This window comes from Oncorhynchus clarkii, chromosome 14, assembly GCF_045791955.1.
Source record: "Oncorhynchus clarkii lewisi isolate Uvic-CL-2024 chromosome 14, UVic_Ocla_1.0, whole genome shotgun sequence".
In the NCBI taxonomy this organism is placed as follows: Eukaryota; Metazoa; Chordata; class Actinopteri; order Salmoniformes; family Salmonidae; genus Oncorhynchus; species Oncorhynchus clarkii.
Window position 1 is genome coordinate 6,052,408 of NC_092160.1, and position 60,948 is coordinate 6,113,355.

Sequence of the window (60,948 nt, forward strand, 5' to 3'; positions counted from 1 at the left end):
TTGGTAGCCACCAGATGTAGCGTTTGGCAGAGGGAGAGACGCTGTTATTAAATACAGCTGCGCCCTCACTACGAACACTACCCCCTTTCTAATCAATGCAGCACTGCCAGTAAACCTGCACATTGCTCTCTCTCTCTCTCTCTCTCTCTCTCTCTCTCTCTCTCTCTTTCCCCCTTTCAACCATTTTTCTTTCCTTATTTTTTTTGGAAGGTTCTGAGATGACTGGATAGAAGTTTGTTCTCTTCCTTTCTTCACTCCTACCTCCAGCCAAGTGTTTTTTTTGGATGATGTTTGTTATATGCATCTAAGTACTGTCACTTTGTCAGTCAGGCGACCTTGGATCCTGGCTGATACCTATTATGAAATGGTGTTAAGCAAGAAGAGGTATCTTGTTGTCAACATTACTTTATCAAATGTGAGGAGGGAATGGACATGATTCAAATAAGGGAAAGTTAATCTCACTCTCTCTCTCCCTTTCTCCCTTCTGTGTCTTTCAAGCGCTATATATACACAAGTATGTGGACACCCCTTCAAATTAGTGGATTCGGTTATTTCAGCCACACCCCTTGCTGACAGGTGTATAAAATTGAGCTCACAGCCATATAATCTCCATAGACAAACACTGACAGTAGAATGGCCTTACTAAAGAGCTCAGTGACTTTCAACATCATAGGATGTCACCTTTCCAACAAGTCAGTTTGTCAAATTTCTGCCTGCTAGAGCTGCCTCGGTCAACTGTAAGTGCTGTTATTGTGAAGTGGAAACGTCTAGGAGCAACAACGGCTCAGCCGTGAAGTGGTAGGCCAAATAAGCTCACAGAACGGGACCGCCGAGTGCTGAAGCGCGTAGCGGGTAAAAACGGTCTGTCCTAAGTTGTAGCACTCACTACCAAGTTCCAAACTGCCTCTGGACGCAACGTCAGCACAAGAACTGTTCGTCAAGAGCTTCATGAAATGGGTTTCCGTGGCCGAGCAGCCGTACACAAGCCTAGGCTACAGGTTAATTACCTGTAGAAAGCAAGAGCGGTAGCCGGGACTTGAGTGGCTTAAATCTAGGAATGTGATGTAAATGTAATTCCGTTAAACAGACGTCCATTTAGAAGGGTAACCTGAATGAACAAGCTCAGTCCCTCAGTGTGTTTCATACAATCACAGCAAGTGGGAACGCTCCCCCAGGTCTCCAGGCTCGTTCTGTGTCTACTACTCAGGAACTATGTGTAGGGGTGTAGAAGCAGCATAAAGCACTCTATATCACACACTATATGCACACACACCTAAATAAAATATTCAATTTCCAGTTTTACCACAATTAGTTCTTCTATAAAACTTTGATGGCCTAACCAATGAACATAGCGGAAATGGAAGCTGAGTTCGCACTGCAGTTCTCCATGACCAACCATTTAATCGCTCCATAACACGTGTGTGTGTGTGTGTGTGTGTGTGTGTGTGTGTGTGTGCGTGTGTGCGTGCGTGCGTGCGTGCGTGCGTGCAGGATAGGGTTGGAACGGAGAGGTGGTGAATTCAAGCTGGTTAAGACCTACTGTCAGGTTTGCCGCTGTATTTGGAATACACACTGCTTTCCATTTCTGGTTTCGCATCCATCCTCCATGAATGGGTCTCTTTCAGCTCCCTGCTCCCACTGACCCCCTGCTTAAGCAATGCTCTCCCCCAGATTGACCCAAACAAAATGCCCCACCACCACTGGCTTTCAGACTCACATCCAGGTGGTATGTTGGAACCCACCCCCTTTAGGTCCCGCACCACAATGTTTCATCCCAACCCCACAACCCCCCCTAAACCCCACCCTCCACGCCGCTCCACCCATGGCCCACACCTTATCCAAACACACCTGCTCCAATCAGATCTGACCACATTGGCACATTTTGAAGAAGTTGTTTTTATTTGTGTATTTGATTTGTCTCAGGATGGTTGGTGGAGCATCTGATCTAGCCCTACCCGGTGGCCTGGCTGGCCCAGGGATGTTCTTCCTGTTGTGACGCTTGGACCTGCTGACTCATAGCTTCTCAGGCCACAGGAGAAACATGACTGAAGCACATGAAGTCTTTCCTTCCTCTTTTCTTAGTGGAGATAAAGTTTGTCTCGCAGCGATTTACACATACTCTCTCACACACACACACACTCCTCATCTCTCTCACACACACAAATTTGCTAAGTGTGTGAAACAGCTTACATGTCCTCTTGGGCCACCATGAAGAACCAGGAGAAACCACAACACTAATATTCTAACTCTTAAAATATAAAGAACCCATGACATCCAAGTCCACTACAACCTTACCATTTCAGGTCTCCAAGCTATCAGAGAATTATCGAGTCCTTCTCAACCTCTACCGCTAAAACGCTGCACAGGTGAGATCAGTCCAAATCCCATGGTTCTGAGGGGAGTGGAGTGCTCTAAAGTCAGCCAGTCTTCAGATGTGTGTTTTGATTTTCAAGACAAGATGTCTGATTGGGCAAAAAAAATAATTGAAATCATGGGAAATTATGACGGGAAAGGAAGAAACAGGAAGAGAAGGAAAGAGAGAGGGGCCTTTGTACGGGTGGGCCTGGGTAACCTTGAGGCTCTCACACTAGTTCATTCAGGATCATAATGACCAGGCAATTATGTGACAGCTGGCTGTGCTCAGCCCCAGGTCATAATATCTTACAGATGGTTGAAGGAAGCCAAAGTTTTACATCTAAAAATCTAATAATATTGAACTTAAGATTTCTAAATTCTAACAGTCAAGAGTAGGCTAACGGTATGCCAAAGTTATGTGAAAGGTTTAAAATTAATTAATTGTGCAACATTGCAATATTTTTCAATCCCTTTGGCAAATGTTTCAGATGTAAGTAGTACATTTTCAAAACTCTAAGTACAAAACTCTGAACTGATAGCACTTGTAATGTCCCCTCTCATACGTTCAGAACCTTTGATTGTTCCTTTGATTCATTGGGGGTTCAGACATCTTTCACCCCTGAGTCATTCATGCTAAATCTAAGTTTTATATGATGTACCATGAGCACATTTTATTTAGTCACCAATGCATCAGATAATGAATGATAGGCTCAGCATTTAGTCATTTTAACTACCATTTAATCCAACAGCAAAAATACAAGATACACATTTCAAAACTGTTATTTTTGTAGTGCTGACTAGAAAGAACAGTAGATGGTAATTATCACTTTCTATATAGTATTTGACTATAACTTGACATGCAGTTTTTAAAATAATTTGTATCCAATGGCAGGTTGTGAGCATGTTGAGAAATATGTCAGTCTTACAGTTTCATTATCCTTATAAGTACATACATAGGACAAATCATCAGAAATAGAGGTATTATAAAGCAGTTGGCTCCTGCAAAAACATAGCACAGCGTTGTATGCCATCTCTACACCATGCAACTTTGTATGAGATCACCTTTTCTACCTGACTTGTCAACTGACACAGCATCGCCTGTCTCTCTGTTTTGAATTCAGCAGCTTACAGCTTATCAAAGTCCAGTAATTCAGAAAATGAGTGGAATATATTGTTATATACAACCCAGGTGTTTCAGCAGTGTGTTGTACACGACACAATAATTCCAAATGGTAGCATGTACAGTGACTCTTTCCACGTTGTCCTATTGCAGCACACAGGCTGATAGGAAATGATAACGTATTTACAGCCACATCCATTAATGATTTGGTTTTATGTTCCAAACTAAATTGATGTCAAATTGATACATTTTTTAGGTAAAAAAATGTAATAAAATACAGTGTTTAGCAGTTATCAAACTATATATGTTAACTAGGCACTACATCATTTTGGTTCAGTAGTTATTCGTTTTGAGCAGTTTGATTAAGTGATAGTTAATTGTATTGTTACCAAATGACAAATCATATCAAAAGTTAAGTGAATAATGCATTTTGAAAAGCAGATATTTGTATCCAAATTGAAAGAGTGATTTGGTGCAGTGAACAATGTTTGGATTTGTTTGTTGTACTCAGTCAATTGAAAATGTGCTTCGAGTTTTGAAACACAAGCCATTTTGATCATCTGTTAAGATTTGTGTGCTTAAAATGTACCACATACTTGTGAAAAATGCACCAAAGTGATTAAAAAAAAAAACACTAACAGTAGAGGGATCATTTTTATTGTAAAAGATCAGCCTTATCATACGTAGGCCGCTAGGTGGACTCGTCTAGGAATATAGTGAGTAGAGTAGTTGACACCGCACTACAATTCCCATTATGCACAACGACTTCGCCGGAAATACAGGCATGGGTCAAAGTTAAAACGCTTACCATGCACGATGTGAAGAACCAAAGCGTGCAAACTGATGTGGCCAAGTATATTCAATTCGTTATACTTTCTGTTATTTTAGTTGTTGTGTTTGTGTTAACGTCGGAATATGTCTCCAAAGAAGAAGCATGGGTCAAGTGATCAATTGACCCATTTGATCTATCGACATTTGAAGGAAAACGGCTTCCAGAAAGCTGCAGAAGAACTCAGAAAGCATGTGAAGGTCGCTACATCTATCTGTTTCAGACGTCATACATTGTAACATGTAACGTTATCACTCCATTAAGGGAAACTTCGCGACATTTTGTTGCAGATTTGTACTTCCATAACGGTGTCGTTGTTACAATTAAATAACATAGTTGTAACAGTGTAGGTATCGAACAGCCAGAGCGCGCTTGAACAAGAGTCTACCTATGGGCCCTGCACTACTGTGCCAGTGCCATGGAGGCCCAGACCTCTTGGTTGAGACTGTAGACTATACTTGGGGACTACACTAATAAATTGAACTTTGCTGTGTAGAATGTCTTGTGTTTGATATGTAGCTAGCTAGATTTCCCTTTGTCTGATTTTGTTTCTCTTAATATTTTGTCTAGGGCGGAGAACCAGAAGCCTTGTCAACTTCACTACTGGACATCTACAATAAATGGTTTGGAGAGTGAGTAGCTAGCCTATAGGTTTTCTCAAAATGCAGGTCATTATTTTTGTCTGATTAACTGACCTCATTGCTTTGGGTTGATTTTGACATTCAACTGTGTTCTTCAGTGCTTCCAGGAGTACAAAGACTGGAACAGAACCGGATTCTTCTGAGTTAAAAAATAACCGTCAAGCAGACCCTGAAAGCAGCACAGAGAGCTCGAGTTCAGCAGAGGAAGAAACAACACCTGTTAAAGGTACAGGCTTTTTTCAGTAAAAGTGTAGGAGACCAATGTAAACAACAACCAAGAAATTAGTTGTTTGGTTGTGGTTTAAATCTGAATATCATGCATGTCTTGTTCCTTGCTCTTGTTTTTCCAGCCTCCCAGACCCCAAAGCCTCAGACCTCAGCTAAGGCCAGCCCAACTAAGGCCAAGACTGCAGTGCAGACGACTCTTGGAGGGAAGTGGACAGTAGTGGAGGAGATCTCTGGCACTGACAGCTCAGAGGACTCTGAGAGTGAGGAGACAACGCCACAAGTAAGCAAGCACAGATGGAAACATACTGGTGAACACCAATAGAGAGACATGATTACAAATCCAATATAAACTCTTCTTCTCCCTGTTGTTACTGATGGATTCTTCTCTTCCTCTCCTCTGCTGTTTACAGAACAGCCCTGCTACGCCCAAAGCCAATCATGTTCCAGCTGCAAAGATCAAGGCCGTGTCAGAGGTCACACCATCGACCCCAACCAAGGCCAAGTTAACAACCACTTCCACGCCTAAATCTGGGGCCTCCAGCAATACCACTGATACGTCATCAGACAGGAAAAAGGCAACAACAGTGGTGAGTTAATCTATTCCTTTGTAGAATATTCTAAACCTTTCTTTACATTCACAGATAAAACCCTTTGTGCAAAGATTGTGTCACATCTCTAATTGTCTCAACATTGATTCAGAAAACACCCTTGACGCCAGCACCAGTGACGCCAACCAGTAAAGCAACATCAACAGCCAAGACGAAAGCTACTCCAACTAAAGCAGTGGTTGTTGCTACTCCAAGCAAGGCCAAGGCAACAACAACTGCCACACCTACATCTACAGCATCCGACTCATCCAGTTGCAGCAGTGAATCGTCAGATAGCGATGAGGAGAGTCCCGCGGTGGTGAGTTTACCTCTGGAGTGTGGATACATGATATATTACATTCAGAAATGAAACCCTGAATTACATTTTATATTTGCCTCTTTTTTTACACCAATTTAGAAAACACCCACAACACCAAAAGCAACACCTGCAAAACCGGTAACACCAATTAGTAAAATAACATCAACGGCCAAGCCAACAACCAAGTTGAAGACTACAGCGCCAGAGGCTTCCAGTGACAGCTGTGATTCATCATCAGAAATTGAAGAGGAAGGTCCAACAGTGGTGAGTTTTTTTTATTTTATTTTAAAGACTTGAAATAACCCAAATCTTTTATGTATACGTGTCGGTTCATATTCTCGCATGCTAAACACCGGTTTGAACATTTTCTTTATATTACACAATTTAGAAAACACAGACAGCGCCAGTGAAGACACAGACAGCAACACCAACAGCCAAGATGAAAGCCACCCCAGTTAAACCAGTGGTTGCTGCAACCCCAAATAAGACCTCGGCTAGTAAGGAGTCCAGTGATAGCATTGATTCGTCATCAGGCAGCAACGGGGAGAGTCCAGCAACAGTGAGTTGTATTAGTCTTTTTCTGTAGAGTATGGAATAATCTGTATGTTCTCTTCAGATATTTCATCATAAATATCTGTCTTAACACTGATTCAGACAACAGCTGCCACTCCGAAAGCTACACCAGTGGTGCAACAGAAAGCAACATCAACAGCCAAGACGAAAGCTACTCCAACTAAAGCAGTGGTTGTTGCTACTCCAAGCAAGGCCAAGGCAACAACAACTGCCACACCTACATCTACAGCATCCGACTCCTCCAGTTGCAGCAGTGAATCGTCAGATAGCGATGAGGAAGGTCCAACAGTGGTGAGGTTTTTTTTTAAGACTTGAAATAACCCAAATCATTTCTGTATACGTGTCGGTTCATATTCTCGCATGATAAACACCGGTTTGAACATTTTCTTTATATTACACAATTTAGAAAACACAGACAGCAACATCAACAGCCAAGATGAAAGCCCCTCCGGGTACCCCAGTTAAACCAGTGGTCGCTGCCACTCCAAGCAAGACCCCAGCTAGTAAGGAGTCCAGTGACAGCATTGCTTTGTCATCAGACAGCGAAGAAGACAGTCCAGCAGCGGTGAGTTTTTTTCTTTCTTTACTAAAACATTTATTTTAGTCCTGTAGAATGATCTTATATTTTCTTACCCTCCCAAATGAAACAACGGGTTGAATATTCTCTTCATATCAAACGGATTCAGGAAGCAGCCACAACACCGGCGAAACCCGCTAAAAACGCTACCCCGGCTAGAGCAGCGACTGTTGCCCCGCCATGCAAGGCCACGGCAACAGCCAAGACTATAACAGCAGAGTCATCTAGTGACAGCGGTGATTCGTCAGACAGTGAAGAGCAGGTTCCATCGGTGGTAAGGTTTGAAGAGTTCATATATCCCTGGGTCGTGTGAAATAATCTTTATCGTTGGTTTTCTTTACACATTTCTTCACCGTTGTATCTGTCTTCACAATGATTCAGACAACAGCTGCAACACCGACAGCTACAACGGGGAAGCAAACAAAACCAACATCAACAGCCAGGAGGAAAGCCCCTCCGGCTACCCCACTTAAACCAGTGGTTGCTGCCACTCTAAGCAAAACCCCAGCCAGTAAGGAGTCCAGTGACAGCATTGATTCGTCATCAGACAGCGAAGAAGAGAGTCCGGCACCGGTGCGTTTTAAAGAGTTAATCAGATTCTGGCTGTATAATAATCTATCCTTTATATATTTATGAATGATATCTTTTTCATCATCGTCACACTGTTGTGGACCACAATGTCAACACCAAAAGCCATACCAGTGATTCCAGCAATGGGAGGACTCTGTTGAAATGAAACACTGGGTTAAATATTTTTCTTTATATTCCATTGATTCAGAAAACAGCCGTGACAACAGCCCCTCCTGCTAACCCAGCTAAAGCAGCGACCGTTGCCACTCCCAGCAAGCCTAAGGCAACAGCCACTGTCACCGCCAAGACTACAAAACCAGGGTCATCTAGTGACAGCAGTGTTTCAGCAACAGTGAGTTGGTCTATTAGTCTATTCCTGTAGAGTATGGAATAATCTGTAGGTTTTCTTCAGATATTTCATCATAAATATCTGTCTTAACACTGATTCAGACAACGGCTGCAACACCGAAAGATACACCAGTGAAGCAATCAAAACCAACATCAACAGCAAGGACGAAAGCTCCTCCGAGTACTCCAGTTAAACCAATGGTCGCTGCCACTCCAAGCAAGACCCCAGCTAGTAAGGAGTCCAGTGACAGCATTGATTCGTCATCAGACAGCGAAGAGGACAGTCCAACAACAGTGAGTTTTAAAAGTGAATATGTTGCTGGTATACATAATAGTTTGTCCCTACTGTACTGTCTATGAACGTTAGGGTCTCATTTTATTCATCTTCACACTGCTGTAGACAACAACCTCAAAACTACAAACTACACCAGTGACGCCAGCGAAACAAGCAAAACTGAAAGCAACATCAAAAGCCAAGACGAAAGCCACTCCTGCTACTCCAGCTAAGCCCGTGGTTGCTGCTACCCCAAGCAAGGCCCAGGCAACACCCACTGTCACACCTACAAGTACAGCACCAGAGTCGTCCAATGACAGCACTGACTCACCATCAGACATCCCAGATGAAGCCCCAGCAAAGCATGCTGAGGTTCAACTTAAGACCCCTGCTTCAGCTAAGAAGGCCCAGAGTGGGGGAAAGGGAAATAAATCTGCTTCTAAGGACCTGCTCCTACTGCTGAACAGTCTTACTGTAAGATCAATATACAGCTTTCTGTTCAAACCAGGAGCTATGCTATGAGATGTACGTGATGATTAACCTCATTCTAACCTTTTGATATTCCTTCACCAGTCACCCACAGCGAGTGTCCATAGTGGAGACTCCTCCGTTGAGGAAACTCCAGCTGTTACAGCAACACCTGCTGGTATGTACTGGTGTCATGGTGCAGGATGTGTGTACTGCATTGATGGTCTTCATTACTGTATGTTTTATGTCTCTTTTTTTATTGTATGTAGTTGCTCCAGCCACAAATAAAGGAAAGAAGGTGGCTGCAAAAGACAAGAAAGCAACCTCATCGAAGAAAGCACAAGTACAGATACTAACTCTCTGTGTATTAAATTGCACTGACTTATTTTCTCATCCTTATATGGTCATTGGGAACCATATTCTCTAAGTGCTTGTTAGCAAGATCATTCTGCATAACGGAATTCTTCTTACCAACCCTTGTTTCAGGCCTCGGCTCCATCAGCCAAGAGGAAAAGAGGTGAAGACAAACCAGGGGACACACCCGTTAAAGGCAAAAAGAAGAAGCCCTCCCCTGAGACTGTCATGGCTGCCCTGCCTCTGACCGTTCTTGGTCCTTCTCCTACAGGGGGAGACGACTCTGGCTCGGACTCTGACTCCGATCTAGACGTGGAGAAGTGGAAGAGACTGGCACTGGAACTATCAGGCAAGAGAGGGAAAAACTGGGAAAGGAGGAGGGCGAGTGAGGGTCAGGTGAAAGGGGGAAGGGAGACCGAGGAAGAGAGCAGGAGGAAGATGAGTGGACAGAGAGGTGTTATGAGTCAGAGAGCGGGGGAGGATTCAAAAGCATCATAACAGCCAGAAGACACACAGCATCACCCTTTAATAACTTAATTATGGAGTAACTTTGTGAGTCAATATAAACAGAACTGTATGACATCTTTTATATAAAGTACAGGTGTTGACAGTTGATAGTTCAGAGTAGGTCTCCAAGCTAGCCATGTTGTTTATTTACTGTCTACCCACCTCTGTCCACAGACACAAACATCGCCAAAATGGATGCCATCACTGCGCTGAACGCTCCACCTGCTCCTGCCTCAGCAGCGAAGAAAACAAGAGCGCCGACAAAGCCCAGGGCTAAAGCTGCATCGAAGACACCTAAACCCAAGGCTGGCGCTGCAGTGGAAAGGTCTAGTGCTGCTGAAAAAGTCAAGACTACAGCTGAAAAGGAAGATGGGAATGGGAAGACCAAGACATCTGCTAAAGCCAAGTCCAGTCAGGCTAAGAAGGAAGCACATCCCACCCCATCAGTCAAAGACAAACAGCCACCCACCATGCCTGCTACCCCAACACCTAATGAAAAACCGTCAGCCAGGAAGAGGAAGAGGAAAAATAGGAACAATGAGACTAAAGCAGATGACAATTCACCACAACCTCAAAAGAAGAAAAGGGAAACCGGCGAAGAGAAGACGGATGAAAATAAAAATGAGACTGTAGAAGAGAAGGAACCAGGGAAGGAAAAGAAGAGGACGACTAAGGAGAATGGTGCAAAAAAGAAGGGAACGAAGAAGAAACAGGAGGAGATAAGAAAGGAGAATGAGACTAAGATGGAACTGGAAAAGGATAAGAAGAAGAAAACGAATGAGAACTGTGTTGACACGGAACCACCACCTCCATCCACCACAGTAACACCTGATTCTCCAACAGAGAAGAAAAGTGAGTGACTCTTCCTCTAAAAACCTTGTTTCAGAAAAGGAAAAAATATATATATTGTATATTAGTCTATACTGAAAATGATTGTGTAATAATGTTTATATAAATAAAAACTCTACAGAGATTAAAAAGCTGAAACTCTCAAAGACTGCAGTGTCTGAGATGCCAGCCACACCTGCCCAAGACTCCATCCCTGTACAGCACCCTCCAGCACCCACAGAGACCCCCCCTAAAAAGGTAAGGAAGTTTACCTGATCTTCATCATCAAGGCGCATCATCAAGGCGCAGAAGTTATAGCTAGACATTGACACACGTGTTTTTTCTTGACCTTGCATTGCAGCGTGCTTATACTACTCACTGCATGCCTCAGCTCTCATACCTATACCTGGCCAAAAAATAACAGCGCTGTAAATGTTTTGGGTTTTATTCTCTCCTCAGAAAAATAAATCATCTAAGAGTAAGTAAGGCCTTTAGAGATGAAGACCATCTAAAAGGGGCCTCTCAAGTGTGGACCTGGACCCATTCTACCTAAATGGCAGTGCAGCAACAACGGGTAAAGACTGTCTGTCCACCGAATGGTCTCCCTGGACCAGATCAACTGGGGATTAGTTCTATTTTTTATTACATTGTATACTGTAACAAATTAACTCTTTTCCCATTTTGCTAAAGTTGAAAGTGTTTTTTTTAGCCTATGTGTTTATCTATTTTTTAAAACTGTAACTGCATGTCCTGTACAGGTTCTAACTGTTTTCCTATTTGAAGATGGCATACTATGTGATGTGCCGCAGCTGTTTTTATGTTACTGTACATTTTAATTATGGTGTTTTCTTGCATGTCCTTGTGACAGCGGAAAAAAACAATGATTTACGGAAATGTTTACGTTTACGACAGCTTCTGCTGCTTTGCCTCACATAGTGGATAAGGCCGATCCTAAGTGGAGGGAATGATCAGAGGAACCTCACTACAGTAATGAAGCCCAGAGCCATTGTTTAACCCTTACACCCTAGTAATGAATGCATAATATGGAAATGAGAGATACTACTAGGAAAATTGATTTTCATGGTCAGATGTGTTTACTGTAACTTTTTCACAAAATTAAAAGTAATTTTTCCAGTTTGTGTTTGTGTCCATTTTGTTAGTGGGTTTGAGGTGCCAAAAACTTGTCTTCAAGCACTTTCTCTTTCTGGTGTTGGGGTCTTGGGAGTCTTCTTCAGCGCTTTGATGAATTGCTTTCCAGAAGGGACTTTGTGGCATTTATAGCTATGGTAATTAATGGCACTGCCAAGGTGGAGAGAAGCCTAGGAAAATATAAATCATTGTGATTGCGGCGGAGCGGTTCCTGGAGCTGAAAGATTTCTCAGCGAAGGAGTTACCTGCAATATTGGCACAAGCTCTCAGGGCCTACCCAGGGTCCGCCAGTGTTTTATTTGGGTGGCACGCCATCTGTGGCTTGCCACGGTCGAGCCTCTGGCGGCAGACCATCTACAAGATGGTCAGCAATCGCTCATCCATCCACTAGCGTTTCTTGAGCGGGCAAACCGCTATGCTAGATGGAGGTCTGCCCTTCAGTGGAGGAACTTTGGCATGTCGATATGCGGATCCGTGCGTGCGACCTGCTGTAACACCTTTTCATAAATTGAATAAGTACTGCTACTGTTGCTGAAAATAATTGTTTTTATTATATAGATATATATACCACATTTGACAGTTGAACTGTACCATTCAGCATTTTCTGGAAAATGCCCATTGAAGTTCCACATTTTGTCATCACATAATGCAATGTCAATGTAATGGCAAGTTCCACTACTTTTGCGTTTTCATAAGTACATAGCTTGCATACTCACTTTTAACCTATTCACTAATCTTGGGCATTGTGAAGATGAATTTGTGAATATAGAACAAAAATGACAGGAAATGCATCTTTATTCTACAACAATACACACATTAAGATTAGGTATAAGTTAACAATACTACCTTTAACCTGGTCTTGTGTGACAACCTTTAGCACAAAACTGAAACGTAATGTATTTACATAGATGTTAGACTTACAAACAATGCAGGCTCTAGACTTAAAGAGGCCCCAAGGCAATATTTTCTGTGAAGTCTTCCTTAACATTTCCTAATGGAAACTATAAACTATATTCTAAACACGTTTTTTTTTTAAAGATACATTTCTTTCAATCGTTGGTGGAATATCTTGATCAGAGATGAGTCAGTAAAATGTTCTAACTGAAGATTCATGCCAACCAGGGAACGCATTTAAACTGAATATGGGCACAAACCACCCTACATGTCTATGGGGATATCATTGTGTGTCTATTGCTTAAGGTATTGAGGATGGACAGGAAGGTTTCATGTCTAATGTTGTGGGGCGCATGAGCTAGTGGAGTTTGAGGTTGAGTGTTGTCAACATCGTTCAGGATCCAGACAGAAGAGAGAAGTCCTGTCGAAGAAATACCACAATTAAAGATCCGTAGACTTTCATCACAATTGTTTTACGTATGAATTTCACCCTCCTCCCCAACATTATGTTCTAAGAAATGTTATGACAGGTAATGGCATACACAATATGTAGTATTGATTTAACACTTTGCAAACCAATTCAGTTTGTGATTTGTACTTATGGTTAGAACACCTATCGATGAAAAATATTTTTTTTTTTCCTGAGCTGTCCTCTCCTGCCCTCCCTCACCATCTCTAAAATGTTTAATTATAGTTGTCATACCTGAGCCTGAGGAACAAGATAAAGAATCCACAAATTCAAGCTAACACCCCATTAAATTGTCCAAAAGGTTGTACCAATCATGACATTCAAATGGGGATAAGTGGTAGCACACAGCAGGTAAAGGATGCCTTTTAATGGTAATTTGTAACCTTTCGAGAATGATGGTGTTGTTTTTAGTTGGGATGATTACCTTTACTGCTTGATTCCACGAATATAGAAGTGCAAACACCGTACGACTTAATGTGAAATTCATGTAAAGCCTTAGTCGTTCCGATACATATTTCAGAGATTGTCTTCCATTGCAGACCTGCACCCAAATTCTCAAAAGGTCATGAATCACCATTGAAAGGCGCCTCTTACTGGCTGTGTGGTACACATATAAACATTGTCCTGTGGAATCCTCTGGACGGAACAGCTTATCTGGATCACCTTGCTTACGCATCTGTCTCTATTAAAGCCCAGTCGGCATCTCTGGTCTCAGTATAAAGCCACGGTGAGTTGATGTTACCTAAAAATTGAGAGTTGAGTTATTAAAAGTACGTTTAAGTTTTTTTATATATTATATCATGACAAACAGTATGGCTAAGGTTAATGTTAACAGGGATACTAGGAACTGTCATGTGTCAATAATTCAATACCTTCAGGGTGAACATTAGGGACTTGGACACTAACGTTAGACTAGCTAACTTCCGTCAACTAACGTAACGTCCCACCTTACAACATCTGTTCATACAAGGTTGTCTGAGTCAGTGTCTTTCCAAATCAATTTTGATGGCCTTCCTCTACAAAGGCCATCAAATTGAAAGAAGAAACCAACCCGTCTTGATTTTTTGCATGACTTGAGGAAATGTAGCAGCTGGAAACTGAAGGTGTTTTTTTGGAGACAAAAAAATCTCTGCCATTATTTGTGACGCACCAGCAAGGGCCTTTGTCAGAAATGCAAAAGGTCACAATGGCTACGACAAATGCCGTCAAATGGGAGTCTACTACCTGAATCGTATGACCTTCCCAGAAACAACAGCCGAGGTCCAACCACAACACTTTTGATGATTTGACTGATGGAGAGACAACACCTTTAGGATCATTGTCAAATGGTTTGGTGACACCGTTTCCTCTTGACAAAATGCTCCTGGTATGTTTGAGAGTTACACGGAAACTGATAACTATGGCAGAAAGGGCCACTGAAAACATGTTTAGGTCCAGCTGTTGTCAGAAATGTATCTTCACAGCTGACCTCACACTCCCATCAGAAATCAAGAGAACCACTGAATGAGTCTGACCGTTGGAAGGCAACTGAGTTCCGTACATTCCTCTTGTACACTGGGCCTGTCTGTTTAAAAGGGAATATTCCAAGGGTGATGTATGAAAACTTCATGTTGCTTGCAGATGCCATGACCATCTTCCTATGTGTATCCTTGTGTGCAGACCAAGCAGACTATGCAGGAAACCTCCTGGTTTTGTTTGTGGACCACTGCAGCTGCCTGTATGGGAAAGAAAACATAATATACATTGCCTAACCCATTTCAGCCATGAAGCACAAGCATTTGGTGTTGACAATATCTCTTGCTTCCCCTTCGAGAATTTTCTTGGCCAGTTAAAAAGAATGATAGGAAAGCGAAACAAGCCTTTAGAGCAGGTTATACGGAGGCCGTCAGAAAGAGAGGCAATGAGAGCAACGCAGTCAGATGCAGAGAAAACACTTCAAAAGCACCATGACAATGGCCCAGTCCCAAATGGTCTAACAGTATAAAAAAAATGCAGCTCACTCACTTCTCCATGCAGATGTCCACTGGGAATAACTGTGTCCAGTTGAGGAACAAGGGGGTTGTCCTAGTGCAAAACCTTGTGGGGGAGGAACATGCCACGGTGTACAAAACATTTAGGAACAAGACAGACCTTTTCGCATATCCCCTGCCATCATCACCGCTTGATATTTTCCATCTCTCTGGATTGAAAGATGAACCTCTTTTCACTCCTGCCACAAAGGTGCTTCAGAAGTTTGTTCTACTCTCGTGCGAAGAGGGCTTTGCTGGGATGCCATTACTCCATTTGTAGGATGCAAAGCACCAATGTTATTTCTATTAGTTTCCCCGTTCTCTTTAAGGTAAATTGTCAGTAAAAGACATTACAGAAAATTTACTATGATGGACCCCACCATCATTCGGGTGCAGGTGAGTGGCGACAGTCCGTCTGCCTTAGACCCGTGGCCTGAGGAGGCAGCATGAAACATCTCAGGGTCTCCCGGTCCCTACGAACCTTATCAGTCTGCTCCAGAATGTCATTAACCCCTGGGCCAAACGTTAGCCCTGGGGTGATGGGGAGAGTGGCACATGTGTTCCGGAGAGCAGCTGGCAGACGGGATTGGGCCAGCTAGAGATGGTGCCTGGAGGAAACCACATGCGCCATGACCCATCCGTTGAAGCGGGCCACATCCCTATGTAGCAGGGAATGCAGGCAAGACACCTCCATCGCTTGCCGGAGGACCTCCTCTGTGCCCCCCTTCAGCCGGGGCAACAGAATCTGCAGGTAGGCTTGCAGAAGCATGGCTGCGTTGGTACAGCAGCCAAGAGAGCAGAGGGACCCATATGTGGATTTCAAGTCCGCTTCAAAGACTCTGGGGGGATCCTGGCTTCAGTCGCGGGTTCCGCCCTATAATCTCCAGGACCATGGCCGCTATCATGGTGTCCATGGTCGGGTACTCTCGTAGGCCGAGTGACTCTGCGCCCGCAACATAACTCTGTTTCAGTTTCTGCTGTAAGTCGGAAGCACCGCCTAGAAGAGGCCCAGCTCTCCTACAAGGCTTTGCGGAACGCAGCAGAGATGGGGAAAGCTGGAGAGTCATCACTGTCCACCAGTTTGATGTCCAGTGCAGTGGCTATCTGAGTGAGTAGGCCCCTCATAGCCTCTCAAACCGCTGAAGCCCCATTGCCGGCTTCTGATGGCCTGTCAGCCTGGTAGCCCAGCTTATGGTGGTGAACAGTGCCAGCATCGCCCCCCAGGAACAACATATCACTGGCCAACAGGGAACAGCTGTCGTCGCCATCGAAGCTATCAACCTCCTGACGCAGGGCATGCACACTCCGTTCAAGATGGTCCCAGCGGACCGACTCCTGCCCCCGTCCAGGACTGTCAGCAGATGGGCTCTACCTGCGGTGGCTCCAACCACACTTCCTGGGAGGAGTATTGGACCCAGTAGCTGGACTAAAAGCTCCCTGGCGCACCACTCCTGAGGGAGAGAGCTTGTCCCCAGCATGAGCCAGAGCCTAGCCGACCCACTCGTGCATGGCCTCCAATCGCGCCAGGCGCAGGCGTTCTGAGACCACCACACAAAACAGGCATCCAGTAGGGCGCTCTACGCCCTCTCCACGTGGCTCAAACCCAGGTAATGCATACACTAGATATTTGGAGTTCCAGGGAGGATGCCACCATCACGCCTGTCACAAAGGGAAGCCATAAACTCAGCCAAGCCAGCAAGGCCACGGAGCAGGGGTTCAAAATCCTGGGAGAGTTTCTGTCGTGACCCACTTGGAGGAATAGGAACCCGGTGAGGGATAAATTACCCAGTATCTCTGAAAAAAAACAGGGAAGAATTGTGTGTGTCACGTTCGTTGAATGGAGGAGACCAAGGCGCAGCGCGATATGAATACATGTTACTTTTAATAAAGACGGACACTAAACAAACTATACAAAATAACAAAACGAACGTGAAGCTATAATATAAATGTGCAGACACAGGCAACTAGACATAGACAATAACCCACAAAATACCCAAAGCAGATGGCTGCCTAAATATGGTTCCCAATCAGAGACAAAGATAAACAGCTGCCTCTAATTGAGAACCAATCTAGGCAACCATAAACAATACATAAACACCTAGATGGTAAACAACCCCATAAACATACAAAACCCCTAGACAGTACAAAAACACATACATCACACCCTGACCTAACCAAAATAATAAAGAAAACAAAGAATACTAAGGTCAGGGCATGACAGTGTGAATAAACAGGCAGACAAAAACAGCAACCAGGTAATGGATTTGATTTATGGGTTTGTTTACGTCAACTGCAATATTACCTAGCCGGTTTAATATCCAAGTAGAAAACAAAACAGCACCATTTGATGAAGTAACCCCGTTAAGGAACTCTGAAGTTAATGTCTCAACGTAATGGAAGCCCACCACAATACTCTTACATTCTGCAGGGCAAATTAGCAGAGAATGTTCAAGCAATTCACAACACACACAGAACAAGCCAGTCTGCAAGTTGTGTAAGGAAAATATAGTTTGTGGCAGCAAGAGCCACCAATATATTAATGGATGCACACGGAGTCGTAGTGTAATGCTAACGAAACTCAAGCACGACAAACCACAGGCGGAAGATACAGATCAACTGAGCGCAGCAAGTGGCGCACTCAAGAGGGGGGCTGTCCATGTGGCCAGTTGCTCCAGGCTGCAAACAGCCAGTGAGTAAACTTCCACGCAAGCTATTACGCTTAACAGTGACTTACCAAGCGAACTTCAGAAAGTTCGTACCTCAAACCATACGGACGTCCTCCGAGAAAATGAAAGAGAACGTATGTCGCGGACATGTGGTCTATATATAGAGGCGGACCCCAGCCATGACACAGGTGTACACGGGAGTAAATCTGTAAATCATCACCTCGGATGTATCCCCCCGCCATGAAGTGATACCAATATATTGGAGTGAGCCAATATAGTGCAGTGACACATAACGCTGCTTCAAACACAACGCAGTTCAAACAGCACAATCCTCCTCATCACTGGGCCCAGCTGCTCGTCCGTCTGAAGGTAACTGCAACATGTGCTGCTTAGTTGTAGTGTGAGGGGCTCCAAAATTATATAAAGTGAAATGTTATATAATGTTGATCTTTAAAAAAAAAACTGTTTTCATAGAGCTTTTATCTTGTAATTTGAAAGGAATAGGTTTAAAAAGTGTATAGCTCGCCCACTGTCATATGTTAAGATTCCCACTGGCTGATTCTTCAGTACCTGCGGGAATTGTCAGAGGATATCAGAGAGTTGCAATACCACAGTAAATAGGAACCTCTTAATGCAACTGACCAATGGGTCTCATGGGGACATGGTTTTGCCAGAGGACATTGTGCTTCCTCTGAAGGACATGCTGATGCTGGAGGAGCTTGAACATCAGCTTGCTGGGAATGAAGTGCTTCAGAAGAAATTGCTATGTTCACTCGCAAGCGGTAAATTGCAGAGTGCCCCTTAGGCCTCCCATTGTGACTCGCTTGTGGATGTGCTGGCAAAGTATGGCAGCATGTTCAATTTTGAGTCAAGAATTCAGCATAGCAAGTTTGTGTGAAGGTCTGGTTATTAAATGGATAAATAGTTGAATAGTAATATGCTCTAAAACGCTCTGGTGACAAACGAACATTGCTGCTATGTTTCCAATTGTACACTTGGCTGGCAGAACCTATTTAAGTAAGTAAATACATTTTGAAAATGTAAAAAAAACAATGTATTACAGTGCCTTGCGAAAGTATTCGGCCCCCTTGAACTTTGCGACCTTTTGCCACATTTCAGGCTTCAAACATAAAGATATAAAACTGTATTTTTTTGTGAAGAATCAACAACAAGTGGGACACAATCATGAAGTGGAACGACATTTAGTGGATATTTCAATTTTTTTTAACAAATCAAAAACTGAAAAATTATTCAGCCCCTTTACTTTCAGTGCAGCAAACTCTCTCCAGAAGTTCAGTGAGGATCTCTGAATGATCCAATGTTGACCTAAATGACTAATGATGATAAATACAATCCACCTGTGTGTAATCAAGTCTCTGTATAAATGCACCTGCACTGTGATAGTCTCAGAGGTCCGTTAAAAGCGCAGAGAGCATCATGAAGAACAAGGAACACACCAGGCAGGTCCGAGATACTGTTGTGAAGAAGTTTAAAGCCAGATTTGGATACAAAAAGATTTCCCAAGCTTTAAACATTCCAAGGAGCACTGTGCAAGCGATAATATTGAAATGGAAGGAGTATCAGACCACTGCAAATCTACCAAGATCTGGCCGTCCCTCTAAACTTTCAGCTCATACAAGGAGAAGACTGATCAGAGATGCAGCCAAGAGGCCCATGATCACTCTGGATGAACTGCAGAGATCTACAGCTGAGGTGGGAGACTCTGTCCATAGGACAACAATCAGTCGTATATTACACAAATCTGGCCTTTATGGAAGAGTGGCAAGAAGAAAGCCATTTCTTAAAGATATCCATAAAAAGTGTTGTTTAAAGTTTGCCACAAGCCACCTGGGAGACACACCAAAGTGTGGAAGAAGGTGCTCTGGTCAGATGAAACCAAAATTGAACTTTTTGGCAACAATGCAAAACGTTATGTTTGGCGTAAAAGCAACACAGCTGAACACACCATCCCCACTGTCAAACATGGTGGTGGCAGCATCATGGTTTGGGCCTGCTTTTCTTCAGCAGGGACAGGGAAGATGGTTAAAATTGATGGGAAGATGGATGGAGCCAAATACACGACCATTCTGGAAGAAAACCTGATGGAGTCTGCAAAAGACCTGAGACTGGGACAGAGATTTGTCTTCCAACAAGACAATGATACAAAACATAAAGCAAAATCTACAATGGAATGGTTCAAAAATAAACATATCCAGGTGTTAGAATGGCCAAGTCAAAGTCCAGACCTGAATCCAATCGAGAATCTGTGGAAAGAACTGAAAACTGCTGTTCACAAATGCTCTCCATCCAACCTCACTGAGCTCGAGCTGTTTTGCAAGGAGGAATGGGAAAAAATTTCAGTCTCTCGATGTGCAAAACTGATAGAGACATACCCCAAGCGACTTACAGCTGTAATCGCAGCAAAAGGTGGTGCTACAAAGTATTCACTTAAGGGGGCTGAATAATTTTGCACGCCCAATTTTTCAGTTTTTGATTTGTTAAAAAAGTTTGAAATATCCAATAAATGTCGTTCCACTTCATGATTGTGTCCCACTTGTTGATTCTTCACAAAAAAATACAGTTTTATATCTTTATGTTTGAAGCCTGAAATGTGGCAAAAGGTCGCAAAGTTCAAGGGGGCCGAATACTTTCGCAAGGCACTGTATATGAGGATTCTGTGTTATGCACTATAGCCCGTTACCATATATGTGATTGAATATTATCTGCTGTTGGCTTGTGTGGATGTATGTATGTGTTATGTAACATAGCTGACTTGAAACATTGTTAACAGTTTCAGGGCCATGGGCCTTTCTCAGAATAACATGAAGACAGGAACTGTGCAATGAGTTGGGGGGGGAACATTCAGAACGTAGTGTTGCAAGAACAAACGGTATTTTGTTAGATAACAGGAGCCAGGTGCGAGATAACGGTATCGAGCATGAGCGCATAGATATTCTTCACAACAACAGTTACATCTATCAACTGAAGCGCTTAGGGGGCTGGGACCAGCCTCTGCGCCAACAATCAACGATAGGCTGGGTGAGTCTAAACCACGCCCAGTCTCTACTCTGACAGGTCGTCTCGGCAGCAGGAACTACTTCTGTCATCAGAGTATATTATAATATATTTGTCAGGAACAAGTCAGTTCTCTGTTGCCCTGCGAGGTGGGACAGAGAGCCCGTATATACGAAAATTGCATTTACCACTTATTGCTTAGCTAATAAAAAATACATAGCATACAATCGGTGACTCATTGTCATATTTATCCTGATACCAGATTCGAATTGACGCAACTCTAACAATTATTAGCTAACTAGCTACAATGTTGACTAACTCAAATGAGCTGCTAAATGAGCTAGCTAGTTGGATAGCTAGCTATCTAGCCAACTTTACATCCTGTATAGATAGCTGGCAAAGTTAATTAAATCTCATCAGCTACCTAAATTGATATTAGCTAGCTATTTTGGTGTATTTATCACTGTAAAAAAACTAAGTCCAAATGAATTTGTAGGTAGCTAGCTAACAGCCATGGAGGAAGGTAAAAGGATCATGTTAGCAGCCCCAACTTTCGAAGTGAGAGAGTTCGCTATTCTGGATAGAGCAGGTACTTTTATGTGGTTCCATTTGCCTCCTGGAGGAATTCAGGCATGTGAAGGCTACCTGTGTCCTGCATAACTTCATGAGGATGGACACAAGGACCAGGAAGTGATCTGCAGCTCACCGGGGGTGCCAGAGGAGAAGTCTGGTGCTCTGCAGGATGTTTCAAGGATGGGGTCCAACAACGCAGCAAGAGAGGCAATCTGTGAGCGGGAGATCTTCATCTCCTACTTCTTCGAAGAGGGTGCTGTTCCCTGGCAACACCATAGACTACACTATGCACAACCAAAGGCTCTTTTAAGAGCCATTCACATTGCAATAAGAGTATTCTTCCATTTACTTAGCTATGTCAACTGCAGTTACTCAATTCCCAGTTTTTCTCCCGTTGATTTCTACTTCACAAGTGAGGGTGCAGTTAGGGTGTACAAAAACAAAAAAAGACTATTTTAAGTCACCCATATTGAAAACATTTAGAACAATTAGACACCATATAACCCACACCTCCACACTCATGTATCAATCTGATTGATGGATTGTGTTGTGCAGTAAGCAGACTCAGGTGTATAACTGTGGCTCCTTCCACCTTGAAAGAATAGGCAAGAGGGCCAACCATGGAGAATAGTAAAACACTTCATAATTTCTATAACTAAGCTATATTGTTTGTCCTCATGTGTCCGTTCATGTTTTTCAGCATAAAGTACTCTGCAGCCACTTAGTGTGGACACCAGGTGAGGCCACACACACAGATTCCTCTTGAACTACCTTATTTTCTCAATAAATTTCTCCTTCACCTTTAGGTTATATCAGCTGTGTCGGTGAACCCCTCCCGCATTTGAACTGGCTACGTATAGAGCACAACATGATCACAGGTGAGAGGTCACTTGGTCAGGTCAACAGGAATTATTATTAAAGCAATGCTTTACATTGAAATAGAGATGCAGTAGTCCCAGAGTTAATGATCCAAAGTCAGTTTTGCATTTCACCTCCTGATGATTATGATGACTGACAGTGTTAGAATAAAAAAAGAAAACAAGGCTTAAACATGCAATCTTTCACTCTCCATCTGTCTCTCATCTGCAGGTATGTTTTGATGTGAGAGAAGATGCCAACCCCCAGTCCCGTCATCGCCACCTAGAAGACACCACTAGAGACAGTATTATGTAATTGTGATGAACTGAGAGAATATTAGGGTAGCCCTGTGATTTATTAATCGTATGCTGCCTTCCCTGCTCCTATGTTCATACCCCTTTCCCTTTCTGTCTTTTACACCTCTCTCACCACCACCTTTTTCTTCCTCTGTTTTTATAATGCACAACAGATGTGCATTGAAGTACAGATTGAACTTGTATTTATAATATTAGAATCATAATATTTATAATGCATGTATTTATAACACTTGGATAATTAACTTCTTTCAATAAAGCGTTTCAAATTCTCTACTGGTTTAAATGAATTCTCATTTGATGAAATACTACACCTATCCTGTGTTCATCAAATCAATGCAGATGAAGGAAATTAGATATTGAGATGAACCGGTTTGAGTATTTACATGATGCATAGGAAATGTAGTGTACTATTTTCTTAATTCTATTTCTATATATATAAATTACAAATCAGCCTTTAACTCGTTAAATCGTGTTTCTAGTCTATTGAAGTGTATAATTGTAATACATACATGCAGACACAGCATCATTCAAATACTGGAATTTGATACTCCTGGTATTGGATATGACTGAAAAATAATCTCAAAGCAATTACACCTGAACTGCACCTTTATTTGCCAAGGTAGAGTACATGATCAGTGAATATATTAAATGTACAGGCTACAATGTGGGGATCTCATGCATGCTAATAACTACATGTATATACGACTTGCATCCTTGGCACAAAGTTATATTCTATTCTACTCAATCCATAAGCTTCATTAATGTAATTCAGACTGTTTTGAAGTTGATACAACTGGCTATGATTGCTGAGATTTATAGCTAGGTTCTGAACTAATATGTATACCAAATGTTTTAGGGTCTATACAAAGATCGGCTAAATAGCTAGCTACACATCCATAGGCATTCAGGTATTCTTATCCTTCACTGCACAATAAGCAAGAAAATAGTTAGCCAGCTATGTTATTTCATCTATCTGCATTGCATGGCAATATAAAAAGGCAAGCTTACAAAATTGTACATTCACTTTTCAGTAAATGTTTCAGCTAGCTATATTCTTTACATCCACTATTTCATAAGACAACTGGTTTGCTGGTTGTTTCAGGAGTCCCTAAAACATTAAACAACCAGAATTACAATTTCATTCTCATGTCACAACACCCATAAAGCTTGCCAACTATCTGGCTAGTGTTAGCTAGTCAGCTAGCATGCACATTTAAAAAATATATTTGAACTTTATTTAACTCAGTCAGTTAAGAACAAATTCTTATTTTCAATGACGGCCTAGTAAAACAGTGGGTTAACTGCCTTGCAGAACCCCAGAGTTGTACCTTGTCTGCTCGGGGATTCAATTTTCCAACCTTTCAGTTACTAATCAGAAGCTCTAACCACTAGGCTACGCTGCCACCCCAAAAATCACAATTTTTGTAAATTAACTTTATGATAAAAAATATGCATAACCGTTTATCTCTACATTAACTGACATATTCCTCTCAACTGTACATTTTTTTGCATGACTCGTCATGACTTTATCATCACTCACATTTGCTTCCGCCCTGGTATTTTTGTCAGCCATCTTCGCTGAAGATTATTTTTTATTTTTTTAATTAATTTTAAATCAATACATAAAGCACATGAGGGAACACAAGCATACATAGATTACAAACAATAAACAATCGAGCTAGGGGGTACAATATCACATTACAATTACACAAGGACCTTAAGGGACATGCATATACTTACAATTCTAACAGCTTTTTTGTTAGTAGAGCATTTAACTGTCTTAAAATACAGTTCAATTTATTTTTGTAGGGTACGAAAATGTGGTTTTCTGTCTGTAAATTTACATTTGTGTATATGAAATTTGTCCAAAAGAATAATGAAATTAATTACATAAAAATGATTCCGCTTATTTCTATTGTATGTAAAGAATCCAAACAGTATATCTCTCCACAATAGTGTAAAATCTTCATAAATGTGTTCAATTATAAACCTACTGATGTCTTGCCACAGTTTTCTTACATGCATACAATGCCAAAAAAGATGCACAACTGTTTCTGGGTGGTCATTACAAAAGGAGCAATTTGAGTTGATGTTTTCCTTAAACTTCTTCATATAGTGGTTGGCAGGATAATATTTATGAATAATTTTAAAGGAAACTTCCTTAATTTTGTTAACAAGTAGGTATGTGTGTGGCAACATCCAAACTTTTTTCCAACAGATATTATCAATAAATCCATTCCAATAAGGCATGACATCCTGCTGAAACAAGGTTTGTATCGCTCTGTTGTTGAATGGACCAAAAGAGAAACAAATCTTTCCTACTGATGAGTCAACAGGGTCAACAGAAGGTAGGCTCTGAGGGTCAGGTCTTGACACGTTCCTAAATAACATAGCAACACCTGAGGGAATGGCATCTAAAACAATTTCAAAATCTTTAGGTGTTACAGGGACCTTGTAAAGTGATAAGAATTCTTTATAACTGAGTAAAAGACCCTCTGCATTTACCAGTTGGCTCACCAATAGGATATTATTTCGGAACTTATATTCTAAAAACAGAGAGGTATTTTTATACAATATATCCCGATTATTCCATATATAATATCTGTGTGGAGAAAAATTGTGTTTATAAATTAAGGACCATGACAAGAAAACCTGCCGATGAAAAGCAGAAAGTTTCACTGGAACTCTGTCAATATTATAATTGCAAAACAACATGAAGTTAAGGCCACCAAAAGTAGAGAAGACATGATGAGGAATAAAATTCCAGATAGAAGTGGGTCTTCTTAGGAATTGTTTTATCCAATTGATCTTAAAAGTATTATTTCAAGTAGTAAAATCCAGAAAATTCAGTCCTCCATTCTCATAAGTGTTCATTACAACAGTTTTCCTAATGTAATGGGTACAGTTTCTCCAAAGAAAGTTGAAAAGCATCTGGTCTATCTCCTTGCTTTTTTACGGTCAAGACATAAAGATAGCGCACCATATGTTAGTCTAGAGATACCTTCAGCCTTGGTTATTAGGACTCTACCTTTTAAAGATAGGTCCCTCTGTAGCCATTGATTTAGTTTCTTCTGGTTTTTTTTTAATAATAGGGTTAAAATTTAGCAAGCCTCTAGACTTCTGATCCTTTGTAATGGTTATGCCTAAATATGTAAGTTCTTCTTTTACTGGGATACCATAATATGAAGGTGTCACACAATCTTTGACAGCCATGAGTTCACATTTCTTAATGTTAAGATATAGACCAGACGCTTTGGAAAAGGATTGTATCACATTGATCGATATGGGAATTTGGTTAGCGTCTTTCAGAAAAAGTGTAGTATCGTCAGCCAGCTGGCTTATAATAATTTCTTTACCAGCTATGGAGATACCTTGTACAGGACTATTATTTAAAGAATTTGCAAGAAGTTGGGTGATTAATAAAAACAGGTACGGAGAGATAGGACAACCTTGCCTAATTCCTCTCTTTAACTCAAATCTAGGTGAGGTGCCATATTTCAATTTGATAGAGCTGTTACCATTTGCATAGAGTGTCTTAATAGCCTTACAGAAAAAATCCCCAAAGCCAAGTCTCTCAAGGGAGTGGAAGAGAAACTGATGCTCTACTGTGTCAAATGCTTTATAAAAATCTAAAAATAATATGAAGCTATCCTCAGTTATTAGGTCTGAGTAGTCAAGTACGTCTAATACTAGTCTGACATTGTTAGAAATATGTCTGTTCCTCATGAAGCCAGACTGTGTTTCATCAATGATTGCATCCAGGACTTCTTTAATTATTTTTGCAAGTAGTGAGGCTAATATCTTATAGTCATTATTAAGAAGACAAATGGGACGCCAGTTATCGATGAGCAGCACTTCTTTTTGGGGTTTAGGTATCAGTGTTATTAACCCCTGACTCATTGTAGGAGGGAGAACATTGTTTTTAATACTCTCTAAAAAGACTTCAAATAGGAAGGGAGCTACTTGTTCAGAAAATAATTTGTAAAATTCTGATGTAATTCCATCAACACCTGGTGATTTATTGTTCTTTAGATGTTTGATAGACTCTATAATCTCTTCAACTTTGATGGGTTCATCACACTGTTTAGATTCTGATTCACTGATAGAGTGAACATTATTCAGTGAGTTAAAAAAACATATCTGTGGATTCCTGACAGTACGTAGAGCTATACAATTTTCTGTAAAAATTGCTGCAGTATTTAGCGATTCATTTTTGGTCATCTGTAATAACACCATCAATGTTTAACTTATGGATAGTGTTATTTTTAGAGTGAAATTTCTCAAGTCTAAAGAAATAGGATGAATTCTGTTCTCCCTCCTCAATCCATTTTTCCTAGATCTAATAAAGGCTCCTTCTGCTTTTAATTTATATATGTTATCCAGTTTATTTTGTAACTCAATTAGTTCCATCTTCTCCTCCCCCAAGAGGTCGGCTGGGGACCTCTGAGAAAGGGAAGTTATCTTAATGATCACCTTTTCCTCCTCAGCTCTTCTGGTCTTAGCCAGATTACTACCATATTTTCTAAGGTATTTGGACACCTCAAATTTAAAGAGCTCCCAGTTCTTGCAATACGATTTTTCTTCACAAGCCTTTTCCCAAAAGTGTGAGAGCAGATCTTTAACCTCAAATGTAACTATATCATTATTTAATAATGAGCTATTTAGCTTCCAGTAGGATGCTCTACCAAGGTTCGTATCAGGGGTAAATATTTTGATATTTAAATAAAAGGGTACCTACTATTTTAAGTACATATGAAAACTGGTCATAAAATAATTGAATAAAAAATGTTTTACATATAAACGTTCCTAAGACCTTTTTTGGAAATAAGTATTAATAACTAAATAGAACAATAACCGTGTAAAGTCAGAACAGACCTGTATGCCATTTAAAACAGTATCTTGGTTACTGTATACATAAAACATAAATTCAGCTTTCAATCTTCTTCTTAATTTTGTAAACAAAATAGGACTTCTGGTCATACAAGAACAAACTAATGAATTGAAATTCCTGAGTATTCCTGTAAAATAGTCACCTGATGCTTGTTAGGTAAACCACATAAGGAAAATGAGAATACCATGGCTGAAACCATCAATCAGCCTGTTCCTTCTGAAGAAAGTCTCCAGCCTTGGGTTGCATAGCATCAAATTCGTCATAGGAACCACTTGATATGATTGGTCGCCTCTGGTGATTTGCATAAAGTTGGGAAAAGCTTATTTTTCACCGCCTCTCACGCCGTGTTAGCACCGCCCCGGGTAACCTAGTGGTTAGAGCGTTGGACTAGCAACCGGAAGGTTGCAAGCTCAAACCCCCGAGCTGACAAGGTACAAATCTGTCTTTTTGTCCTTGAACAGGCAGTTAACCCACTGTTCCTAGGCCGTCATTGAAAATAAGAATTTGTTCTTAATTGACTTGCCTAGTTAAATAAAGGTAAAATAAATAAAATGGTCAATGCCCTCTCTGCATCGCGGTGTTTCCCCGCCAGGCGTCTTATGCTAGTGTACACAGTGCACTAGAAGGGTGAGAGAAGAGAGAAGGGAGAAGGGTGATATGGAAAACTCAAAGAAGGAAGAAGTGGGAGTTAGTACATTGCCAAAACAAACTATGTTGTATTATGGTAGCTAGGTTAGTTTCATTATTACATATGGAGTTATTTAAAAAAAAAAATAATAATAATTGGGGGGGTTCAAATCGTCCAGTTGGTGGGGCAATACACATTTTTTTGGTGTAGTCCGCCATAAAACTCACAGAAGAAGGAGCTTTCCTGAAGCTGGACCATGCCACGCCTGTCCGATAGGTGGAAATACTCACATTGTGTAATAACATTAATGTATCCAATTTTCCGGCAAAGAAGATGATGTCAACAGTCTTGTCTGAAAATATCAAATGCTAGCTCATATGGCCTATTAACGTAGCTATTTAGGTAATTGAATGGCTAACTTGGTCGATAGATGAAATGTGGAGGTTGAACGCAGTCCGCCACAAGGCTGGACGTCAGGGCAGCGACTTGGAGGAGTTCAAGTTCAAAAGACGAGAACATGAAAAAGGTGAGCTAGCTGAATGTTGGCTAACGTTTTCCAACTAACGTTAACGTTACCTTGCCAGCTGTGATTAGACTTGACAAGCTACTCTGTCAATATATTCCCTCTATAACATTGCTGTGTCTTATTGTGAAATGAATACAACACGTTAGAAACACTTGTTCTCCTTCAACTGATTTCATATTTGTTCAAAGTACCCGGAGCCGTACAAATCGTGCATGGTGGTGGAATCTCCTGGCCTCCCAGTACGGATGTTACGAGCGCGGGCTGCGTGTTAACGTATTCCCATGACAAACTACCCGCTCCATTGTAGTTATTAAATATATCACACTACAGTACAATATGCCACATAAGCACTGTTCCGTTACTGTTGTCATTGCTCTATGTTGATTTGCTGGGTCTCTCACTGTAGAGTTGAGACGGGCCCGGAAGGACAGCCAGCTGGTCAGCAAGAGACTCCTGCTGAATGATGACGAGGAGGAGGATGGCACCATGGACACACTGGCCAGCGATCAGGTATTGGGCCCTTGTATAACAACCACTGTCAGAGATGAAGATTCTAGTCAGCAACCCAGCAGAGAAGCACATCAACTGTTAATTGAGTATAACAGAAGTTATTTTCTGGTTTTCTTTCTCTATCTAGGTGGTAGAGTTGTTCAACATAGTTCGCCATGGCAGGGACTTGGTGAAGAAAGAAGCTGACCTAAGAGCGCTGAGGAAAGCCCTCCGCAGCCCCTCAGCCCACCTCATTCTTATCAAGTATGAAGGTCTTGTTCTCTGTCTCTCTCTTTGTGTGTGTACATTTCTTCACATTGTATTGTGTTACAAAGTGGGATTAAAATGTATTTAACACGTTTTTTTGGTCAACAACCTACACAAAATACTATATATTACTATATATTTTTAAAACCTCTACAGGATTGGTGGGTCCCCCTCGGGACAGCTGAACTAATGTAGGCTAATGCGATTAGCATAAGGTTGTAAGTAACAAGAACATTTCCCAGGACAAAGACATATCTGATATTGGCAGAAAGCTTAAATTCTTGTTAATTTAACTGTACTGTCCAATTTACAGTAGCTATTACAGTGAAAGAATACCATGCTATTGTTTGAGGAGTGTGCACAATTTTGAACATGAAAAGTTATTAATAAACCAATTAGGCACATTTGGGCAGTCTTGATAGAATATGTTGAATATGAAAAAAAGGGTGCTATCCTTAAGAGGTTTTAAAGATGAATTACAATAACTATATGGCTTCCAACTCTCATGCATTGGCCTTGAGACACGCATTTGACCCTCTTCTCACGGTACACCTCTTATATCTCACACATTAAAAAGTACTGCATTTATTTTTATATTTCGTCCATTGTATAGTCAGCGAGTTAACTTTTCAACTGTGCTCCAAATCGTTTTGAAATTGGAGCATCTGCAATTATACATCACGAGCGGAACTTGTATCATTGTCCTGTCTTGCCACAGCACTGTGAACCTGTCACATTATGTAAGGGATCAAGGGGATTGGATGCATGTTTTAAAGAAACGCCCCTCAAGATTCGAGTGGAGCTGAATGGAGAGCGAATGTTCTCAGCTGTGTTTGTAAAACGAGTAGCGCTGTTTTATGTGCGGTGTTGTCAACAAAATTAGGTTGCTTTTGCTCCCGTCCCTATTGCAGAATGACGCCTTTTGACAGTATGTACTAAAGTCGATTTAATTCACACCTGCATTAGTCCCCCTCGTTTGGTGATTGGCATTTAGGTTTACGTTTTAGCAGGGACATTTGGTGACCTGATTTGTAACTATGAAAATAATTTTGTCAATCAGATTGTGAACCCAAAAGTGTACGTTTGATTCTAGAGGCGGGACAATAAATAGAAACATCATTTTGTTAGGGTGTAGGGGCAGATTTGCCATCTTGTCTTCAGGAGATTATTAGGGTAATTACTGTGCTTGTCAGAAAGAACACTACTGTTATTCCCCACGCTTTGTTTACTAATCCACTTCTTACCAATTTGGCCAGTGTATTCACATTTTAAATCTCATATGCCTATCTTTGTCTTTTGAAAAAACAATTATGAGGCTATGTCTTTTTGCAGCCATTCATGGACAGTTTAAAATAAGTCATACAACTAAGCATTGGATATTAAATGCTCCAGGAATCTTTAAATAATTAGACATTTAGCATTGTGCACATGCTAGGCAACTCATAAACGTGTCATATGTTGTCTCTGTAGAGTAAGATGATGACAAGGATCTTCAACTAGTAGGTATAAACCACCTGAATATTGATATTCATTTTATTTTCTTGAAGGTTTGGTGATGTTGAGAAATGAAGTGTTATAAGAAGAACATTTTCAAACACCCAGCAGTTGGGAAACATAAATCAGGGGTGGCCAACCCTCCTGGAGAGCAAGCAGTATTTTCTTCCCGCCCTATTTTTAAAGCGAGAATTCACCCAAATTATAAAATACTAAATGTTTTTGTCCTTACCTTGAAAGCAGTCTACAGTATGGACAAGGAGACTGCAATCTATGATTTGGTTAACCGCTGCCATCAACCATTACTATGTTCTGTGCAGAGCCTTGGTGTAGTGGTAACACTGAAAACAGGGATCAATCCCTGCTTCCAACCCTCCCACTGCCTCTAGCATTTGCTTGTCTCCCTATCTAATTGAATTAGTCTGAATAAAGTGTCAAACCACTTTTTATTTTTAAACATTACATTTCAAAGTCGTCCAATTTGTGAGTGTTCATTTAATGTTCAAAGCATCCTGAATACACCTGACCTGTGTTTTTTATGAATAAAAAAAATCCACCTTGGTCATAAGCCTAAGCCGTGTCAAAATACTGTACGTCGAATTGCAGGAAATTTGCTTTAAAACAGTACAACTGTTCCCCCTCTAGTGGTTGTGCTAGGGGGCAATGAAATTCACATAGCAAATCTCCAAGCTTTCTTCAAAAGTTGGCAGCCCTGTAACTAAAATATAGTTGTTGCATAAGTATTCAGCTCCCTGGATAAATACATATTGGAAACCCCTTTGGCATCGGTTATACCGAAGAGTCTTCTTGGGTAAGTCTGTAAGTGCTTTGCACACCTGGATTGTGCAATATTTGTCCATTATTCTTTTCAAAATTCTTCAAGCTCTGTCAAGATTTTGGGTGGGGATCATGACTAGACAGCAATTCTCAAGTCTTGCCAGACATTTTCAAGCAAAACTGTAACTTGGCCACTCAAGGTCATTCACTGTCTTCTTGGTAAACAACTCCAGTTGTAAATTATTGTCCTGCTGAAAGGTGAATTCCTCTCCCAGTCGCTGGTGTAAAGTGGACTGTAGCAGGTTTTCCTCTAGGATTTTACCTGTGCTTAGCTCCATCCCGGTTTCTTTTTATCCTGAAACACTTTTGTCCATGTCAAGCATACCCATACCATGATGCAGACACCACCATGCTTGAAAATAAGGAGGCAGTTACTCAGTGATGTGTTGTGTTGGAGTTGCCCCAAACATAAGGCTTTTCTGTGTTTGTTTTTTTGTTGCAGTATTACTTTAGTGCCTTGCATACAAGATGCATGTTTCGGAATATTTTTATTCTGTATATTTGTTCTCCTTTTCACTCTGTTATTTGGGTAATTATTGTTGTTGATCTATCCTCAGTTGTCTCCCATCACAGCCATTGAATTTTTAAAATAACTAATGGCCTCGTGGTAACATCCCCGAGCAGTTTCATTCCTGTCCTGCAGCCCGGTTCAGAAGGAAGTCTGCATCTTTGATGTATCTAGGTGGTTTAATCCATCATTCACATAATTATTAACTTGGCCACACTTAAAGAGATATTCAACGTCTGATTTGTTTGTTACCCATCTACCGATCACTGCCCTTCTTTATGAGGCTTTCCAAATACTCTCTGGTCTTTGTAGTTGAATCTGTGCTTGAAATTCAATACTTGACTGAGGGACCTTATAGATGTTGAATGTATGGGGGGAAAGAGGAAGGGTTAGTCATTCAAAAATCATGTCAACCTCCAATATTTCACACAGATTGAGTCCATGTAACTTATTATGTGATTTGTTAAGCCACATTCCACCCCTGAACCAATGTAGGCTTGCCTAAACAAAGGGGCTGAATATTTTTGCAACAACTATATTTTAATTATACATTTTTTTTCTTTTATCTTAAAAAAAATATATACTTTTTCTTCCGATTTGACATTACAGAGTATTTTGTGTAGATTGTTAACAAAAAAATTACAATTAAATTCATTTTAATCCCACCAACACAATAAAAAGTGAAGTAATCTAATATTTATTTTATAAGGGACTGTATATACGTGTATATATCAGTATGGGCCTTTAATTTCTCGTCTCTGTCCTTTCCATATGTGCTCAGGCAGCCGAACAGTATTGCGATCCTGGTGACTAACCTCTGTGGCCCCAACCCTCAGTGTTGTCTGGAGGCTGCCCGCTGTCTCCACGAGCTGTCCCACTCCCCCCACAGCGAGGTGGACTCGTTGAGGCTCCGACAGGCCACACCCTACCTGATCACCTTCCTCTCTGGACAGAGCCCCAAGTTCACTGTCAGTCCCACAGCTCATACACAGTACCTGCCTTATCAAACAGCCTAGTGAAGTATTACACTATGTTTTTTTTTCTCACTTTTGTATGTGTTGTGTTTCTTTACAGGAGCTGTGTCTCTACACCCTGGGTAACATGTGTCCTGACAGCGAGAATGTGAGAGATATGCTTCTAGCTCAGGGCATCATACCTGCTTTGAACAACTGCATCCAGGTCAGCTACAAACCTCTGTACTGTCTGTCAATCGACCAACCTGCCATCGTCTCCTTTATAACACACTCTAATCTGTTTGTGTGTGTAGATCCACCGGACTAACCTGGCAGTGGTTGAAGCAGTAGGGTTCACCCTCTCCCAGCTCATCTCAGCAAACTACGTCACAGGGAGAATCATCCCGTAAATTAACATCATGGTTGTAGCTAAACTGAGAGAGAATATTTATACTGTACTATGGAAACTTCATCAGACGCCATTCAGAGATGCCGTTGAGAGATCCCGTTTGTAGTCAAGGCTATGCTCTCCTGTCTGTTTGTCTGTAGGGCAGTCTTTGCGTCTGGTTTGATCCCTCGCCTCCTCTCAGTGTTGACCCCTGACTCTCAGTTTGGCCTGGGACCAGTCATTGAGTGTGCCTGGTGCCTGCACTACCTGGCCTGCAGGTCAGACACTTCACCTTAGAATCAGGGTTAATCCCAAATGCCACCCTATTCCCTGTATAGTGCACTACTTTTGACCAGAGCACTATGGTCCTGGTCAAAAGTAGTGCACTTTGTAGGGAATTTGGGATGCACACAATATCACCTTAACCTGGGTGTCACCCAGGAGGACCAGCTACTGTGTCTGTTTGTGGTTGCCATGGATATGGTGCTGTTATACTGGATACAATGTGGTGGCACTGTGTGATTCTTTTGTCTGTTTTTTTGCTCTCTTGTCTAAAGCAACGTGGACAATGGGGCACTGGTGGCCCAAGGTACTCTTCTACATTGCACTTCCCTCTTGGTGACACTTGGTGTTGCTGTTGCTAAAGGAAGTATAGAGGAGGGAATTGAGCTGGTGAGTAGTTGCTGAATCCAAACTCTTTTTCGAAGTTACTCCTCCAAACAAATTACATGTGTTGTATAACTCTGTGTCTGATAGACACCAACTTTACCAGAATGCAAGGTAGCAATTTGATGAGATGAATAGCAATGTAGATAACCTAGGCTCCTGTCATAATCTACATCCCGCCTTCCTTTCTCGCTCTCTCCTCTCCAGTTGATCTGGCCCCTGCTGCGCTGTGTGGGGAACCTGCTGTTATCTGGGCCCCTGGGGGCCCTGCAGCCCCAGCTAAACGATAGCCGTCTCCTGGCTGCGCTCTGTGCTTTTCCTCAGGCCTTCCTCCAGACCCACCCAGCCCTGGCCAGAGAGAGCGTCTGGGTCCTCAACAACCTCACAGGTGAGAGAGGGAGAGAGGGAATTGACTCGTACATCTGTTTTGTGTTCTAAATCTGTATAGATAACTGCTTGTCATATAAAGTGATCATATTTTCAGCAGCGGTGTTACATCTCTCCCTTCACACTCCGGAGCTCGGCCATATTGAATGCCTGTGTTATATACATATCATAAATGTCAACTCATTCAAACATGATTTAAGTAAGTCCTTTGACGGGACAAATTTATAATTTGACCTGGCCAGGGAAAGTTGCAGCATTACTGTAACTGGTCACGTAGTCAGGGCAGTAGCGGTGTGTGGTGGGTAAAATCACTGGGGATGCAAGCCAGATGGGGAGCGTCGCTGCACAGCTATTTTCAGGTCTCTCCAGAGATGTTCGATCGGGCTCTGGCTGGGCCACTCAAAGACATTCAGAAACTTGTCCAGAATCCACTCCTGCGTTGTCTTGGCTGTGTGTGTAGGGTTGTTGTCCTGTTGGAAGGTGAACCTTCGCCCCAGTCTGAGGTCCTGAGCAGGTTTTAATCAAGGAACTCTCTGTACTTTGCTCCGTTCATCTTTCCTTCGATCCTGTCTAGTCTCCCAGTCCCTGCCGCTGAAAAACATCCCCACAGCATGATGCTGCCACCATGTTTCACTGTATGGATGGTGCCATGTTTCTTCCAGAGGTAACACTTGGCATTGAGGCCAAAGAGTTCAATCTTGGTTTCATCAGACCAGAGAATCTTGTTTCTAGTGGTCTGAGAGTCTTTTAGGTGCCTTTTGGCAAACTCCAAGCAGGCTGTCGTGCCTTTTACTGAGGAGTGGCTTCCGTCTGGCCACATTTTACTATAATGGCCTGAAGGATGGAGTGCTGCAGAGATGGTTATCCTTCTGGAAGGTTTCCCCATCACCACAGAGGAGCTCTGTCAGAGTGACCATCAGGTTCTTGGTCACCTCCCTGACAAAGGCCCTTCTCCCCCGATTGCTCAGTTTGGCCGGGCGGCCAGCTCTAGGAAGAGTCTTGGTGGTTCCAAACTTCTTCCATTTAAGAATGACGGAGGCTACTGTGTTCTTGGGACCATCAGTGCTGCAAAACATTTTGGGTACCCTTCCCCAGATCTGTGCTTCGACACAATCCTGTCTCTGAGCTCTACGGACAATTCCTTCGACCTCATGGCTTGGTTTTAGCTCAGAAGTGCACTATCAACTGTGGGACCTTTTTAAATAGACAGGTGTGTGCCTTTCCAAATCATTCCCAATCAGTTGTATTTGCCACAGGTGGATTCCAATCAAGTTGTAGAAGCATCTCAAGGATGATGAATGGCACAATTATGCACCTGAGCTCAATTTCAAGTCTCATAGTCAAGGGTCTGAATACTTATGTAGGGTCTGAATACTTGTTTAGCTGATAACCGGTCATGAATCTCTTTCCTCTCGCCTCCAATCAGCTGCTGCAGACTCCAGTGTGTTCTGTTCTGCCCTGTTCTATCTGAATCTGGTTCCTGCTCTGATCCAGCTCCTGCCCTTCTCCCACGGCATTAACATCATGGTCAGTGCACTGACGCTTCTGTTCATGGTAGTAACATTGTTGTCAAGCCATCACTTCCCTTGACTTACGACTTACTGTTAATACACATTTTTTTCAGTATTATTTGGCCCGTTCAACCTTGATGTGGGCAGCATTATGCTTCTCCATCCACTGTTCCAATCCACTGAGCCACGCACTATAGACATCAGCAGTTTCACTTGGGTCTGGGAAAGGATGTGACATTTAGATTGAATTAAAAATCTTTCTCCCTCACCCCACCAGGTGCTAAGGGTTCTGGGTAACATTGCCCATCAGGGGAGAGAGTACTGTCTCCACCTGGCTCAAGCTGGCCTGCTGCCTGCTCTCTGTGCCACACTCAAGATGGCCGACACCGAGGTGGTGACCTTCAGTCTGGAGGTGCTGGGCCAGCTGATGGCCAGTGACCCACAGGTAGGGAAGGCTCCCAACACCCCGCCAAACTAACGATGGCTGCCTGCCATGCAGATGTCATAGTTTGTTGTTAGCCGTGAACACTGTTTAATGTGCAGTCTTGCGTTGTTTATCTGCTGCTCTAATGTATGGATAAAGGGGCTGTAAATGTCATATCTGGCAGAAACAAACTAGCACAGGCAGCTAGACGATGACATTGATGAAGCGGTGCTTCTTCTCAGCTTGCAGAGGAGTTTGTGAAGCAGAGTGGGCTCCCCGTGCTGGAAGCCATCCAGTATAGCAACCAGGAGACTATCCGCCTCAGAGCAACACACCTGCTGGAACATCACCTGCCCCCACACTGCACGGTGAGGACTATGCCCTAACACAGGCCGGGAGTGTGTACCTGGGTATATATATACACTGAATGTAGAAAACATTAAGGACAGCTTCCTAAAATTGAAATTGCACTCAGAACAACCTCAATTTGTCAGGGCATAGACTCTACAAGGTGTTGCTGGCACATGTTGACTACAATGGTTCCCACAGTTTTGTCAGGTTGGCTGAATGTCTTTTGGGTGGTGGACCACTCTTGACACACATGGGAAACTGTTGAGCATGAAAAACCCAGTTCTTGCAGTTCTTGACACAAACCGGTACGCCTGGTACATGCTACCATACCCCGTTCAAAGGCACTTAAGTCTTTTGTCTTGCCCATTCACCCTCTGAAAGGCACACACACAATCCATGTCTCAATTGTCTAAAGGCTTAAAATATTCCCGTCATCAACACTGATTTAAAGTGGATTTAACAACTGACATAAATAAGGGATCATAACTTTCTCCTGGTCATTCAATGTCATGAAAAGAGCAGGTGTCCTTAATGATTTGTATACTCAGTGTATGTGTTTTTAGGGTACAGACATTTGTTAATGCTTTGTTTTGTTGTTAAAGGTGGATACCTCTGCATCCCAGTGAGGAGCCTACAGAACGGGAGTGCCACAAAACCCAGACTTACAAATACTTTAAACAGGTCTACTCAGAAAACCTACTAGTACATTTCAAGTTTTTATTAAATTATGTGAAGATGCTCAAATGTAAATATGTGCTGGATATCAATAGGATGTTATTTTTACACTGCTTTAATAAAATGCCAAATTATACCAACAGAATGTGATGTCTTTGGAGCCTCTTGTTTTCGTTTGATTACTACAGCAGGTGTGCATGTGTGCGTGCGTGTGAGTGACTCAGTAACCTCGTCCCCAAGCCAGTTGCGCATAGTGAGGAGGTGTCCGGTGAACAAGGTTAGTGACTCAGCAACAGTAAACATACACACCTTTTTGCATCAATCATTAGGTTGATAACTGTTGATTACTTCTGATAACATTACTTTTGTCTGTATTGTGTGTTTTCAGTGTCTAAGAGCCAGGGAGGCCAGCAGGTAGAGGCTGTTTGAAGTAGTGAGACGTACTGATAGTGTCAGACTGTACCTTTCTCCGCCATCCCTATCCTACACCTCCATGGCACCTGGTACGGTAGGGGATCGTCCCTTAGTTGACACTCGCCCTGTACAGGGCTGGCAGAGGTGGAGCAGGGGTACAGCCTGGCTCCTTAGACCGCTGCCAATCAACGCCTGTCCTGGACTCCCGCAATCTCCTCCATCTGTTTACATTGGCAAGCTTCAGACAGATTGGCTGACTTAAAGGGCAACAACAACCAGGGTTGGGCTGTTTTGGCGACGTATTATCGCCACACCGGCAGTCGCGAGTCATGACCGCAGTCAAATTCCACATCACCGCTGAGTCATGGTAACTAGTCTTCTCCAAAACTGCACTCTGATGCCGCTGGTCATTAATAGCCTACTAAACTTCCTAACAGCCAGTCGCTAATGGCCTGGTAGTCAGTGCTCTGTTTTCCTTCAAATCACGCTGACATAAATGCAATCGAAAATTGAATTAAGTATTTGAGAGCCCTGGCAATTAGAGTTTGAGCGGGGGTAGGATCACCTGTTGGGCAGCAAGAGCCAGCTCCTCGTAGCTGGTTGATGCATGGGATGAAATGTGTTCCTATGAGCCCATGTTGCGCAACATTTCTATAGGCTATTCTATGCAATTGCGTGAGAAAACAGAGTTTTGATGGCCTCTGTTAAAAAAAGGAGGATCCCATCAGCTTTCTATACGCTAGGCCTACTATATTTATTTCTCCACTTTTCATGTATTAAGCACATTGCTTCGCTTTACTACTGGAGTAGCCCACCTAGCTGGCATGAAAATGAACAGCGGGAAAAGCGTCCTCCATTCGCTATTCAAGGGCATATAGATGATGTGTTTTTTTTTTTTTCCTGTTCCGACAGTGATAGTGGTCCATTCTAAATCAAAACTCATTTCACACATATTATTTAGTATATGCAAAAATGAGATTAAATTGAGAATAGTCTGATGGGTGAGAATATTATTCATTGTGAATGATGCCCAGCGTGAGCAGTCTAAGGCAAGAAACGGCATCATGTAGCCGAGCCCATAGGCCTATATGTCTTGATAAGGTTTGTATATCACAACTAAAGTGGCCAAATAACTCCAAGGGCAGCCTATAGGCCTAGAACCCCTGAGACAGGGTTGGAAAGCCCATCCCAGCCTACAGAGTCTAGTGAAATATGTTCTTACAAGCCCAATCATTGTTCCAATCGCTCTATGGATTACATGTTGTTTTTTTCCAGACAGTATTCATAACCTTTGACTTATTCCACATTTTATTGTGTTACAGCCTGAATTCAAAATAGATTAAATATATTTTTTCCCCTCACCCATCTACACACAATACCCCATAAAGGCAAAGTGAAAACATGAAAAATGAAATATCTCATTTACATAAGTATTCACACCCCTGAATCAATACATGTTAGAATCACCTTTGGCTGTAATTACAGCTGTGAGTCTTTCTGGGTAAGTCTCTAAGAGCTTTGAACACCTGGATTGTACAATATTTGCACATCATTCCTTTTAATATTCTTCAAGCTCTGTCAAGTTTGCTTTTGATCATTGCTAGACAGCGATTTTCAAGTCTTGCCAGAGATTTTCAAGCCAATTTAAGTCAAAACTGTAACTAGGCCACTCAGGAACATTCACTGTCTTCTTGGTAAGCAACTCCAGTGTATATTTGGTCTTGTGTTTTAGGTTATTGTCCTGCTGAAAGGTGAATTTGTCTCCCAGTGTCTTTTAGAAACAGACTGAACCAGGTTTTCCTCTAGGATTTTGCCTGTGCTTAGCTCTATTCCATTTATTTTTATCAACAAACAAAAAAAACTCAACGGTACTCAGTGATGTGTTGTGTTGGATTTGCCCCCAAATCATCACACTTTGTATTTTAATTTAGTGTCTTAGTGCAAACAGGATGCACATTTTGGAATATTTTAATTCTGTACAGCAGGGGTGTCAAACTCATTCCATGGAGGGCCTAGACTAGAGTGCTGGTTTTCGGTTTTGCCTTTCAATTAAGCCCTAGACAACAAGGGGAAGGGAGTTCCATACTAGTTAGTGACCTTAATTCATCAATCAAGTATAAAGGAGGATTGAAAACCCAGAGACACTCAGCCCTCCGTGGAATGAGTTTGACACGTGATATACAAACGTATTTTTCACACTCGTTTACGTTAGTACTGTGGAGTAACTACAATGTTGTTGATCCATCTTCAGTTTTCTCCTATCACAGCCATTAAACTCGCTAACTGTTTTAAAGTCACCATTGACCTCATGTTGAAATCCCTGAGCGGTGTCCTTCCTCTCCGGCAACTGAGTTAGGAAGGACGCCTGTATCTTTGTAGTGACTGGTGTAATCCAAAGTGTAATTAATAACTTCACCATGCTCAAAGAGATATTCAATGTCTGCTTTTTTATTGCCTATCTACCAATAGGTGTCCTTCTTTGCAAGGCATTGGAAAACCTCTCGTCTTTGCGGTTGACTCTGTGTTTGAAATTCACTGCTCGACTGAGGGACCTTACAGATAATTTAATGTTTGGGGTGCAGAGATGAGGTAGTCATTATAAAATCATGTTAAACACTATTATTGCACATTATCCATGCAACTTATGTGACTTGTAAAATCACATTTTTACTCCTGAAGTTATTTAGGCATTATTTAAAAAAATAAAATATTTCACCTTTATTTAACCAGGTAGGTAAGTTGAGAACAAGTTCTCATTTACAATTGCGACCTGGCCAAGATAAAGCAAAGCAGTTTGACACATACAACAACACAGAGTTAAACATGGAGTAAAACAAACATACAGTCAAAAAATAAGTCTATATACAATGTGAGCAAATTAGGTGAGATAAGGGAGGTGAAGGCAAAAAAAAGGCCATGGTGGTGAAGAAAATACAATATAGCAACTAAAACACTGGAATGGTAGATTTGCAGTGGAAGAATGTGCAAGGCAGAGATAGAAATAATGGGGTGCAAAGGAGGTAAATAAATAAATACAGTAGGGGGAGAGGTAGTTGTTTGGGCTAAATTATAGATGGGCTATGTCCAGGTGCAGTAATCTGTGAGCTGCTCTGACAGCTGGTGCTTAAAGCTAGTGAGGGAGATTAGTGTTTCCAGTTTCAGAGATTTTTGTAGTTCGTTCCAGTCATTGGCAGCAGAGAACTGGAAGGAGAGGCGGCCAAAGGAACAATTGGTTTTGGGGGTGACCAGAGAGATATACCTGCTGGAGCGCGTGCTACAGGTGGGTGCTGCTATGGTGACCAGCGAGCTGAGATAAGGGGGGACTTTACCTAGCAGGGTCTTGTAGATGACCTGGAGCCAGTGGGTTTGGCGACGAGTATGAAGCGAGGGCCAGCCAATGAGAGCGTACAGGTTGCAGTGGTGGGTAGTGTTTGGGGCTTTGGTGACAAAACGGATGGCACTGTGATAGACTGCATCCAAATTATTGAGTAGGGTATTGCCGGCTATTTTGTAAATGACATCGCCGAAGTCGAGGATCGGTAGGATGGTCAGTTTTACAAGGGTATGTTTGGCAGCATGAGTGAAGGATGCTTTGTTGCGAAATAGGAAGCCAATTCTAGATTTAACTTTGGATTGGAGATGTTTGATGTGAGTCTGGAAGGAGTGTTTACAGTCTAACCAGACACCTAGGTATTTGTAGTTGTCCACATATTCTAAGTCAGAACCGTCCAGAGTAGTGATGTTGGACGGGCGGGCAGGTGCAGGTAGCGATCGGTTGAAGAGCATGCATTTAGTTTTACTTGTATTTAAGAGCAATTGGAGGCCACGGAAGGAGAGTTGTATGTCATTGAAGCTCGCCTGGTGGGTTGTTAACACAGTGTCCAAAGAAGGGCCAGAAGTATACAGAATGGTGTCGTCTGCGTAGAGGTGGATCAGAGACCCACCAGCAGCAAGAGCGACATCATTGATGTATACAGAGAAGAGAGTCGGTCCAAGAATTTAACCCTGTGGCACCCCCATAGAGACTGCCAGGCGCCCGGACAACAGGCCCTCCGATTTGACACACTGAACTCTATTAGAGAAGTAGTTGGTGAACCAGGCGAGGCAATCATTTGAGAAACCAAGGCTATCGAGTCTGCCGATGAGGATGTGGTGATTGACAGAGTCGAAAGCCTTGGCCAAGTCAATGAATACGGCTTGACAGTATTGTTTCTAATCGAAGGCAGTTATGACATCGTTTAGGACCTTGAGCGTGGCTGAGGTGCACCCATGACCAGCTCTGAAACCAGATTGCATAGCGGAGAAGGTATGGTGGGATTCGAAATAGTCGGTAATCTGTTTGTTGACTTGGCTTTTGAAGACCTTAGAAAGGCAGGGTAGGATAGATATAGGTCTGTAGCAGTTTGGGTCAAGAGTGTCCCCCCCCCCCCTTTGAAGAGGGGGATGACCGCAGCTGCTTTCCAATCTTTGGGAATATCAGACGACACGAAAGAGGTTGAACAGGCTAGTAATAGGGGTTGCAACAATTTCAGCAGATCATTTTTGAAAGAAAGGGTCCAGATTGTCTAGCCCGGTTGATTTGTAGGGGTCCAGATTTTTCAGGTCTTTCAGAACATCAGCTGACTGGATTTGGGAGAAGGAGAAATGGGGAAGGCTTGGGCGAGTTGCTGTGGGGGGTGCAGTGCATGGCCAGCCGTAGAAAAATGCTTGTTGAAATGTTCAATTATAGTGGATTTATCGGTGGTGACAGTTTCCTATCCTCGGTGCAGTGGGCAGCTGGGAGGTGGTGTTCTTATTCTCCATGGACTTTACAGTGTCCCAGAACTTTTTTGAGTTTGTGTTGCAGGAAGCAAATTTCTGCTTGAAAAAGCTAACCTTGGCTTTTCTAACTGCCTGTGTATATTGGTTTCTAGCTTCCCTGAAAAGTTGTATATCACAGGGGCTGTCCGATGCTAATGCAGAACGCCATAGGATGTTTTTGTGTTGGTTAAGGGCAGTCAGTTCTGGAGAGAACCAAGGGCTATATCTGTTCCTGGTTCTAAATTTCTTGAATGGGGCATGCTTATTTAAGATGGTGAGGAAGGCTTTTTTTTTAAATAACCAGGCATCCTCTACTGACGGGATGAAATCAATATCCTTCTAGGATACCCCGGCCAGGTCGATTAGAAAGGCCTGCTCGCTGAAGTGTTTCAGGGAGCGTTTGACAGTGATGAGTGGAGGTCGTTTGACCGCTGACACATTACGGATGCAGGCAATGAGGCAGTGATCGCTGAGATCTTGGTTGAAAACAGCAGAGGTGTATTTAGAGGGAAAGTTGGTTAGGATGATATCTATGAGGGTGCCCGTGTTTATGGCTTTGGGGTGGTACCTGGTAGGTTCATTGATAATTTGTGTGAGATTGAGGGCATCAAGCTTAGATTGTAGGATGGCTGGGGTGTTAAACATGTTCCAGTTTAGGTCGCCTAGCAGCACGAGCTCTGAAGATAGATGGGGGGCAATCAGTTCACATATGGTGTCCAGAGCACAGCTGGGGGCAGAGGGTGGTCTATAGCAGTCGGCAACGGTGGGAGACTTGTTTTTAGAGAGGTGGATTTTTAAAAGTAGAAGTTGAATTGTTTGGGTACAGACCTGGATAGTAGAACAGAACTTTCAGGCTATCTTTGCAGTAGATTGAAACACCGCCCCCTTTGGCCGTTCTATCTTGTCTGAAAATGTTGTAGTTAGGGATGAACATTTCAGAATTGTTGGTGGTCTTCCTAAGCCAAGATTCAGACACGGCTAGAACATGCGGGTTGGCAGAGTGAGCTAATGCAGTGAATAAAACAAACTTGGGGAGGAGGCTTCTAATGTTGACATTCATGAAACCAAGGCTATTATGGTTACAGAAGTCATCAAAAGAGAGCGCCTGGGGAATAGGAGTGGAGCTATGCACTGCAGGGCCTGGATTCACCTCTACATCACCAGAGGGACAGAGGAGTAGGATAAAGGTACGGCTAAAAGCTATGAGAATTGGTCGTCTAGAACGTCTGGAACAGAGAGTAAAAGGAGGTTTCTGGGGGAGATAAAATAGCTTCAAGGTATAATGTACAGACAAAGGTATGGTAGCATGTGAATACAGTGGAGGTAAACCTAGGTATTGAGTGATGATGAGAGAGATATTGTCTCTAGAAACATAATTGAAACCAGGTGATGTCATCGCATGTGTGGGTGGTGGAACTGAAAGGTTGGATAAGGTATAATGAGCAGGGCTAGAGGCTCTACAGTGAAATAATCCAATAAACACTAACCAGAACAGCAATGGACAAGGCATATTGACATTAAGGAGAGGCATGCTTCATCGAATGATCATAAGGGTCCAGTGAGTAGTGAGGTTGGTTGGGGTCACTGTGATTCAGACAGCTAGCCGGGCCATCGGTAGCAAGCTAGCATCGGATCGAGGTTTGTTTTTAGCCACCTCTTGCGTTTCCGTCGGCAGATTAGTGGGGTTCCGTGTGGTAGAAGGGATCAATCCAATTCGAAAAATAGATATAGTATAGTGACCCAAGAAAAATTGTCCCATAGACCTATTTAGATAGCAGCCGATAAGACAGCTAACGATTAGCGGGCCGCAGATGGGCGTTCAGGTAACGTCGCTACGGAGGGGCCAGTTGGATAACTCCCTCGGGCAGATAACGTCGGTAGTCCAGTCGTAAAGGCCCGGTGGGGCTCCGCATCGGCAGTAAAACGGGTCCGGATAGGTGATTGTAGCCCAGGAGTGGCTGATGGAACTCTTCAGCTGGCTAGCTCCGGAATAATTTATGTTTGCTCCGGGATCGACGTAAGCCAATAGTCACACGGATAGCAGCGGGCTAGCTGCGAGATCCAGGTGTAAATGTCCAGAGCTTGCGGGTTGAAATCCGGGGATATGGAGAGAAAATTAGGTCCGGTATGTTCTGGTCTGTACAAAAATCATCAAAACAAATGGGTTGAACACTTATTGACTCAAGACCAGTGGAGGCTTCTGAGGGTGGAACAGCTCATAATGGAAACCCTTGTGATTGATGCATTTGATACCATTCCACTGATTCCGCTCCAGCCATTACCACAAGCCCATTCTCTCCAATTAAGGTGCCACCAACCTCCTGTGCTCAATACATTTCAGCTTTTCATTTGTAAACATTTCTATAAACTTAATTTCACTTTGACATTATGGAGTATTTTGACTTGCTGACTTGCTTAGTTAAATCAAATTGTATTTGTCACATACACATGGTTAGCAGATGTTAATGCGAGTGTAGCGAAATGCTTGTGCTTCTAGTTCCGACAATGCAGTAATAACCAACGCGTAATCTAACCTAACAATTCCACAACTATTACCTTATACACACAAGTGTAAAGGGATAAAGAATATGTACATAACGATATATGAATGAGTGATGGTACAGAACGGCATAGGCAAGATGCAGTAGATGGTATCGAGTACAGTATATACATATGAGATGAGTAATGTAGGGTATGTAAACATTTAATTAAGTAGCATTGTTTAAAGTGGCTAGTGATATATTTTTACATCAATTTCCATCAATTTCCATTATTAAAGTGGCTGGAGTTGAGTCAGTATGTTGGCAGCAGCCACTCAATGTTAGTGGTGGCTGTTTAACAGTCTCTCGGTCCCTGCTTTGATGCACCTGTACTGACCTCGCCTTCTGGATGATAGCCGGGTGAAGAGGCAGTGGCTCGGTGGTTGTTGTCCTTGATGATCTTTATGGCCTTCCTGTGACATCGGGTGATGTAGGTGTCCTGGAGGGCAGGTAGTTTGCCCCCGGTGATGCGTTGTGCAGACCTCACTACCCTCTGGAGAGCCTTACGGTTGTGGGCGGAGCAGTTGCCGTACCAGGCGGTGAAACAGCCCGACAGGATGCTCTCGATTGTTCATCTGTAGAAGTTTGTGAGTGCTTTTGGTGACAAGCCAAATTTCTTCAGCCTCCTGAGGTTGAAGAGGCGCTGCTGCGCCTTCTTCACAACGCTGTCTGTGTGGGTGGACCAATTCAGTTTGTCCGTGATGTGTACGCCGAGGAACTTAAAACTTACTACCCTCTCCACTACTGTCCCGTCGATGTGGATAGGGGGGTGCTCCCTCTGCTGTTTCCTGAAGTCCACAATCATCTCCTTTGTTTTGTTGACGTTGAGTGTGAGGTAATTTTCTTGACACCACACTCCGAGTGCCCTCACCTCCTCCCTGTAGGCCGTCTCGTCGTTGTTGGTAATCAATCCTACCATTGTAGTGTCGTCCGCAAACTTGATGTTTGAGTTGGAGGAGTGCATGGCCATGCAGTCGTGGGTGAACAGGGAGTACAGGAGAGGGCTCAGAACGCACCCTTATGGGGCCCCAGTGTTGAGGATCAGCGGGGTGGAGATGTTGTTACCTACCCTCACCACCTGGGGGCAGCCCGTCAGGAAGTCCAGTACCCAGTTGCACAGGGCGGGGTCGAGACCCAGGGTCTCGAGCTTGATGACGAGTTTGGAGGGTACTATGGTGTTAAATGCTGAGCTGTAGTCGATGAACAGCATTCTCACATAGGTATTCCTCTTGTCCAGATGGGTTAGGGCAGTGTGGTTGCGATTGCGTCGTCTGTGGACCTATTTGAGCGGTAAGCAAATTGGAGTGGGTCTAGGGTGTCAGGTAGGGTTGAGGTGATATGGTCCTTGACTAGTCTCTCAAAGCACTTCATGATGACGGAAGTGAGTGCTACAGGGCGGTAGTCGTTTAACTCAGTTACCTTAGCTTTCTTGGGAACAGGGACAATGGTGGCCCTCTTGAAGCATGTGGGAACAGCAGACTGGGATAAGGAATGATTGAATATGTCCGTAAACACACCAGCCAGCTGGTCTGCGCATGCTCTGAGGACGCGGCTGGGGATGCCGTCTGGGCCTGCAGCCTTGCGAGGGTTAACTCGTTTAAATGTTTTACTCACCTCGGCTGCAGTGAAGGAGAGTCCGAAGGTTTTGGTAGCGGGCCGTGTCAGTGGCACTGTATTGTTCTCAAAGCGGGCACAAAAGTTATTTAGTCTGTCTGGGAGCAAGACATCCTGGTCCGCGACGGGGCTGGTTTTCTTTTTGTAATCCGTGATTGACTGTAGACCATGCCACATACCTCTTGTGTCTGAGCCGTTGAATTGCGACTACTTTGTCTCTATACTGACGCTTAGCTTGTTTGATTGCCTTGCGGAGAGAATAGCTACACTGTTTGTATTTCGTCATCTTTCCGGTCACCTTGACCTGGTTAAAAGCAGTGGTTCGCACTTTCAGTTTCGCGCGAATGCTGCCATCAATCCACGGTTTCTAGTTTGGGAATGTTTTAATCGTTGCTGTGGGTACGACATTGTCAATGCACTTTCTAATGAACTCGCTCACCGAATCAGAGTATTCGTCAATGTTGTTGTTGGACGCAATGCGGAACATATCCCAATCCACGTGATCAAAGCAGTCTTGAAGCGTGGAATCAGATTGGTCGGACCAGCGTTGAACAGACCTGAGTGCGGGAGCTTCTTGTTTTAGTCTCTGTCTGTAGGCTGGAAGCAACAAAATTGAGTCGTGGTCAGCTTTTCCGAAAGGAGGGCGGGGGAGGGCCTTATATGCATCGCGGAAGTTAGAATAACAATGATCCAGGGTTTTACCAGCCCTGGTTGCGCAATTTAGGGAGTCTTGTTTTCAGATTTGCCTTGTTAAAATCCCCAGCTACAATGAATGCAGCCTCAGGATGTGTGGTTTCCAGTTTGCATAGAGTCAAATAAAGTTTGTTCAGGGCCATCGATGTGTCTGCTTGTGGGGGGGGATATATACGGCTGTGATTATAATCGAAGAGAATTCCCTTGGTAGATAATGCGGTCGACATTTGGTTCAAGGATGACTCAGAATATGCTATTTTGTTCTTCTGAAATAGGCTACATTTTCTACATATCATAATGTTTCTTCAGACCTGCCTTAAATAAATAATGGATTTATTGTGATAGTGTAGGCTATATTAAATGGTTTTATTAGACTTTTTAAAATGTAACTGTTCCAAAGGTCTGCATCAGTGGCTTGTTGGCGATGCGTGGGAAGCCAGAGATGCTCGGCGTGTTTATGTTAATTAACAGTCAATTACCGTGAGACCGACAGTTACCGGCTGACACAATTTCATGACCACCACAGCCCTAACCAGGGTTGAAAAAGGGTAGCCTATAATGTCTGTGTTTGGTGTACAAGGGATTTACCATTGTTCTTTCAGAGATTATTGTATTGACTTCAATTACGGAAAGGGATTGAACGATGGAAAGTGAACTTGCCCACTTAAGTTGCCGACTACGCCAATAAGTATTTACATGTAATTGGGGATGTAACATCCGTCGCATCATTTGCATGGCAGGGTATCACAACAGAACAACAGGTTGGTATTCCTGTGATATCCAAGGTCTATGGAAGTGCCTTGGCTCTCACAATGTGTTTGTGTTTATAAATAGCCTACAGGTCATACTAATAATACTGCCACTTAGATTTATTAGGCTCACATGGTCTTTTTACAATATATTACACAAGAAAACAGACAGGTTTTATAGCATGTCATCTGTTGTGTTTTTACTTCTACTCTTCTTCTCTGCTATCCGTATGCTCCACTTTTCCTCTTTCTGTCCCCCTCCCTCCTCTGGCCCTTTCCAGCTTGCTCCCTCCCTCCCCTCCCTCTCTTACCTTACCCTCTCACTTTCTTTCTCTTTCTGTCATTTCCAGGTTGCCACTTGGTCACTGCAGACACTATGGTGAGTTTAATCAGGAGAGTTGTTGCATGGACATTGATGTGAGCTTATATCTGCAGGCTTTCAATGTTTCTATTTTAAGGAAGTGTTCTTTTAGCTTTTCTCCAAAGTTTCTCCTATAATTGTGGGAACGTGATAGTTGTTGTATGTTATTGCATGATAAAAGGTCTGCTTCTTCTTGCTCTGCTTTTTTATTACATTTTTGAAGTTGTTTCAATAGTTTTTGCAGTATTTAGCATGCAAATGCAATTGAGTGCAACATGTATGTGTTGAAATACAAGTTAGACATTTAATGTTTGACAGTAATGCCTGTGAGGGAATCGCTGATACAGTGGGGAATGAAAGAGACTAAGACAGGGTGGCAGACCCTGAAGGACTAGGTGTAACGGAGCGAGGCTGCTGAGAGAATGAGAGGAATAGAGAGAGATTGGAGGGAAACAGCTGCGACTGTTAATCTCGGGAACCGTTACAGTTCTGCCTGTTGTCTGTGTGTGAGAGAAAGTGTCTGAGGGTCTGTGCGTATCGTGTTAAATTTAGAGTGTCAAGTTTGATTTACATAGGTTACAGTGCAAGTAATGCTGAGCGAGAGGTGGGGCTGTATTTTCTACGGTGCCAATAAGTATTTATAGTTTCATTGAATGTCTTATACAGTATGTGAAACTGAAAACCTTGGCATTCTTTGACAAGATATTACTCTGAGGCAGCAAACTACTGGAGCTCTACAAGTATACGATGGTGGGAATTAAACAGAGTTTATAAACCCTTCAGGTGTCTAGGTCATTAGAAGAGAAATAAAAATGTAAATAAACAAATCTGGTGATGGGCAAACAGAGGGAGAGAGGGGTGAAGGAGGAGTGAGGACAAAGAGAGGGTGACGAGAGTTGAAGGAGAGAACAAGTGGACCGTGTGTATTGTTCTCACATGATTGCACACCAAACAATGCCGTTGCTGTGTAGGTGATCGTTTTGCATAACAATGCATGTGGTTTGTTAGTATGTATCGCATCTAATCTGAGCGCCCACACAACCTGGTATTGAAGTAGAGAGAGCCAAGGAGACTCTTACAATGCACGTTTAATGATTTAGTCAGCTAACTCGAAGATTCTAAGATATCATTTTCTGTAAAAAAAAATATTTTAATATCAACTTCAAACATAGTTTTTTTCACCTGTTCAAGAATAAAACTGATTTGATTATCTTAATACCCATATAACCAGAAGAGAGAGCTCTTAGTGTTTTCTGGTCGACATATCAATCAGTCAATGCTTTGGTGGAATAAATGTGTGTTTAAAGTCAATAAATCCATAACTTTGCGTGTGTGTGTGTGTGTGTGTGTGTGTGTGTGTGTGTGTGTGTGTGTGTGAATGAATGGGTGTGTTTACTACATGGGTTTGATGTACACACACAGCTGCCAGTGGCATGTGTTTAACAGTATCAGTGGCACTCTGACATTCATGTTCCTCTCAGACAGTGTTTGGTAAGACACATTCATGTTTTACATCAAGGAAAAACAGTTAATGGAGGATTTGTAAATGGTTTATAAATCAGTAGTAAGCTATAATGGCTCATTATTCTGGCTCAGGATCACCATTTTGTCCTCTTTGTCCTCTTTTCTCCCTGAACATCCATCTGTTCCCTCATTTTACAATCCCTTTGATGACCCCTTCTCTTTCTCCGTCTCCATCTCTCAACAGGTATCCTTTTAACATTTATGTTATGTCTCTCCTGACATCCTGTCTCCCACAGCTCTCTCTCAGCTCTCTCCCCACCACTGTTGTCCCCAGCCTTTCCTCTCCAGGAGGATGTGCTACTGGGGGACCGAGGGTATGGTCCTCCAACCAGGAGGTGGCTCTGTTCCAGACCCTGCAAGAGGCTCTGAGGGAGATCGACCTGCCTGAAACACAGGACCTGCCACAGGGTGAGACCCGGGCTACGATCACCCGGCTGAAACGTACAGGATGACGCAGATAGAAATGTACCAGGCTAGAAAGACACTGGACGCTGTTTATTACAATCCCTATGACATGGGAATTGTGGCCGCTCTATGACCTTACCTTTCTATCTGCAACGCTCTGAATGTTTGAACCACCTGAGTTAAGCCCCCAGGCCAGGTGAACCTATCACAAACACTGGATCTTAACCTGCACAGAGTCACCCAGACCAAGTGAGTTTAGTACTATATGTCAATGGGCTACTAGGTGAACAGGTGTGTTTCCGTTTACTCTTACCTGGTCCAAAAACAACCCCTAGGCAAGACCCTAGCCCCTATCTCCTACCCATTTAGTGTTTGCAGAGGGGAAAGGGCCAGAGGACTCTGGGGGTGTAAGCAAAAAGGTTGTGGGTCCTTCAATGAGCTAAGATGACCTTCTGCCATATTTGCTGGCCCCTATATGGTTGTTTTTGGACCTAACTTTTGTATTGGCTAACATTCATTAACTACTTTCTATTACATAGTGAAGGGCTGCACTGATGCATGGGGAATTTGACCTTGCCGCTAATGGCTGTTGTACTGTTTTCCTTCTCTTCTAGGTATGAGTCACTCTGAGCTGTGTGTCTGTGTTTTGGGATCCCCCCTCCCCTACCTCTCTCTGCTGTTGGAGGCAGGCCAACGGAGCCCAGGTACGCTAGCAGAATGCAGCCAGACAGGAAACACAACCGATGTGTACAAACAGGCTGTAAATCACTCTGTTATATTTATAATTTGGTACTTTATACCAACCTGTAACCGTTTGTGCTAACCTGTAGATGTCTGACAGTAATTCAATGTGAAAGCATATTTGGCCAGAGCAATAGTTAAAACATACACCCCTCCTTTCAAAGTATGTGCCAAAGTGTTTTCCAAGAGGTCTTCCAAGTGTTCCTTAGTGCCTCCCATAATGGTGTTAGTTTGAACAAGGCTTTCTTCACCATCTATGGACCTTAACTTTGCCTTGCCAGATCGCCGGGAAAATAAATGTTGGAATGGTAATCCTTTTATGGGATTCATTGGTGTCATTATAAAATAACATAATCACCCCCTAGAGAGACAAGCTCTGAGTCTAACAGCGATGGCTCTAATTTTAGACTGATGGCCAAAAGGTTGAGGGAAAAGATCACTAGTGCAGGTTGACATTTAATGAGATTGTCACTGCCCTTCATTACTCTATTTATACATAAATAGTAATTATCCTTCCTGCTTTGTCTCTGTTATGACCAATAACAGACTAAAACACTTTACACTTTAGTTGACAGGCTTCTATGACTTTTGACCTTTTTCTATATTTTCATGGAAAGCTGTGACCGGTCAAGAATCTCTCTTCCCTCCCTTCCCCTCTCCTCTCTCTTCCCCTCTCTCTCTCTCTCTCTCTCTCTCTCTCTCTTACCCCAATCCAATTTCTCTCGACCACACTTTCCCCATTACCCGCTCCTTCTGTCCCTCCGTCTTTCTCTCTCTCGTTCACCCCTTTCACACACCCCACCCCCCTCGGTCTCTCTCTACCCCACCCATTTCTCTCTTCTTCTGTCTAGGAGATGCTCTCCTGTGTCTTTCTCCTTCCTGGCTCTCTCACTCCTCCCCCTCCCTCCTGGTCCACAAGGCTGTCACCTTTGACTTGGGAGGCCGCACTTTCCTCTCCAACTTCAACCCCCCTCGCAAGGTCACCTACTTCCTGTCATGTGACCCTTGGGCTGAGGAGGAAGTGACCCGGGAGACAGACTGCCCAAGCGGAGGTTCCGGCGCACTGTGTCGATTCTGGGGGGATGTTCTGACCACCAGGGTTCTGCTGCAAAAGGCCAAGATCCACTGCCCCCCGACGCTGGCCTTACTGTTGCCCCCGGGACAGATGGGACTGGAGGAGGGCAGGACAGGAGGGGTGGAGGTGGTGCACCTAGAAAAGGGGGTGGAGGGAGGGATGAACTCCGTACGAAACAAGGTGGACTCTTTCCTGGAGTCTGAGGATATGAAGGGATCTGAGAGTGTATGTCCTGTTTCTTAGAGGATATTTTAGTCAGCCTTTGTGTAACTGTACACAAATCCTCAAGCTTTCCTTTCACTTTGTGTATAGGTGGTGCTCAGGCGCAGTGGTGGGACGTTCGTGGGCGAGGCAACCTCACCCCCTGTCTACCTGTCCAGGAACAACAGGGATGAGGTCTGGGCCAAGGTAGGTTATCTCCTGCCCCAGCTCCTCCCTGGAGAGGCAGTGCTGCTGGAGGCCTACTGCTCCCCACTGAAGCCTGGGCCGCGGGTAGAGGACCGCACCTGGGAACAGTACACCGGTGAGGGCTTTGAGTCTGGGACAGATGGGGGTAGTTCGAGGTTTAAGGACCTTATTTTCATGATTATTTGAATGTGATCCTCACATGACTTGTAAGGACTCTAGTACAATGTGATGTACTACGGCCATTACCACATCCCCTTGGTGTTATCATAGTGAAGTAGTAGTTGTTGTGTGTGTGTGTCAGACTGCAGGCCTCAGGTTCCAGACCTGTCCTTCAGACTGTGTGCCATCGTAAGTCGCTCACCTCTGGACCTGCCTCTCCTCTACAAGGTGAGCGAAAGAGAGAGAGAGAACGAGAGAGAACGAGGTAGGAGAGAGAAATGAAATGTTGACTATGTGCATCACAATTTGTATCGACCCTCAATACTGTAAACCTATAGCGTGTGTGTGTATATATATGTATTTGTGTGTGTGTATAGATAGAGATATATGTGTGTATATATATAGATGTATGTATATGTATGTACGTGTGTATTTACAGAGATATATACATAGCTATATATATGTATATGTATATGTATATATGTATGTGTATATATATATAAATATATGTATGTATGTATGTATGTATGTATATATATATGAATGTATATAGCTCTGTAAATGTCTAACTTGGGAATGTGAGACAAATTCCTGTAAAAGACCATATACATTAACTGCAATGTTTGAAATCCATTACCTTTTCACTAACTTCTCTCTTCTTTCCCCCCCCCTCGCTCTCTATCCCTCTCCCTCAGTTGGTGTGTAGAGTGGGTGTGTCCGACACCCCCCTCTCTCACAGCCACTCCCTCTCTCAGTCCTTGGAGACCACCCTATTAGAGTGCGGTTTCACTGACCCTACCATGGCAACTTCTCTCCATCGCTTAGCAACGGACACCGCCCTGTCCTGCCTTCGTGTTGTCATGGAAACAGAGTCAAGCATGTCCGCGGAACTGCGTGGTGGAGAGGGCGCCCAGACCGACATGATAGGTGTGTGTGTTGTCTTTCCCTCTAATGTAGCATGAAGCCGTCTGAGTTGATCTATGACTTGATATAGATTACTGCAGATTGATGTCGAAGCCTCTCTGAAAACATGGGTCTACTTATACCATCACAAGTCTCACTCTGTCAACACTCCTATGTCTCCCTGAGCTGCTGTCTGACCCTTCCACTCCCTCTGTCTCTCTCTACCTCCATTCCACTCCCTCTCTCTCTACCTCCATTCCACTCCCTCTCTCTCTACCTCCATTCCACTCCCTCTCTCTCTACCTCCATTCCACTCCCTCTCTCTCTCTACCTCCATTCCACTCCCTCTCTCTCTCTACCTCCATTCTACTCCCTCTCTCTCTCTACCTCCATTCCACTCCCTCTCTCTCTCTACCTCCATTCTACTCCCTCTCTCTCTCTACCTCCATTCCACTCCCTCTCTCTCTCTACCTCCATTCCACTCCCTCTCTCTCTCTACCTCCATTCCACTCCCTCTCTCTCTCTACCTCCATTCCACTCCCTCTCTCTCTCTCTACCTCCATTCCACTCCCTCTCTCTCTCTCTACCTCCATTCCACTCCCTCTCTCGCTCTCTCTACCTCCATTCCACTCCCTCTCTCTCTCTCTCTCTCTCTATCTCTCTACCTCTATTCTACTCCCTCTCTCCTAGGCGTAGACCTCCTCTTCACCATGGATGGTTACATCATCAGCCCTGTTGTCCTTGGCCTCCACCCCTCCCTCTGTCTCCACTCCTCCTTCCCGGAGCAAGGGATGGGGCTGGAGGGATGTGACAGTGGGATAGAGGGGTGGAGTAGGGGCACCCTCCTCCTCACCCCCCTCCTCCGCTCCCAGTACTACCTGATGCAGGAGAAGACTGTGCTGGTGGTGGGAGCTGGAGGACACAGTAAAAAGTTCATTTGGGGAGCAGCCAAAAAGTACAAACTCAAGGTGAATGTCTACATGGGGAATGAAGTAATGAAAGTGAATAGATTGCCGCAACAGACTTTTCCGCTATTTTAGAAGTGCATTTTACTGCATTGCAAAGTCTGATTAAGTGACACATTAATGGTTACTGGTTAGCCAGTTATGCTAATGTGCTGAACTGACCTCACCAACTCCTTCCCCTCCAATCAGATCCTGCTTGTGGACTGTGACCCCGCCCACTTCGCCTCCCTGCTGGTCGACCACTTCCTGCCCCTGCCAGACCTGCCCGACCACCGCCGTGACGACCAGCACTGCTCCCGCATTTGTGATTGGCTGTTGTCCTCTGGGCTCCGCCCTGATGGCTGCGTGTGTTTCTGGGATGACTGCGTGGTGCTGACGTCTCTGGTCTGTGATAGGCTGGGGCTCAGGGGGCCTCCTCCAGAGGCCATCCGCATCGCGAAGGAGAAGAGCCGCACCCACAGGCACCTCCTGGGCTTACGGAAGTCTACTGGGACTAACCTGACCAGTGTTGAGCAACCCTCCGGTCAGGCGGATGGCCTGGTTGAGTTTAGAGAAGGTGAGAGGAGAGGAAGACAGCAGAACGGTATGGTCAACGGCATGGTGAACATGGAAGGGGATAGCATGAGAGCTATGGCCGATTTTGACAGGGGGGATCTCTTCAATGAGGCAATGGGCAAACCCGACACTACCGCCCCTACCTCTTCATCTGCCTCAGCCTCCTCGTCCTTCTCACTGTCCTTCTGCACTTTCCGGCCCTCCACTCCCCTCCTTTCTCCCTCCCCTTCTTCCTATGCTGTTCCCTGTATCCATGTGGAGAGCGCCCTGGATCTGGAGAAGGCAGCCAGTGGGGGGGAGGAGGGGCCTGGTGGGGCCAGTGTAGGGGTGGTGAGGTTCCCTGCCGTCATGAAGCTGGAGTATGGGGCCGGGGCGGTGGGCGTGAGGAAGGTGGGCTCTCTGGAGGAAAGCCTGGCACACTTTGAGAGGATCGGAGGGGACCTCCGCGAGGAGACAGACTACCCTGGCATTGGCCTGGGCTGGGGCAACGCCATGACCCTCATGGAGTACGTGGGAGGCACAGAGCACGACGTGGATGTGGTCCTGTTTGAGGGGCGACTGGAGGGCGCTTTCGTGTCCGACAATGGCCCCACCCGTGCTCCGGCTTTCACCGAGACGGCCTCCCAGATGCCCTCGGGACTGGCGCCGGACAAGCGTGCTCAGCTGATTCGCGCGGCGCACCACGCCTGCCTGGGCTGCGGCCTGCAAGACGGCGTGTTCAATGTTGAGCTGAAGATGACCGAGGTGGGCCCGAGGCTCATCGAGATTAACGCCCGCATGGGCGGCTTCTACCTGCGCGACTGGATCCAACAGCTGTACGGCGTGGACATCCTGATGGCCGCCTTCATGGTGTCCTGTGGGGTGCGTCCGTGCCTGCCCTCGGCCACAGCGCTCCCAGCCAGAGGCCACTTTGCTGGGGTGATGGTTGTGGTGTCCCAGCACCTCCAGGCCCTGAGAAGCACAGCCAGCCCTGAGCGCCTGCGAGGGCTGCACCAGGACGGGGCGCTGTGGCTGAACGAGCTGGCTGAGGAGGATGAATTGATCTCTGGGGAGTACGAGGAGCCCTTCTGTAATGTCGGGGTGAGAGACGCCCACAACGCCGCCAACGCTCGCCAGCGCCTCCTCGCCCTCTGCCAGGGGCTAGGCCTGCACTGTCCTCCACGCTACGACCTGGGGTACTTCCTGTCCCACTTCAATTAGACAGGAAGTCAGGTGGGAGAAGCACCTGGGGTTTGTTCAGGAGGGTGCAATGTTTAGATTTTACTCACATATCAAAATAATACAGAAATCGATTCCTTGTTCTACATGACAGAGAAGCATATGTGTTTTAGTCCTGTCTAAATGTTTGTTCCTAACATTGGATCCTTCTGAATAGAACCCATGTTTAGCACGTGTATGCTTTGTGCAGGTGGGGTTTTTGTACTAGGGGCAAGGGTTAGTTTAGTTAGCTTAAAAGGTACATCACAGCAAGATAAATCACTAATGTTATATCAAAACATATCTCACTACCTTTCAATTTTTCTCACTTAAACTTTAGGGACCATCTCAGGAATACAAGTTTCAAAAAGGTATAATCTTCAGTGATTAGCGAGAATAGGGTATGGGTGTCTTATCTGTCTACCAGGGTTCAGGAAGTGATTTAAATAAAACAACTGAAAGACGTCTACTTCTCATTTTATTGAGAAGTCATTAAAAAAAATTGAGGCCCTTGGTTAAATGATTGAATTGGAATGTTGGTTAACTTCCTGAATTGACAGCATTCAATTTGAATTGAACCCAACCCTGCTATCTATTAGGTTGTGGTATCAGCAGTCTACTCTACTGGGTCGTTCCACATAATGAGTGCCTTTTGCATCCCTTAGATATTTTAAGTAGTGCACAAATATTGAATTTTAAAAGCCTGTCATATTAAATGAAGTGCCATTTAAAATTCATTTCTGAAGATTATTATTTATTTCATGTAATTAGTGATTCATTTTAAGTAAAATACCCGGCTACCAACATTTAGCGGCGATCCAAATGCTGATGACTTACAACGCCCCTCATCACCACAAACGACTTCAATGATGGCAGTCTCATACTAAAGTATGTAGGGAACGACATAGCAGCGGAATAATTTAGTGTGAGTCGTCAGGCAAATAAACCCCGTACCTGATTTTTAAGTCAACCCTGTTACCTGAACTGAACTCTCGTTCTAATTGGTGAAACTATTCATTTTTAAATATATTAAACAGATGAGCTGGTTCTATTCTTTATGGACATTTTCTGGTGTTTTGTTGTGGAAAATGTAGCTGGTTGAGCATGACATGTCAACCCTGTTACCCATAGATTCATCTAATGTAATGGGCTTAAAAGAAACACCTGAGTGGCGTTTCTTTCTTTCTGGTCCTGATGGGAAGAAAAAAAAACTGTTGGGGGAGGTCCTCTTTGGACTGAACCAGTCCAGTAAATGTGGAGGAGTTAAGATGTCGCTGTGTTAACGTCGAAAAGTCTCCATTTCCCTTGAAAAACAGATGCATCCATTTAACCGACCCCGCAAAGGGTGCCCATAGAGAGAGACAATTTAGAATCATTTTTTGGGATTTTTTTTTTTTTTTAAGCTTGCATACAATTGCCCCTCCCTGTTGCACACAAGCTTCCATTCCCCCGGTCACAAGGTGATTTATGGCTGATTTTTTTTAAGATGAAGTTGTCAACCCTGTTCCTTTTAATAGGCACTTACTTACTATAATTTTTTTGAGATGGGGATGTTTTTCATTAAGTTGAACATGTGCACTTTATGACAATCTTAAAATGGATAAAATACGTTTTTTTTTTTTTCACTAAGTTGCATTACTCAAAAGGCACCTAATTGGTGGAACGACCCTAATACATTATAATCCAGCCATAGACATTGATTAATAGCCTGAACACTGAACACACAGCAGTCCAGGGTTGGAACGGGTGGGAAGGAAGGAAGAGCAGAAGAAGATGGAAGATTTTGAGGAAGGGGGTTTGAGGAGAGCAGTGCAATAGCTGGAACAGGTGGGCAGGGGTGCTGATTGCGGAACCTTCTAAATCCAGGCTCAGAGGTGATGTCTGCCGGGTCGGCGCGTAAAAACGACTTGGAAAATGTGGAATTCTGGAACTCTGCCTCCCTCATTCTTAGTTAGAGGTTGTGTGAAAGTTCATGTCTAAATTAGCAAGGTTGAGGTGAAAGATTGTTTCACCCCAAAAATAAGTAACTTAAAGAGTACGGAAATGGAGATTTAATTACTCCACATACTCGCACCCATTTTCCCCCGGCTTAGCCCATAAAAGCAGTGTGTTATTTTGTTATGGAAGTCATTTGAGGCAGTTTCACCATTGCAAATGCGTTGACTCCGGAGCAAGACCTCATCTTGGCAGTTAGTGTCTGTGGTGTGGCATTTGCGGTCTGGTGTCAGGTGTACTCAGTAGGCTTGATGACACTGAGATGCCATCCCTCAGTACCCCTCAGACAAGGGTCACAGTAGTCAAAAGGTTAAGGATTTCCTGCTTCTTCTGTTTCTGATTGTTTATGTATTTCTGAGGTAATATTTGGGAATTGTATAGTAGCAGACACTTCTTACTTTTCTTCAAAAAAGGAGGTGGGACAGGAAAGTTCAAGAATAAAACAACCGAGCCAGATTACATCACTAAAACCAAAACAAATTTCTAAAAAATCCCCAAATCCAAACTTTTGTATTAACTTAATATGTAATATGTGTTCATGTTGTCATGTTTTGTTAATTGCTTTATTTGTTAAGTTTCAATGCATCTGATGATGAATGTGTTATTGATATGTAACATCACAGATATGAATGTAATGTTTAGATTAACACATTGTTTTACAAATATATCCGTCATAAATAATTTCACCATACGCGAGCAATGGAGAACAAGGCCTTCAAGTTAACACAGATTTAAAGGGATTTTTCTGTTCCTTAGTTATATTGACAAACAATAACTGATGTGGAAATGACTTTTTCTTTAACAAAGTTTTGAATCAAGATCAAGTGTTTTGATCCGGCTACTGTTTTGATTCAAATGTAAATGTACATTTCCTGTGTTATGTAAAATACAATAAACATTCAAATCAACAGACTCTTAACTTTTCTGTTTATTTTATTGATTTTTTTTTTTAATTAAATGGATGTATTAATTAAATACATCTGAAAGCAGAGCTTCAATGCACCATACAAACCCCCTGTAGTCTCAAACCTGTTTTCTCTCTCTCTTTCTCACTTTGTGTTAAATGGGGTGATTATACATTTAAGTGAGTCAGGGTTATTTTACTAAGTGAAAGAGAGACTTGTTTTTGCTTGTCGTTTCTTTTCAATAGCCTGGCACAGGTTTGCCAAAACTGTTTTCCATGACTTCTCCCTCTTTCTCTCTCTTAGTAGTGCTTGTTTTGAGTCTTAGATGCAGTCTAGTCCTGTTGCTAGTAGTGACTGTCGAAACTGGTTCAGTTACACCTCACAAATCACACCGGTGGTGAACCTTAGAACAACAAACACAACCTGATCCATTTGTTTTGACTTTTTCCTCTCACTCTTTCTCAGTTCTCCACTTCTCTCCATCTTCCCCCTCTGTCTTCCTCCCTATGGCCTGCCTTCCTCCCTCTTTCTCTCTTTGTTGTGCTTGTTTTCAGTCTTCGATGCAGTCCTGTTGCTAGTAGTGACTGTCGGAACTGCTTCCGTTCACAAATCACTTCAGTGCTGAACCTTAGATTTACATTTGTTTGAGTTTTTCTCTCACACCCCCTCCCCCTTTCTTTCTTTTCAGGAAAAAAAATCTGAAGTAATTCAAGCCTTTAATGCACCCCCTCCTCCCATTCCTTCTTCTGTTGTCCTCCCTCCTATTTTCCCATCTGTCACCTCCCACACTGCCCCCTTTCTATTTCCCACTTTGTTTATCTCGAAGCTGGAAAAGGGTGAATTACATTTGGTTCGATTTTTGATCCCCTCTTTCAAACTTTTCACTTTAGCTTTGTGTGTTATTCTCTGAGCAGTACTACAGCAGTAGTGAGTTTTGTTTTTAGAAATGTTTTTCTCGACTCAAAACAAGCCTGCCAAAATGAACTGCACAGCTTCATGTCATCAGTTTGGTCAGACTTAATACGATTATTATCTGCTGTAATTATCTTTAACAGTTTCCATTAAAAGCAGTAACCCTAAGTACAGGGTGAGTACAGTGTAACAATACAGGAATAAAGGCACTAATGTAAAGTGAAACCCCATCTATCATTCCCCTAAGTCACAGATGGGTCAACTAAAGATCAGCACCTTTGAGAATGGACATTCCCATGACGACAGGTGGGCGGAGGGAAGGATGGCCCATCTGAGGAGAGCCACAATGTATCGGGTAAGAACCAACATTAGGCATATTACTTATGGGACCGTAATAACCACTAGTTTAATAGGAGGGGTGTTGGTGGTGGCTGATATAGCAGAGGTACTCATGATGAGAGGGCGAGAGAGAGAGAGATAGAACACAAGCCCCTCCAGCACAAAAACTAC

The 60,948-nt window shown here is 43.3% G+C and overlaps 3 protein-coding genes across 4 annotated transcripts; all 3 read left to right on the plus strand.

Annotated features, from left to right (window-relative positions):
- The first annotated feature begins 4,255 nt into the window (after positions 1-4,255).
- Positions 4,256-11,712, plus strand: LOC139366172 (nucleolar protein dao-5-like). The gene is made up of 21 exons (XM_071103349.1): positions 4,256-4,504; positions 4,875-4,936; positions 5,044-5,171; positions 5,296-5,453; positions 5,584-5,760; positions 5,873-6,079; positions 6,179-6,343; positions 6,468-6,638; positions 6,734-6,943; positions 7,059-7,217; positions 7,339-7,503; positions 7,611-7,802; positions 8,008-8,151; positions 8,250-8,441; positions 8,548-8,895; positions 8,995-9,067; positions 9,159-9,232; positions 9,376-9,592; positions 9,925-10,602; positions 10,721-10,836; positions 11,038-11,712. The coding sequence occupies exons 1-21, from the start codon at positions 4,391-4,393 to the stop codon at positions 11,062-11,064; spliced, it is 3,777 nt and encodes a 1,258-aa protein (XP_070959450.1). The 5' UTR covers positions 4,256-4,390; the 3' UTR covers positions 11,065-11,712.
- A 16,560-nt stretch (positions 11,713-28,272) lies between these two features.
- LOC139366174 (transmembrane and coiled-coil domains 6) lies at positions 28,273-37,665 on the plus strand. Its single transcript, XM_071103353.1, has 13 exons — positions 28,273-28,573; positions 28,980-29,083; positions 29,211-29,326; positions 32,950-33,136; positions 33,243-33,347; positions 33,436-33,527; positions 33,671-33,787; positions 34,067-34,181; positions 34,383-34,563; positions 35,989-36,089; positions 36,351-36,518; positions 36,740-36,865; positions 37,451-37,665. The coding sequence occupies exons 1-13, from the start codon at positions 28,483-28,485 to the stop codon at positions 37,472-37,474; spliced, it is 1,527 nt and encodes a 508-aa protein (XP_070959454.1). The 5' UTR covers positions 28,273-28,482; the 3' UTR covers positions 37,475-37,665.
- A 331-nt stretch (positions 37,666-37,996) lies between these two features.
- On the plus strand, positions 37,997-59,534 carry LOC139366173 (carnosine synthase 1-like). 2 transcript variants are annotated; one of them, XM_071103351.1, is made up of 10 exons: positions 37,997-38,031; positions 48,615-48,712; positions 50,455-50,626; positions 51,238-51,327; positions 52,216-52,664; positions 52,752-52,962; positions 53,149-53,234; positions 53,702-53,933; positions 54,600-54,877; positions 55,064-59,534. In XM_071103351.1, exons 2-10 carry the CDS (start codon positions 48,710-48,712, stop codon positions 56,627-56,629), a joined length of 3,087 nt encoding a protein of 1,028 aa, XP_070959452.1. In that variant the 5' UTR covers positions 37,997-38,031; positions 48,615-48,709; the 3' UTR covers positions 56,630-59,534. The 2 variants fall into 2 exon arrangements, with proteins under 2 accessions (XP_070959452.1, XP_070959451.1); XM_071103350.1 differs by lacking the exons at positions 37,997-38,031; positions 48,615-48,712 and having other exon boundaries at positions 50,239-50,626.
- The last annotated feature ends 1,414 nt before the right edge of the window (positions 59,535-60,948 follow it).

Coding starts and splice junctions, on each gene's coding strand:
- LOC139366172 (XM_071103349.1), top strand. CDS start 4,391: ATGTCTCCAAAGAAGAAGCATGGGTCAAGTGATCAATTGACCCATTTG. Junction 4,505..4,874: donor AACTCAGAAAGCATGTGAAG/GTCGCTACATCT, acceptor TATTTTGTCTAG/GGCGGAGAACCAGAAGCCTT. Junction 9,068..9,158: donor TGTTACAGCAACACCTGCTG/GTATGTACTGGT, acceptor TATTGTATGTAG/TTGCTCCAGCCACAAATAAA.
- LOC139366173 (XM_071103350.1), top strand. CDS start 50,269: ATGGCTCATTATTCTGGCTCAGGATCACCATTTTGTCCTCTTTGTCCT. Junction 53,235..53,701: donor ACCTGCCTCTCCTCTACAAG/GTGAGCGAAAGA, acceptor CCTCTCCCTCAG/TTGGTGTGTAGAGTGGGTGT. Junction 53,934..54,599: donor CGCCCAGACCGACATGATAG/GTGTGTGTGTTG, acceptor CCTCTCTCCTAG/GCGTAGACCTCCTCTTCACC.
- LOC139366174 (XM_071103353.1), top strand. CDS start 28,483: ATGTGGAGGTTGAACGCAGTCCGCCACAAGGCTGGACGTCAGGGCAGC. Junction 29,327..32,949: donor GCCCACCTCATTCTTATCAA/GTATGAAGGTCT, acceptor ATATGTGCTCAG/GCAGCCGAACAGTATTGCGA. Junction 36,090..36,350: donor CCCACGGCATTAACATCATG/GTCAGTGCACTG, acceptor TCACCCCACCAG/GTGCTAAGGGTTCTGGGTAA.